The sequence below is a fragment of the Pseudophryne corroboree genome, chromosome 10, assembly GCF_028390025.1.
Source record: "Pseudophryne corroboree isolate aPseCor3 chromosome 10, aPseCor3.hap2, whole genome shotgun sequence".
Lineage (NCBI taxonomy): Eukaryota > Metazoa > Chordata > Amphibia > Anura > Myobatrachidae > Pseudophryne > Pseudophryne corroboree.
The window spans coordinates 250,151,205-250,212,152 of NC_086453.1; the positions used below are offsets into that span (position 1 = coordinate 250,151,205).

Genomic DNA, 60,948 nt, shown 5'->3' on the forward strand with positions numbered 1-60,948 from the left:
CGCACCTCTCCTCCCCCTCTGGTCCGGTCTGCCATCTCTGATGGGCATCTCAAATATGGCACCGGTTCATGAGACAATCAAAGCTCACGGGCCAGCAGCCAATCAGGAGCCACTGCTGTCAGTCCACAGGCTCTGATTAGCTGACGGCCAACTCCTCATTAAAAATTGCTGAGTGCCCTTAAGATTTCAAGTTAGAATTTATCAGTACATAAGGTCTTTCATGGCCCAAGCAAACTGCTTTTTTATTTCTGAATAGCTTTCATTTCTTAACCCATTACTTGCTTCATAGGCAAAATGTACTCTATTCTCAAAGTATGAATAATAGATGAATGGTAATCTCTATTACTGTTTTATCTAAACACTTGAAGGAACTTAAAAGTAAAAGCTTCTTAAAAGAGAGTCTGATTTTATCAGCATTAGGTCTTGTGACAGCTAATTATACAGAAACCTAGCTTTGCCAATACCCAATACATTTAAGTTAAAGCCAAGAAAAGCTAACAGTCCTCAGTTGACACTTTGTGTATTACTTACAGTTACTGTAAGCACAGCACATACCAATACTAAATGTACCAATCCTTTAGGATAAAATAAACAAAAGAACATCATATCATCATACCACATGTAACTGTGACAGGGAAGGTGGGCCCCTCTCAGCTCTGATCCCCATATCAGCTGCACTCCCTGCACCTATGGGAGTTACACCCTTGTATATAACACATGTAACTGTGACAGGGAAGGTGGGCCCCTCTCAGCTCTGATCCCCATATCAGCTGCACTCCCTGCACCTATGGGAGCTACACCCTTGTATATAACACATGTAACTGTGACAGGGAAGGTGGCTCCTCTCAGCTCTGGCCCCATAGCAGCTGCACTGCCTGCACCTATGGCAGCTACGCCCTTGTATATAACACATGTAACTGTGACAGGGAAGGTGGCTCCTCTCAGCTCTGATCCCCATATCAGCTGCACTCCCTGCACCTATGGTAGTTACACCCATTGTATATAACACATGTAACTGTGACAGGGAAGGTGGCTCATCTCAGCTCTGGCCCCATAGCAGCTGCACTGCCTGCACCTATGGGAGCTACACCCTTGTATATAACACATGTAACTGTGACAGGGAAGGTGGGCCCCTCTCAGCTCTGATCCCCATATCAGCTGCACTCCCTGCACCTATGGGAACTACACCCTTGTATATAACACATGTAACTGTGACAGGGAAGGTGGGCCCCTCTCAGCTCTGATCCCCATATCAGCTGCACTCCCTGCACCTATGGTAGCTACACCCTTGTATATAACACATGTAACTGTGACAGGGAAGGTGGGCAACTCTCAGCTCTGATCCCCATATCAGCTGCACTCCCTGCACCTATGGCAGCTACGCCCTTGTATATAACACATGTAACTGTGACAGGGAAGGTGGGCCCCTCTCAGCTCTGATCCCCATATCAGCTGCACTCCCTGCACCTATGGCTGCTACGCCCTTGCATATAACACATGTAACTGTGACAGGGAAGGTGGGCCCCTCTCAGCTCTGAGCCCCATATCAGCTGCGCTCCCTGCACCTATGGTAGCAATAACCTTGTATATTACACATGTAACTGTGACAGGGAAGGTGGGCCCCTGTCAGCGCTGAGCCCCATATCAGCTGCACCCCCTGCACCTATGGTAGCTACGCCCTTGTATATAACACATGTAACTGTGACAGGGAAGGTGGGCCCCTCTCAGCTCTGCATAGCAGCTGCACTCCCTGCACCTATGGTAGCTACGCCATTGTATATAACACATGTAACTGTGACAGGGAAGGTGGGCCCCTCTCAGCGCTGAGCCCCATATCAGCTGCACTCCCTGCACCTACGGTAGCTATGACCTTGTATATTACACATGTAACTGTGACAGGGAAGGTGGGCCCCTCTCAGCGCTGAGCCCCATATCAGCTGCACTACCTGCACCTATGGTAGCTACGCCCTTGTATATAACACATGTAACTGTGACAGGGAAGGTGGCCCCTCTCAGCTCTGAGCCCCATATCAGCTGCACTCCCTGCACCTATGGGAGCTACACCCTTGTATATAACACATGTAACTGTGACAGGGAAGGTGGGCCCCTCTTAGCTCTGAGCCCCATATCAGCTGCACTCCCTGCACCTATGGGAGCTACACCCTTGTATATAACACTTGTAACTGTGACAGGGAAGGTGGGCCCCTCTCAGCGCTGAGCCCCATATCAGCTGCACTCCCTGCACCTACGGTAGCTATAACCTTGTATATTACACATGTAACTGTGACAGAGAAGGTGGGCCCCTCTCAGCGCTGAGCCCCATATCAGCTGCACTCCCTGCACCTATGGTAGCTACGCCCTTGTATATAACACATGTAACTGTGACAGGGAAGGTGGGCCCCTCTCAGCTCTGAGCCCCATATCAGCTGCACTCCCTGCACCTATGGGAGCTACACCCTTGTATATAACACATGTAACTGTGACAGGGAAGGTGGGCCCCTCTCAGCACTGGGACACATATCAGCTGCACTCCCTGCACCTATGGGAGCTACACCCTTGTATATAACACATGTAACTGTGACAGGGAAGGTGGGCCCCTCTCAGCACTGGGACACATATCAGCTGCACTCCCTGCACCTATGGGAGCTACACCATTGTATATAACACATGTAACTGTGACAGGGAAGGTGGCCCCACTCAGCTCTGAGCCCCATATCAGCTGCACTCCCTTCACCTATGGTAGCTACACCCTTGTATATAACACATGTAACTGTGACAGGGAAGGTGGGCCCCTCTCAGCTCTGAGCCCCATATCAGCTGCATTCCCTGCACCTATGGGAGCTACACCCTTGTATATAACACATGTAACTGTGACAGGGAAGGTGGGCCCCTCTCAGCTCTGAGCCCCATATCAGTTGCACTCCCTGCACCTATGGTAGCTATAACCTTGTATATTACATCTGTAACTGTGACAGGGAAGGTGGGCCCCTCTCAGCTCTGAGCCCCATAGCAGCTGCACTCCCTGCACCTATGGTAGTTACACCCATTGTATATAACACATGTAACTGTGACAGGGAAGGTGGCTCCTCTCAGCTCTGGCCCCATAGCAGCTGCACTGCCTGCACCTATGGGAGCTACACCCTTGTATATAACACATGTAACTATGACAGGAAAGGTGGGCCCCTCTCAGCGCTGAGCCCCATATCAGCTGCACTCCCTGCACCTATGGTAGCTATAACCTTGTATATAACACATGTAACTGTGACAGGGAAGGTGGGCCCCTCTCAGCTCTGAGCCCCATATCAGCTGCACTCCCAGCACCTATGGGAGCTACACCCTTGTATATAACACATGTAACTGTGACAGGGAAGGTGGGCCCCTCTCAGCTCTGAGCCCCATATCAGCTGCACTCCCTGCACCTATGGTAGCTATAACCTTGTATATAACACATGTAACTGTGACAGGGAAGGTGGGCCCCTCTCAGCTCTGAGCCCCATATCAGCTGCACTCCCAGCACCTATGGGAGCTACACCCTTGTATATAACACATGTAACTGTGACCCTTAACGGTTAATATATATATATTTTGACACAATATAATATTGAGTATTGTAAATATGACCTTTATTTGAGTAAAACTGTATATCTATATATATATATATATATATTTGATTTTACTGCTATGTTGAATTAATTTGTTGTACACCTGTGGTGAGGTAACTAAGACTATGCCCTGCTTATTATGAAGCGGGAAAAGACCCTGGTCTCGAGCCTCAGTCAGAGATGGATTAGATTAACTGTCACTGAATGCACTGATTGAGGGAGCACGAGACCGGAGGATTGAGGGGTGTCTCGCGACCTGAGCGGGAAAAAGGTGAGCTCTCGAGACCCCCTGTAACGAGTATAAAAGGACGGATAACGGTACCTGACAACACAGATTGGTGCCCCTCTGGTGAGCGCGACTTCTCTCTCTCCCTGCCCTGCTTCAAAGAGCTGTGAGGTGAACATTCAGCAGGAGCGGGGGAGAAGAAATGTGACTCAGTCCGGAGATAAAGCACCGGAAGATTTGAGAGGAACCGCGGCTGGAAGACAGTGTGGAGAAGCGGGTTTGCCGACACCCGCCGAAGGGGACGAGAGATGAGCAGCTGGAGGAGAGGCCGTCTACTGTGGGGATGAAGAAGGAGAGCGCCGCCGAGATCGGACAAGGTAGAGGTACATCCTGGTAAGAACACTCACCCCTCTGTTGACCCACGGACTTTGTGATCACTCATCGTTAACTGCCCCCGCTAGGAAAGGTATGGGTATCACGGGAATAGTGTCCGCCTCAGTTTTACACTGCCGCAGGCCAGCGCCGCCCCCACAGTGACACTTGCCATTCAGCCGCTGAGACGCCGCCTCCTCCACAACACCTCCTACCTGTTGCCGCTGCCCATCTCCGGAAAGTGGCCACTCAGCCGTCTCCTGCACTACGAGCTGAGACGCCGCCTCCACAACACCTCCTACCTGTTGCCGCTGCCCATCTCCGGAAAGTTGCCACTCAGCCGTCTCCTGCACTACGAGCTGAGACGCCGCGTCCACAACACCTCCCACCTGTGGCCGCTGCCCATACCTGGGACTTTGTTATTAACTGCCTCCCAGGTTCCGAAGTGAGGAGCCACTGTGGTCAACACCCCCTATATTTGGCGCTGCCCACCTCATGGACCGATACCTATCGGCAGCCATCCGAGCTCATACGCAACCCGGTGTGTCCTTGACACCTCCCTCCCTGGTGTGGTGCGTTACACTATAGCCTGTTAGTGGCCTCCTAGTTATAGCTGCAAATTAGACCAGCATCGGCTGTCTATCCCTAGCGGCTGGAGCAGTCTCATAAAGAATCACCCTTACAAACTGCCTACCATATAGCATTAGGAAGCGCTACCCATTGAGTACTTCAGTTTGCTGGTGCCTGCCCCAATACTCCTTATAGGATGGTAGTCAGCCGCAGCATTAGTGATAGCCCGTCCCACAGAGGTGGATCCTAATTGGTGTGGGTAACTGACTGCCCCCTACATAGTATTAGCGACCCCTCGAGTACAGTGGCCCACACACGAGAAAGAAAGGGGGAGTGGCCATTATTGAAACGAAAAGGCAATGAGCAGGAGCTCATTGTGAAGACAACTAAGGTCTGTGAATTAATAACTATTATTGCTTAACTATCTCAGGAGGGAACAACGTACATCACACTCAGACTCTCAGCTAGTGTATAGAGAACAGTTTAACTCAACAAACCATACCCCATGAAAAAGAGAGTTTAATGCCCCGATTTTACAAGTAATAGGAACATGGAGTGAGGATAATACGTGACCTGAATTATATACACACATCCCCTAGTTATAACAAATCTATTCAAGTAAGGAGTCTTCCTAATACATTATAGACTGTATTAGTCAACAGTGGATACCAACACAGAGGATTTATTAGAGAGATATCAACATCAAAGGCTGTGGTATATTCACAGATTAACTATCACCTGGAAAAAGATAAAGGAGTACAGCACCAGTGACATCTAGTGGATACAAAAGGAAATAACCTCTCTGCTGAATGGTAGTATTTACCTTGAAGGAGTAATTTATATAGATACATTAGTATCATCTTTGTTGCAGGCCAGTAAGACAGTGTTACAAGTTGCTTTCATCTGAATGTAACTAATAATATGGATACTATCCATGGAATGAGTTATATTTTGTTCTTTTAAATATCTATGGAAAGGAAATCACATCCCATTTAGAACAAGAAACTATTCTACATAGACTATACAACTAACAAAAGTGCCAGAGCTCTTACAGATAGATATATATGCATATATATAAATATAATTGGCAGGACTGGGACATTAACTTTCATCCATCTGTTTCAGTATAATAATTAACTGTGTTAATATGAATTGGATGAGGATTGATATATATATATATTATATTAATGAGATATGTTATAATATATAAACTTAATATTGTATATTTAGTGTTTATTAATTTAGGCTAGTCTGGTGATGTTATAAGAATACATAAATATTTTACTTATACTAAAAGGAATGCAGTGAGTTGTGATTACTTACCTGATGTGAGGGTGATAGAAGAAAACAGTAGAAATCGAAGGTACGTGAGTCAATCTGAAAAATATAAAATAAAAACAATTTGTTTAGGGGTTTTTCCCAAATTTACCCCAGCAAGATATACATATATCTAATATAAACTTGGGTGGAGGCACTGTATATGAATAGATAACTTAGTAACCATAACTAAATATTCACTAAATAGGGGTTACATTTGGAGGCACTGCTGAGATCGAACATGGAGTGCATAAATGGAGAGGATATTTATAATTGGGGTAAAAGAAAGAGGGTGGATATTAAATGTAGTGTGGGTATTGGAGGAAATCTTGTAGATATATCTGAGGAGGCGATACTTAAAGAAGTAAAGAAATGGTATGGGATTAAGGATCCATACATATGTGATAAATGGAGAGGTAATTTGGGAGTGATATGTGCTGTATTATTAACCAACAGTAATGAATTGGATCCATCATTAATCCCTGCCAACATTATGCTAGAGAATGTTACAGGTAGAAGATTACAAATTATTTGGCCTATGATTCCACAAGACCTAAGTGAAGAAGCACCGGTAGAATGCGATAGTAGAACAAATGCAGAGGAAGAAGGGAATATTGGGGGTAGTTATTCTATCACTGGGGAGCCAGCAACAGACATTCCTAGAGGGGAAGATGGTACTGAACAAAATGTAGATGCGGTAATGGACAAGGTTGTTAGTCATTTTGAACGATGGCACTATGAGGGAGGATATAGAAGATTAAGAATATTTTCTGGAATTCTGCCAGTGCCGGCAGGGGAAGAAAATTATGATACCTGGAAAGAAACAGCTACTCAACAGTCAGAAGAATGGCGATGCCCCGAGCACATAAAAAAACAAAGGATCGTTGAGAGTTTAAGGGGGCCCGCTATGGGCATTATACATGCTACAAGAAGAAGTAACCCTAACTCCACCCTAAAAGATTACTTTGAGGCATTAGATTATTCATTCGGAACATTAGAGGATGTTGGTGATATTCTGGCAAGACTGAATCATACTTATCAGGAACCTAATGAATCTCTTACTAAATATATCTATAGAATAGATAAAATCCTGTATAAGCTCTTGGACAAAGGGGGAATAGAAGTTAAGGACATAGATGAATGGAGAATGAAACATCTTCTGCGTGGAGCTCTTACCAGCAATCCGGTAGCACAGAGATTGAGGTGTAGTCTGGCCAGGAGTCCTCCTTTCACGTTAGGAGAATTGATTAAGGAAGTGAAGTTGGAGGAAGTACAGATTGAGAATAGAGAAAAAAATGTGAAACGGGTCAAAGTAGTATTGCCGGTAACTGAAAATGCCTTAGCATCTGAAAAATTATATAACTTAATGGAAGAACAAAATCGAAAACTAGATCAATTGATTTCCCTCCAAACCAATCTATCTGCATCCCCTGCTATAACTCCCCTGGGAAGAGGAAGGGGGATCAATAGGAGGAATGATAATAGGAGTAATTACAACAACTTCACTTGTTATAATTGTGGACAGATTGGTCATCGAGCTTTCGAATGCATTCAAGTGGGAAGTATACGACGGAACCCTGCTAGGGTAGAAAGATCTTCAACAATGACGGAAAACTCCAACGGGACGCCGATGAACCCCGCATCGACGCCCAACTTGTAAATGTGTGTGCAATGGGGAGTACCCAGTGGTCTAATGTAATTCCAGATGGAATTATAGGAAAGGCTCCTATGGTACAAGCAATTATTGATGGACAGCCCTGCAATGTATTACTGGATAGTGGATCACAAGTATCCATTATTTTTGAAAGTTGGTACCAGCAACATTTATCCCACCTTCCCCTTTTAGCATTTGATGGACTAGTAATATGGGGGTTAAGTAATCAAAAATACCCATATTTAGGATATGTTGTTACCCAAATTGAATTTCCCATGGAAGTAGGAAACCCTAAGCAATCATTCCCATTTTTGGCTCTAGTTTGTCCTGACCCTCCTTCTGATCAAGGGGTGGTAACTGTTATTGTAGGAACCAACTCCCATTTATTCAGGACATTATCTGATTGGTGTATGGAGCAAGCAAGACTTCAGGAGGATATTCAGAAAACAGATATCTGCCAGGTTTATGGAACAACAATGAAGGTGTCGACTTCTCTGATAGTTCCAGAAAATAATATAACATTCTCAGTAGAGGATGAATCTTTTCTCAATAAGTTGCAACATTGTTTCGTCGGCAGTGACATTTCACAAGTAGAAAGAGACCAACTATTGCAACATCTCATCCATCGTGAATCTGTGTTCTCCGTTGGAGATTGGGATTTAGGAACAGCTACTGGCATTAAACATAGAATTAAACTACAAGATGAGAGTCCATTTAGGGAACGGTCTCGTCGATTGGCTCCTGCTGACTTTGATGACGTTCGGCAGCATTTAAAGCATCTGTTGGAGAATAACATCATTGCTGACTCTGAAAGTTCCTACGCCTCACCAATTGTAGTAGCTAGGAAGAAAAATGGAGATATCCGTTTATGTATTGATTATCGCACCTTAAACAATCGGACTGTAGTGGATCAATATACTGTTCCTAAAATAGAAGAAGCGTTGGACTGTCTCCAAGGAAGCCAGTGGTTTTCTATTCTGGATCTCAGATGTGGATATTATCAAATTCCGATGCATCCGGAGGATCGCGCTAAAACTGCATTTATTTGTCCCATTGGCTTCTTTGAATTCCTGAAGATGCCCCAAGGGATTAAAGGAGCCCCAGCTACTTTTCAACGCACCATGGAGCAAACAGTTGGGGATATGTGTTACCGAGAAGTGATTGTATATTTGGATGACATTATTGTGTTTGGAAGAACACTAGAAGAACATAATGATAGACTCTTGAAAGTGTTAGACCGATTACATCAACGCGGGTTGAAGTTATCCATCGACAAATGCAAAATGTGTCAAAGTACAGTGACCTATCTAGGCCATGTCGTAAACAGAGAAGGAATATCTACGGACCCTGGCAAAGTGGAGGCTGTGAAGGGATGGTCTCGCCCAGCCAATCTAAAAGATCTACGTTCTTTTTTGGGATTTTGTGGGTATTATAGGCGGTTTGTACCCAATTATTCCAAAATAGCTCGGGCCCTCACTGAACTGACCAAGGGATATCCCCCTGTAGGAAAAAACAAGGCCAGTAAAAGTTTTACTCCTCAAAGATTGTACTTTAAGCCCCAAGAAAATTTCGGTGATAGATGGACACCTGAGTGTGAAGCTGCATTTCAACAACTGAAGTCTTGTTTAACACAATCACCGGTACTAGCATATGCCAATCCAGAGTTACCGTATGAAGTACACATTGACGCTTCTTTTGAGGGATTGGGGGGAGTCTTGTACCAAACACAACAGGATAAATGTCGACCTATTGCTTATGTCAGCCGAGGACTATCTAATAGTGAAAAGAACTATGCCGTGCACAAACTGGAATTTCTTGCACTTAAATGGGCTATTGTTGACAAGTTTCACGACTACCTATATGGGGCCAAATTTTCTGTTCATACAGACAATAATCCGCTTACCTACATAAATACAACAGCCAAATTAGATGCCACGGGTCATAGATGGTTGGCTGCCTTATCCAACTACAATTTCACCCTAAAATATAAGCCTGGAATTCACAATACAGACGCCGATGCTTTGTCAAGAATACCTCATTCCCCAACTACCAGCGATAATGATGATTGGGTGGAGGTACCTGCACCAGCCCTTAGTAGTCTATGTCAGCAGATTTTAACCCTGGACACTTACTACAAGGCAACTGTTTGCACATTGGGAGCATCTGAAACAGTCCTTCCCTCCATGTATTGTTGGATAAATAAAGCTGAAATAAAACATCTGCCAATGATCACCAAGGAACAAATGAGACTGGAACAACGTCATGATCCCACTATTTCAGTGATCATCAAGTATCTGCAGACAGGTCCTTCAAGCACCAGTTTCAGTTCTCTGTCAAATTCTCTAAAGACCCTAATCCAACAACGAAAGAAATTAATATTTCGACAAGGAATATTATATCGCAAGACTCACCGAGCTAATGGAGAAGTAAAATTTCAATTGGTCCTTCCTGCAGTATTTGTTCCTTTAATTTTATCCTCCTTACATGATAACCATGGCCATGTAGGATATGATAAAACCCAAGCCCTTATCAGTGATAGAATGTATTGGCCTCTAATGAATGCCGAGATCGCACAATACTGCAAACAGTGTCGAAACTGCATTTTAAGAAAAACCTTACCTATGCATGCAGCTCCATTAGTAAATCTAAGTAGTACTGGACCATTAGAACTGGTATGCATTGATTTCTTGTCTTTTCAAGGACCCAATGGACAAGACAGCAATGTACTGGTTATCACCGATCACTTCACTCGATACGCCCAAGCTTTTGTGACCCCAAACCAAAAAGCTATAACCGTTGCTAAAACCCTATGGGAAAAGTTTTTTGTTCATTATGGGCTACCAGCCAGAATTCACACAGATCAGGGACGTGACTTTGAAAGTAATCTCATTAAAGAGCTGTGTGAATGTTGTGGAATAAGGAAGTCACGTACTTCTCCCTATCATCCCCAAGGAGACCCTCAGCCTGAAAGGTTCAACCGAACTCTATTGAACATGTTGGGAACCCTGGATCATAAATCCAAATTGCAGTGGAAACAGCATATAGTTCATCTTGTCCATGCCTACAATTGTACCAAAAATGAGGCCACTGGGTATTCCCCCTATGTACTTATGTTTGGGCGAGAAGCCCGATTGCCCATCGATATTAGTCTAGGAATATATCCTCATAAGGTCAATTCCTCCTCTCACACTCAATATGTTCGGAAACTCAGAAAAGAACTTAATGAAGCTTTTGAAGTTGCTACCCTGGCTTCTAAGAAACAAGGAGAAAAGAATCAGAGACTGTACAACCAGAAAGTCATTGAACATATTTTACTTCCAGGAGACAGAGTACTCCTTAGAAGACTTGGAAGTCCAAAACGTCAAAAATTACTGAATAAGTGGCATGAGACTCCTTACCGAATTGTGGACAAGTTACCTGATATTCCGGTGTATAGACTTACCTCAGAAAAAGGTGATGGACCAATACTCACCTATCACCGGAATCATTTGTTACCCGTTGGACAGGATGTATATTTTCCAAGTGACCTAGAAAGAGAAAATAGCTCTGACCTGAAGGATAGTAATCAACTCATTCCAGCTTCTTCTCCTATGTCCATTGAAGAAAATAGTGTGGATGAATGTCCATCAACCGAATTAGGATACTTTTATAGTCATGGAAGTCCGGAAAGTGCTTCTTTTGAAAAAGAAGTACAATTTTCTCCAGTATTTAACGATATATCCCCTCCCGATGAAGAAAATACCCTTATTAAGGATGATTGGAGTGACTTTAATGATAGCCCCAATCTTGCTCCACCAGGAAGTGACTTATTTGCTTGTTCTCCTACTAGGATAGATATGGAACCCCCAGTAGTTGGGGGAGAAGGATGCCGTCCTAGACCACAAAGACTGCGTAGACCTCCAACCGTTTTTACTTATGACCGGTTAGGATATCCAACTCATAAACCTTTACTTCTTCAGTCCAATATTGTACATTGTTGGCCATATTTTGGGTATACTAAATAGAGGAGACATGTAATGAGTTACCCGCTACCAATCCGTTAACCTGTATATTTATATGTTGGGTCAGTAAATTAGTATAATCGAATATGGTGGTGATCTTTGAAATTATCCTCAGTTTCCAGTTAGCGTTAGTATTTACCAGATCACCAGGGGGAGAAATGTGACCCTTAACGGTTAATATATATATATTTTGACACAATATAATATTGAGTATTGTAAATATGACCTTTATTTGAGTAAAACTGTATATCTATATATATATATATATATTTGATTTTACTGCTATGTTGAATTAATTTGTTGTACACCTGTGGTGAGGTAACTAAGACTATGCCCTGCTTATTATGAAGCGGGAAAAGACCCTGGTCTCGAGCCTCAGTCAGAGATTGATTAGATTAACTGTCACTGAATGCACTGATTGAGGGAGCACGAGACCGGAGGATTGAGGGGTGTCTCGCGACCTGAGCGGGAAAAAGGTGAGCTCTCGAGACCCCCTGTAACGAGTATAAAAGGACGGATAACGGTACCTGACAACACAGATTGGTGCCCCTCTGGTGAGCGCGACTTCTCTCTCTCCCTGCCCTGCTTCAAAGAGCTGTGAGGTGAACATTCAGCAGGAGCGGGGGAGAAGAAATGTGACTCAGTCCGGAGATAAAGCACCGGAAGATTTGAGAGGAACCGCGGCTGGAAGACAGTGTGGAGAAGCGGGTTTGCCGACACCCGCCGAAGGGGACGAGAGATGAGCAGCTGGAGGAGAGGCCGTCTACTGTGGGGATGAAGAAGGAGAGCGCCGCCGAGATCGGACAAGGTAGAGGTACATCCTGGTAAGAACACTCACCCCTCTGTTGACCCACGGACTTTGTGATCACTCATCGTTAACTGCCCCCGCTAGGAAAGGTATGGGTATCACGGGAATAGTGTCCGCCTCAGTTTTACACTGCCGCAGGCCAGCGCTGCCCCCACAGTGACACTTGCCATTCAGCCGCTGAGACGCCGCCTCCTCCACAACACCTCCTACCTGTTGCCGCTGCCCATCTCCGGAAAGTGGCCACTCAGCCGTCTCCTGCACTACGAGCTGAGACGCCGCCTCCACAACACCTCCTACCTGTTGCCGCTGCCCATCTCCGGAAAGTTGCCACTCAGCCGTCTCCTGCACTACGAGCTGAGACGCCGCGTCCACAACACCTCCCACCTGTGGCCGCTGCCCATACCTGGGACTTTGTTATTAACTGCCTCCCAGGTTCCGAAGTGAGGAGCCACTGTGGTCAACACCCCCTATATTTGGCGCTGCCCACCTCATGGACCGATACCTATCGGCAGCCATCCGAGCTCATACGCAACCCGGTGTGTCCTTGACACCTCCCTCCCTGGTGTGGTGCGTTACACTATAGCCTGTTAGTGGCCTCCTAGTTATAGCTGCAAATTAGACCAGCATCGGCTGTCTATCCCTAGCGGCTGGAGCAGTCTCATAAAGAATCACCCTTACAAACTGCCTACCATATAGCATTAGGAAGCGCTACCCATTGAGTACTTCAGTTTGCTGGTGCCTGCCCCAATACTCCTTATAGGATGGTAGTCAGCCGCAGCATTAGTGATAGCCCGTCCCACAGAGGTGGATCCTAATTGGTGTGGGTAACTGACTGCCCCCTACATAGTATTAGCGACCCCTCGAGTACAGTGGCCCACACACGAGAAAGAAAGGGGGAGTGGCCATTATTGAAACGAAAAGGCAATGAGCAGGAGCTCATTGTGAAGACAACTAAGGTCTGTGAATTAATAACTATTATTGCTTAACTATCTCAGGAGGGAACAACGTACATCACACTCAGACTCTCAGCTAGTGTATAGAGAACAGTTTAACTCAACAAACCATACCCCATGAAAAAGAGAGTTTAATGCCCCGATTTTACAAGTAATAGGAACATGGAGTGAGGATAATACGTGACCTGAATTATATACACACATCCCCTAGTTATAACAAATCTATTCAAGTAAGGAGTCTTCCTAATACATTATAGACTGTATTAGTCAACAGTGGATACCAACACAGAGGATTTATTAGAGAGATATCAACATCAAAGGCTGTGGTATATTCACAGATTAACTATCACCTGGAAAAAGATAAAGGAGTACAGCACCAGTGACATCTAGTGGATACAAAAGGAAATAACCTCTCTGCTGAATGGTAGTATTTACCTTGAAGGAGTAATTTATATAGATACATTAGTATCATCTTTGTTGCAGGCCAGTAAGACAGTGTTACAAGTTGCTTTCATCTGAATGTAACTAATAATATGGATACTATCCATGGAATGAGTTATATTTTGTTCTTTTAAATATCTATGGAAAGGAAATCACATCCCATTTAGAACAAGAAACTATTCTACATAGACTATACAACTAACAAAAGTGCCAGAGCTCTTACAGATAGATATATATGCATATATATAAATATAATTGGCAGGACTGGGACATTAACTTTCATCCATCTGTTTCAGTATAATAATTAACTGTGTTAATATGAATTGGATGAGGATTGATATATATATATATTATATTAATGAGATATGTTATAATATATAAACTTAATATTGTATATTTAGTGTTTATTAATTTAGGCTAGTCTGGTGATGTTATAAGAATACATAAATATTTTACTTATACTAAAAGGAATGCAGTGAGTTGTGATTACTTACCTGATGTGAGGGTGATAGAAGAAAACAGTAGAAATCGAAGGTACGTGAGTCAATCTGAAAAATATAAAATAAAAACAATTTGTTTAGGGGTTTTTCCCAAATTTACCCCAGCAAGATATACATATATCTAATATAAACTTGGGTGGAGGCACTGTATATGAATAGATAACTTAGTAACCATAACTAAATATTCACTAAATAGGGGTTACATAACATACCTCTCAGCGCTGAGCCCCATATCAGCTGCACTCCCTGCACCTACGGTAGCTATAACCTTGTATATTACACATGTAACTGTGACAGGGAAGGTGGGCCCCTCTCAGCGCTGAGCCCCATATCAGCTGCACTCCCTGCACCTATGGTAGCTACGCCCTTGTATATAACACATGTAACTGTGACAGGGAAGGTGGGCCCCTCTCAGCTCTGAGCCCCATATCAGCTGCACTCCCTGCACCTATGGTAGCTATAACCTTGTATATAACACATGTAACTGTGACAGGGAAGGTGGGCCCCTCTCAGCTCTGAGCCCCATATCAGCTGCACTCCCAGCACCTATGGGAGCTACACCCTTGTATATAACACATGTAACTGTGACAGGGAAGGTGGGCCCCTCTCAGCGCTGAGCCCCATATCAGCTGCACTCCCTGCACCTATGGTAGCTATAACCTTGTATATAACACATGTAACTGTGACAGGGAAGGTGGGCCCCTCTCAGCGCTGAGCCCCATAGCAGCTGCACTCCCTGCACCTATGGTAGCTACACCCATTGTATATAACACATGTAACTGTGACAGGGAAGGTGGGCCCCACTCAGCTCTGAGCCCCATATCAGCTGCATTCTCTGCACCTATGGTAGCTATACCTTTGTATATAACACATGTAACTGTGACATGGAAGGTGGGCCCCTTTCAGTGGGTATGGGTCGTTGGGTCGACCCAACTTAGGTCAACATTCATTAGGTTGACCACTGAAGGTTTACATTGCCATTAGGTCGACATGCATTAGGTCGACATGGGCGTTAGGTTGACTGGTGAAAATGTCGACCTGAGGCTTTTGACTGTTTTTGGTGTCGTATTCTCCTTAAAGTGACGGGGAACCCATATTAGTGCACCGTGTCCCCTCGCATGGCTCACTTCACGCGCCGTACTTCGGGCAAGGTGCCTCGCTTCGCTCGGCACAGATTACCATTCCAATCATAGTCCACGTGGATCGTTAAGTATGAAAAAATCCAAAAACTTTGAAAAACTCATGTCGACCTTTTGACCTATCGACCTAGTGCATGTCGACCTAACGTTCATGTCAACCTAATGCATGTCGACCTAATGGCATTGTCGACCTTCAGTGGTCAACCTAATGAGTGTCGACCTAAGTTGTGTCGACCTAATGACCGTAACCCCTTTCAGCTCTGAGCTCCATATCAGCTGCATTCCCTGCACCTATGGTAGCTACACCCTTTTATATAACACATGTAACTGTGACAGGGAAGGTGGGCTCGTCTCAGCTCTGGGCCCCATAGCAGCTACACTCCCTGCACCTATGGTAGCTATGCCCTTGTATATTACACATGTAAATGTGATAGGGAAGGTTGGCCCCTCCCAGCTATGGGCCACATAGCAGCTGCACTCCCTGCACCTATGGCAGCTATGCCCTTGTATATAACACATGTAACTGTGACAGGGAAGGTGGGCTCGTCTCAGCTCTGGGCCTCATAGCAGCTGCACTCCCTGCACCTATGGCAGCTATGCCCTTGTATATAACACATGTAACTGTGACAGGGAAGGTGGGCTCGTCTCAGCTCTGGGCCCCATAGCAGCTACACTCCCTGCACCTATGGTAGCTATGCCCTTGTATATTACACATGTAAATGTGATAGGGAAGGTTGGCCCCTCCCAGCTATGGGCCACATAGCAGCTGCACTCACTGCACCTATGGCAGCTATGCCCTTGTATATAACACATGTAACTGTGACAGGGAAGGTGGGCTCGTCTCAGCTCTGGGCCTCATAGCAGCTGCACTCCCTGCACCTATGGCAGCTATGCCCTTGTAAATAACACATGTAACTGTGACAGGGAAGGTGGGCCCCTCTCAGCTCTGGGCCTCATAGCAGCTGCCCTGCCTGCACCTATGGTAGCTATGCTAAATTAAGTCAGTTGTAATTTTATGTCATCCTTCGGTTCAGTTATGTGGTGGGATACAGGATTCGCTTCTGTTTGTCCACATATTTTATGATTGGCAGTCACCAGCACTGGTTTTGCCAATTACATAAATAAATCCTTTTATCTGGCCCTGGACCTCCAATCTAAGTCACACATATGAGTAGCCCGATGCATCCCAGGGTGCCATGGCACATAGTTTGGGAACCAATGCACTAGGGCAACAAATTGGTATATTTTTTTTATGATGAACTAACTGGAAAAAATATAGTAAGTTGCGGATGAAGATTTACAACCAAGCAATAAGCTTAATTCTGGCCCAGTTTAAAAAAAGTGCTCAGACATCCCCACATTACAAAGGGCCTTTTCCAGAGATGGACGCAATGTTAACATTGTACGCAGTGGAGCTATTTTTTATGCCACTGTGCTTGTGTCTAAGCCGCACTGCACATGTACCATTATGGTCTTACGACGGTGGACAGAGTGTACTTGACAAAAGCTATTCCAGTGTTAGTAGTAACAAAGCAGACAAAAGGGCAGACTTGGGGGGTCATTCCGAGTTGATAGCTCGCTAGGAACTTTTTGCAGCGCTGCGATCAGAAAGTCGCCGCCTATGGGGGAGTGTAATTTTGCTTTGCAAGTGTGCGAACGCTGTTGCAGCCGACGGCACAAAAAAGTTTTTTTGCAGTTTCTGAGTAGCTCTGTACTTACTCAGCCGCTGCGATCACTTCAGTCTTTTTGGTCCCGGAATTGATGTCAGACACCCGCCCTGCAAACACTTGGACACGCCTGCATTTTTGCAAACACTCCCATAAAACAGTCAGATGAAACCCACAAACGCCCTCTTTCTGTTAATCACCTTGCGATCGGCTGTGCGAATGGATTCTTCGTTAAATCTATCACCAAGCAACGATCCTCTTTGTACCCGTACAACGCACCTGTGCATTGCGGCGCATACGCATGCGCAGTTTTGCCAAGATTTAACCTGATCGCAGCGCTGCAAAAAGTTGCTAGCGAGCGATCAACTCGGAATGACCCCCTTGGTGTATCCGCCTTCGTATCTAAGTTATTTATCTTATTTTTGTATTTTTTATTTTAAGGGTGTAAGTGCTAAACAGCTTTCAGATGTGCATAATGTGCAGCAGTCTAATTATACTACTTTAAAAATGAAGTGACATTAGATAACTTGTTAAACTGTTACAAGTGGAGATAATAAAGAGAAAACAATCCTATAAAAAGATGCATTTCTCATTCAGCAGGCACTTAAAAAATAAAACAATTGCCAAGACAATTTCATGCCAAAGCAAAAAAAAATACAAAAAAACTAATTTGCTAAGTGATACAATAATGTAATATGTAATAATAAATAATCTCCAAATTCATAATTGAAAACAAAATAAAAGCTATACTGTGTGTGTGTGCGTGCGTGCGTGCCTGCATGCGTGCGTGCGTGCGTGTGCGTGCATGTGTGTTCATCTTATCTAGTATAACAAATGACACTAAATTCTCAAAAACTTCCTGAACTGTCCCAGATCTTTGGGTTGTCATTAAGTCTTCTTTCTGGACCTGGGAAGTACACATTTTTTATGTTAGTTTTTTGAATCAACTAATATTTTATTTATTTTCAAGAAACAAAAATCAGGTACTAAACACAAACACTAATGCTGCAATAGAACAAAGCTGTCAGCATAAAAAACATCATATATATAGAAAGAGAACATTTGAAACAAACTACAAGTTCCAAGGCAAATAAGAGCACTGGAGCTCCAATAAGGGGGAACATAATACAGGTTGAGCATCCCATATCCAAATATTCCGAAATACGGAATATTCCGAAATACGGACTTTTTTGAGTGAGAGTGAGATAGTGAAATCTTTGTTTTCTGTGGCTCAATGTACTCAAACTTTATTTAATACACAAAGTTATTAAAAATATTGTATTAAATGACCTTCAGGCTGTGTGTATAAGGTTTATATGAAACATAAATGAATTGTGTGTATGTACACACACTTTGTTTAATGCACAAAGTTATTAAAAATATTAGCTACAATTACCTTTAGGATGTGTGTATAAGGTGTATATGAAACATAAATGCATTCTGTGCTTAGACTTAGGCCCCATCACCTTGATAACTCATCATAGTATGCAATTATTCCAAAATACGGAAAAATCCGATATCCAAAATACCTCTGGTCCCAAGCGTTTTGGATAAGGGATACTCAACCTGTAATAAAAAAAGCAATGGCATGCAAACTATGGGTAAGTCTAGTAAGGAGGTAAAGAGACATTAGAGTAACTTAATCCAGTAAGAAATGCCACCATCGTTACCCACACTTGGTCATAAGCCAACGCAAGAATTACACCAGTTGCACCATCACTTAAAATACTTGTGTATAGCATCTCTACTGATATAAAGATATCTCTTATGGTTGACCGTATAATTTACTAAAGCCTACCATTTATGAAAGGCTGGCTTCTCTGGAGCAAACCAGATTCTGGCAAGGATCCTTTTTCAGGCGGGCGCAGGACTTCCGAGTTGATAATACAAAATGTTGGGAGGTATACAGTAGGAGATTTTAAGAAGGCTGTCGCTAAGTCTCCAAATATAATGCAAATTCTGGGCAGATTTCAGTGAACAATATAAGGTATATTTACTGAAGTGCTGGATTTTAGAAGTGGAGATATTGCACATACAGTAGCAACCAATCAGATTCTAGCTATTTTCTTCTAGTAGGTGCTAGATAATGATAATGATATGGGGAGAGGGTGTCAAGGAGAAGGTGACGTCGGGAAGAGGCAGTGGATGACAGGGAGAAGGTGACAGGCAGTGAGTTACAGGGAAAGGGTAAAAGGGAGAGGGTGATGGGAAGATGTAGAGGGTGATGGAAAGAGAGAGGCAGTGGGTAATGCCAAGGAGAGGGTGACTGGTAGTAGATAGCAGAGAGAGTGATGGAAAGAGGCAGTGGGAGACGCCAAGGATAGTGTGACTGGCAGTGGGTGACAACGGGAGGGTAAACAGGAGAGGGGGATGGGAAAAGGCAGAGGTTGACAGAGAGGGTGATGGGGATAGGCAGTTGGGATGCCAGGGAGAGGGTAACTGTCAGTGGGTGGCAGGGAGAGGGTGATGGAAAGAGGCAGTGGGTGGTGCCATGGAGAGGGTGACTGGTAGTGGATGACAGGGAGAGGGTGACAGGCAGCAGATTATGGAGAGAGACAGTCGGTAATGCCAGGGAGAGGGTGACTGGCAGTGGGTGACAGGGAGAGGATGACAGAGAGAACCACTGTGTGACTGGTAGTGGGTGACAGGGAGAGGGTGATGGAAAGAAGCAGTGGGTGATGGAGAGAGTGATGGCGGGTGATGTAGACAGGCAGTGGGTGATGGGTGACAGAGAGACAGTGACAGTTCGTGGGTGATGGAGACAGGAAGTGCATGATGCCACTGAGAGGATGATTGGCAGTGGGTGATAGGCAGGGAGTTATGCCAGGGAGAGGGCGACAGGGAACGGGCAATGGAGAGTGGCAGTGGGTAATGCCAGGGAGAGTGTGACTGGCCATGGGTGACAGGCAGCAGTTGATGGAGAAGGTGACGGAGAGAGGCAGTGGGTGATGCCAGGGAGAGGGTGACTGGCAATGGATGATAGAGCCAGGCAGTGGATGACATCAGGGAGAGTGTGACTGGCAGGGGGTATCAGAGAGAGTCAGTGGGTTATGCCATGGACAGGTAGGTGGCAGCAGCATAAAATAAGTCAGTGTGACTTATTAAAATGCTATGGGAAGCTTGACGGTGGCCACTGGACAACTTCTTGGTTTTGGAGAATACCTGGCATCCAGGCTCTTTCTTTGGGACAATATCCCCATAAATATTGTAATCCGCTGTAATGTAGCAAGAGTCTAACATTTTTTGTATTCCAAATTCTACTCTAAGTCGTGTTTGACTTTTGGGTGTCTTAGATGGAGATATCTGAAATCAGTTCAGCACAAGGAACCACAATAAAGAAATGTGGAACAAGTTCGGGATCCATAGGAAAAGTGGAAGCTCTAATTTTTATGCCACAGGATTAATAACTTGTTTTATAGAGAATAGTCCAATATATCAAGGAGCAAACTTCATAGATGGATCTCTAAGTCTTAGATTACTGGAAGACAACCATACACAGTCATCTGGTTTTAGTCTGCAAACTGCCGAACTGCCCATTGCCCATGGCAATAATTCAACCCAATCATATTGGGAGGAGAAAATGGATAGCCATAGGAAAGTTTCAAGGTCCTGGTTCACCCTTTCAGTCTGGCCATTGTTTTGTGGATGATAGGTGGAGAATTTTAGTTTTACTTGGAATCCTAAGCACAATGCTTTCCAAAACTATTGCCATAAATTAAACATTTCAGTCAGAGATGGTTTCTGAAGGAAGGCCATGAAGTTGGAATATCTCACTAAGCAAAAGCTAAGATAATTCATTTGCTGATGGTCAACCTAACAGAGGTGTGAAATGGGCAATTTTTGAGAACTTATCCACAATGACCCAAAATGTATTGTATCCTTTGGACTGGGGCAGATCTATTATAAACAGATATGCACAGACTCTGTACAGGTGGGGGTGTGGTCTGCGCTCCCTCCAATGAATGCTTGTGTATGTGTAAGAAGGTTCTATCTGTGCAGCCTAGGTTACCAACCAGGAAATCTTTTCAGGTATTCCTCAGTTTAGCAATAGCAAAGAGAAGGAAAGGGAACCTCTTGCGCTACTTGACAGTATGAAGAATTACAATATAATTTTGTATTCGGTTTTGTATAATTTAATAAGAACAAATCAGTAAATAAATTAGTAGAATATACCTTAAAAACAGTGTTTTCATATAAGATTCAGGGTTTGTAGAGCACCCCACAATAACCCGTATGGTAGTACACCTAGTTGCAGATTGCTGGATACAATAAATAAACAGTACGTCTACTAAATTGTTACAAAGTATTACAAACATGAGGACGGGTTTCGATTCAATACAGTAAATTAAAACAAAATGATCCCAGCTGTCTATGCTTGAATAATTGTCTCTGTAGTTGTCCCTCTTAGGGGTTGCTTGATTCGAGGTTTTCCTATGTGTGGGGTCCGGTATTGTGAGAGAACGCGTTCTCTCCCCTTTTGTGGAAGCTTTCCTTTACCCGCTCTGGGTCCGTGTGTGTGTTGGGTTAAAAAAGTTTTTAATCCAGCGTCTGTTAGAAGAAAAGGGGGTTTATTTCCCACTTACGTATCTTCGTCCTCTACAGGACTGATGATCTTTTTCCTCGGGTAGTAATGAGTTGTCAGCGTTTCTGTCCCAGAGTCACGATGTTGCTGCAGGCGCCTACAGTGCTGGTCCTCGTGGAGCTTGTGGCCGGCGTCTTCCAGCGGATCAGGATCTCCGGGTTGAGGCGGGTGGAAGGGGGCGTGGTCCAATGCTTTTCACTCGGCTAAAGAATGCCGTGCTTCGTCAGGGACTTTGTGTTGCTGTGGTTGTCAGTCACTAGTTATAGGGTCCGGTTCTTGCCAATTGGTTTATCCTGCTGTCCGTCAAATATAGGCGCTTTCTTTTTGGGTCAGTTTAAATTTATGTCCGAAGTATTGTTGTATCAAAATAACAGTAATGTATATACCAGTGTATAAATAAGATAGAAATAAAAATATAATGAATTCTGGTGAGTTTTATTCTTTGTATTAAAACAATGAAATTTTTAGAAAGGGGTGCAGATTAGATCGCAACTATGAATAAACTAGTCCTTAGTTTTGTTGATCTGTCTCTTTTTATAGGTTTGTTAATAAATATTAGTAACATTGTTTGTGCATATGGTATATTAATGGTTCTTTCCAAAGGACATTTTGTTACATTCCCCAGGATGTTACTTCTCAGTATGGACATACAGTTGTGGACATACAGACTACACATGGTTTCTCAGGTGTTCATTTAGACATTGTGTCCTTTGTGGTGTTTAAAAAAGATTATGGCAGGACTTTGTTGTTATTAAAATGGGAAGGGAAATTGTCTGTGTGGATTTTCTTATATATACAAAGAGAGCAATTATATTTCCATTGTGTAATTTTTATTTGTCATGTGTTGTTAGTGTGTTAGTAGTGTGTAGACTTGAAGGGGGGGGGGTTATTTTGTGTGTTGGTATGTTTCTTTTTATCTTAAAATTTTCTTCTTTCTCTGTTTCTTCTGTTCTTGTTGTCTTTATTTCTTTTCTTCTATCTTTTTCTAAGCAGTCCTGTGATTAGCTGTTTCCCATGGTGTGGGTCCCCTAGCCCGTATATCCCACACCCTACATATGAAGCGTCTCAAGCTGGTGTTATTACTGTACCTAGGTTTCAGGAATGGTCCCCCATTTCTTACTCGCTAGGCCCACTCTATTTAACTTCCAAGTTCGGAATGGGATTGGGTGGTCTGTGAGTGGTATGACAGTATAGATCGTCTAGAGACACTTCTCTTGGCAAGGTGCAGTTTGGGGCAGGGCACCCACAATCGTGGGTCAGTCTCTCAGGAAACTGCTTAGCTCGAAATCGATGTTGAGTCCTTTTGGGGCCAAAGTTTGCATGTTATATATCCATTTCGTCTCCACTCTGGACATGATTCTGATGTAATATCCTCCTCTCCAAGGGATTTCCACTTTTTTTATTGCTATAAAGTTGAGAAGTTTTCCATCGTGTTTATGTTTTTTTCGGAAGTGATCTGGGACACTATGAGTTTCCATTTCTTTTTCAATATTTCTGAGATGCTCTCCAATTCTTATTTTTAGACTTCTTGCCGTTCTTCCTATGTACTGCAGATTGCATGGGCACGTTAGTAGATAGATTACTCCTTTCATGTCACAAGTGATTTTTTCCTTTATTTTGAATACTTTCTTGTTTGTGTTTGACATAAAGGTAGTCACTGGTTTTGTGCTTCTTGCATTGCATGTTTTGCATGCGTTGCATTTTGTGCAATGGTAAAATCTTGGCGAAGTGTCGTTCAGCCAGGTTGTTTTTGTTTTTTTGTTTTCAAGTGTGAAACTGGAAACTAATTCTTGTTTAATGTTTGGCGCTTTTCTGTATATGATCCTAGGTCGTTCTTGTATATACTCTTGGATTTCTTCATCTCTTCTGAGTATGGGCCAGTTCTTCCTGAGTATTCTCTCCAGAGTTCTGTATTGGCTGTTGTAATTGGTGATGAAGGTTATTTCCCTCTGTTCCTCTGAGTTTTTATCCTTGTATTTGAGTAGGTCTTCTCTTTTTGTCTCTCTTGCTGCCACTATGGATTTTTGAACAATGTTTTTATTGTAGTTTCTGACTAGGAATTTTTCTTGTAGGGTCTTGGTTTGTTCTTCAAAGGTTTCGTTATTCGAGCAGTTTCTTTTGATCCTTTTGAACTGTCCTCCCGGGATTCCCTTCAGCCAGTTGTTGTGATGGCTACTGGTGGCTGGTATGTAGTTGTTGCAGTCCCCAGACTTAATGTATGTTTTAGTGTGGATCTCGTCATCCTCAATATAGATGGTTAAGTTTAAAAAGTTGATGGCTTCATTACTGTGTGTCTGTGTGAATTCGAGATTTAGATTGTTGGTATTTATGTAGTTTGTGAATTCTGTAAGTTCATTTGATGTTCCTTTCCAGATGACAATGATGTCGTCGATATAGCGTTTCCACAGTACTATGTGCTCCAGTAGGTGGTTATTTCTCCAAATAAAATCCTCTTCCCATTGTGCCATAAACAGGTTTGCGTAACTCGGTGCAAATTTCGTACCTATAGCGGTCCCGCGAACCTGTCTGTAGTGGGTGTTGTTGTACCAGGATGTGTTGTGGCTGAGGATGAATTTGATGCCTTCTACTACAAATTTAGTTTGATCTTCTGGCAATTCCGCTTGTTTTCCCAAGATCTGTGTTATGGCTTCACATCCATCTTAATGGTCTATGCATGTATACAATGCTTTTAGGTCATAGGTTACTAAGATGAATTTTCTTTCCATTCTATTCCTTCCAGTAGTCTTAGAATTTGTGTAGTGTCTCTGAGATGGCTCTTTTGTGATATTACCATAGGTTGCAATATTTTGTCTATATACTCTGATAAGTGTGTGGTTAGTGATCCAATTCCTGACACTATTGGTCTTCCTGGCGGGTTTGTGATGTCTTTGTGGATTTTGGGTAGGAAATAGAAGACTGGTGATCTTGGGTTTGTTTGTTGGAGGAAAGCTGACTCTTTTTTGTTTGTTTTGATAACCTGATTGTATTCTTTCTTGTATATCTCGATTGGATTATTTGGAAGTTCTTCATATGTCTCCCTGTCTGTTAGGAGCCTCATTGCTTCTTGCTGGTACATGTCTTTGTCCGTTATTACTGCCCCTCCTCCTTTGTCGGCAGGTTTTATTACTATTTGTTTATTGCTTTTTAGTTCTTTAAGTCCTTTCCTCTCTTCATTGGTCAGGTTTAGTGTTCCTTTGTTCTTTAAGATATGAATGCTTTCAATGTCTTGTTCCACTGCTTTTTCAAATGTCTCGAGAAATGGGCCCTTAATGTGTCTCGGGTAAAACTTCGATCTTTCTTTCAGGCTTGTGTGCTGATATTCATCCACGTTTGCCTGGCTAGTACTTGGGTTTTCTTCATCCTTTTTGTTCCTTTTAAAGAATTTCTTCAGGGTAAGTTTTCGCATGAAGCAATGTAGGTCTATAAGTGATTGGAATTTGTTAAATTTGTTGGACGGGGCGAATTTCAAACCTTTCTTAAGCACGCTTCTTTGTGTGTCTGTGAGTTTGTATTTGCTTATGTTGTAGATGCCTATGGATTTTTCTTCTTCTTTTTAGATTTTTATGTGTTTATTTTTCTTTGTTTCTGTTTTCTTTTTTCAGCCTCTAGTTCCTCTTCTGATGATTCTGTTTCTGGACATTTTCTTTTTGTTAGACCTGTTAGTGTCTTTGTTAGGGTTATTTCTGTATCTGGTAGGAATTCTTCTTCCTGTATTAGCTCTAAAAAAGTATTCAGGTTTTCCTCTGGATCGTTGATTCCGTCATTTTGTATTGGTTGTACCTTCTTTTCTGAGAGATTTTTCATGATTTCTTGGGTTTTCTCTTCTTCTTGTCTTATGGCTTCGGTCATCCCTTTCCTGAAGTTTTCTCTTATTTTGTCATATTGTGGTTTTTCTGTGTAGATAAACTGTGTCCTGTTATAGGGTTGGTAAATTCTTCCTTCTGCTGTGTAGCTTGGTCTTTGTTTGATTAGTGGTGATCTGTGGTTCGTGTTCCTATTCCTATATTGTTCCTGAGGCTTCTGGGTATTTTGTTGGTATTCCTGACGGTTGTGTGCTCTGAAATTCCTCGTTTGGGGGGTATGGTATCTTTTGTATTGGTAGTTGTAATCCTAATGTTGTTGTGTTGGCTGATTTGGATTTCTATTCTCACTATTATAATGTCGTTGTGTGTTTCTGTGTTTGGCCCAGTCTCTATGTTGGTTTTGATAATCAGTCTTATCTCGTCCAAATTTCCTCTTTTTAATAGTGATAACTTCCTTCTCTTGTTTATGTAGTTTGCTTTTTGTAGTATTCTCCAAAGTTATGTAATCTTCCATTTTCTCCAAGGGTTCTAATTTTGATTTAATGTGTGTGAATTCTTTTTTTATTTTCTCCATTGATTTTTCCCTATCTTCTATAATGAATTCCATTAATTTAAATGAGCACTGATCCAGTATGGTATCCCATTTTTCTTGTAACTTTTGTTCATGTGGAATGAAAGTGGGGTATTTGAAAAGTCTTAAACCTCTTGGTACAATGCGGTGTTCAATGTATTTCTTTAGGGTATTGCTATCCCACCATTGTTTTATTTCTAGGCCCAGGAGTTTCTCTAATTTGAGGTAGTAGGAACAGAAGTTTTCTTCCTCTACATAGACATCCTCATCTTCTATATATGTTTCACTACAGAATATATTTTTTAATTTCTTCAATCTTTCCTTTCTGCTTGAATACATTTTGGTGGTTTTGCCGCAGTCCACTGAAAATAAACTCTAATTCTGTACAGGTGGGGGTGTGGTCTGCGCTCCCTCCAATGAATGCTTGTGTATGTGTAAGAAGGTTCTATCTGTGCAGCCTAGGTTACCACAAGGAAATCTTTTCAGGTATTCCCCAGTTCAGCAATAGCAAAGAGAAGAAAAGGGAACCTCTGGCGCTACTTGATAGTATGAAGAATTACAATATAATTTTGAATTCGATTTTGTATAATTTAATAAGAACAAATCAGTAAATAAATTAGTAGAATATACCTTAAGAACAGTGTTTTCATATAAGATTCAGGGTTTGTAGAGCACCCCACAATAACCCGTATGGTAGTACACCTAGTTGCAGATTGCTGGATACAATAAATAAACAGTACGTCTACTAAATTGTTACAAAGTATTACAAACAGGAGGATGGGTTTCGATTCAATACAGTAAATTAAAACAAATGATCCCAGCTGTCTATGCGAGAATAAGTGTCTCTGTAGTTGTCCCTCTTAGGGGTTGCTTGATTCGAGGTTTTTCCTATGTGTGGGGTCCGGTATTGTGAGAGAACGCGTTCTCTCCCCTTTTGTGGAAGCTTTCCTTTACCCGCTCTGGGTCCGTGTGTGTGTTGGGTTAAAAAAGTTTTTAATCCAGCGTCTGTTAGAAGAAAAAGGGGTTTATTTCCCACTTACGTATCTTCGTCCTCTACGGGATTGATGATCTTTTTCCTCGGGTAGTAATGAGTTGTCAGCGTCTCTGTCCAGGAGTCACGATGTTGCTGCAGGCGCCTGCAGTGCTGGTCCTCGTGGAGCTTGTGGCCATCGTCTTCCAGGGGATCAGGATCTCCGGGTTGAGGCGGGTGGAAGGGGGCATTACCCAACGCGTTTCACTTGGCTAAAGAATGCCGTGCTTCATCATGGACTTTGTGTTGCTGTGGTTGTCAGTCACTAGTTATAGGGTCCGGTTCTTGCCAATTGGTTTATCCTGCTGTCCGTCAAATATAGGCGCTTTCTTTTTGGGTCAGTTTAAACTTATGTCCAAAGTATTGTTGTATCAAAATAACAGTAATGTATATACCAGTGTATAAATAAGATAGGAATAAAAATATAATGAATTCTGGTGAGTTTTATTCTTTGTATTAAAACAATGAAATTTTTAGAAAGGGGTGCAGATTAGATCGCAACTATGAATAAACTAGTCCTTAGTTTTGTTGATCTGTCTCTTTTTATAGGTTTGTTTATAAATATTAGTAATATTGTTTGTGCATATGGTATATTAATGGTTCTTTCCAAAGGACATTTTGTTACATTCCCCAGGATGTTACTTCTCAGTATGTTTGTTGTGGACATAAAGACTACACATGGTTTCTCAGGTGTTCATTATGACATTGTGTCCTTTTTGGTGTTTAAAAAAGATTATGGCAGGACTTTGTTGTTATTAAAATGGGAAGGGAAATTGTCTGTGTGGATTTTCTTATATATACAAAGAGAGCAATTATATTTCCATTGTGTAATTTTTATTTGTCATGTGTTGTTAGTGTGTTAGTAGTGTCTAGACTTGAAGGGGGGGGGTTTATTTTGTGTGTTGGTATGTTTCTTTTTATCTTAAAAGGCAATAAACAAATAGTTATAAAACCTGCCGACAAAGGAGGAGGGGTAGTAATTCTGGATAAAGACATGTACCACCAAGAAGCAATGAGGCTCCTAACAGACAGGGAGACATATGAAGAACTTCCAAATAATCCAATCGAGATATACAAGAAAGAATACAATCAGCTTATCAAAACAGGAACCACAAAAGGAATACTAAACAAAAAAGAGTCAGCTTTCCTCCAACAGACAAACCCAAGAACACCAGTCTTCTATTTCCTACCCAAAATCCACAAAGACATCACAAACCCGCCAGGAAGACCAATCGTGTCAGGAATTGGATCACTAACCACAAACTTATCAGAGTATATAGACAAAATATTGCAACCTATGGTAATATCACAAAAGAGCCATCTCAGAGACACTACACAAATTCTAAGACTACTGGAAGGAATAGAATGGAAAGAAAATTAATCTTAGTAACCTATGACGTAAAAGCATTGTATACATGCATAGACCATCAAGATGGATGTGAAGCCATAACACAGATCTTGGGATAACAAAGCAGAATTACCAGAAGATCAAACTAAATTTGTAGTAGAAGGCATCAAATTCATCCTCAGCCACAACACATTCTGGTACAACAACACCCACTACAGACAGGTTCGCGGGACCGCTATGGGTACGAAATTTGCACCGAGTTATGCGAACCTGTTTATGGCACAGTGGGAAGAGGATTTTATTTGGAGAAATAACCACCTACTGGAGCACACAGAACTATGGAAACGCTATATCGACGACATCATCGTCATCTGGAAAGAAACATTAAATGAACTTACAGAATTCACGAACTACATAAATACCAACAATCTAAATCTCGAATTCACACAGACACACAGTAATGAAGCCATCAACTTTTTAGACTTAACCATCTACATTGAGGATGACGAGATCCACACTAAAACATACATTAAGTCTGTGGACTGCAACAACTACATACCAGGCACCAGTAACCATCACAACAACTGGCTGAAGGGAATCCCGGGAGGACAGTTCAAAAGGATCAAAAGAAACTGCTCGAATAACGAAACCTTTGAAGAACAAACTAAGACCCTACAAGAAAAATTCCTAGTCAGAAACTACAATAAAAACATTGTTCAAAAATCCATAGAGGCAGCAAGAGAGACAAAAAGAGAAGATCTACTCAAATACAAGGATAAAAACTCAGAGGAACAGAGGGAAATAACCTTCATCACCAATTACAACAGCCAATACAGAACTCTGGAGAGAATACTCAGGAAGAACTGGTCCATACTCAGAAGAGATGAAGAAATCCAAGAGTATATACAAGAACGACCTAGGATCATATACAGAAAAGCGCCAAACATTAAACAAGAATTAGTTCCCAGTTTCACACTTGAAAAAAAAAAAAAACCTGGCTGAACGACACTTCGCCAGTATTTTACCATTGCACAAAATGCAAAGCATGCAAAATATGCAACGCAAGAAGCACAAAACCAGTGACTACCTTTATGTCATACACAAACAAGAAAGTATTCAAAATAAAGGAAAAAATCACTTGTGACACGAAAGGAGTAATCTATCTACTAACGTGCCCATGCAATCTGCAGTACATAAGGAAGAACGGCAAGAAGTCTAAAAATAAGAATTGGAGAGCATCTCAGAAATATTGAAAAAGAAATGGAAACTCATAGTGTACCAGATCACTTCCAAAAAAAACATAAACATGATGGAAAACTTCTCAACTTTATAGCAATAAAAAAAAGTGGAAATCCCTTGGAGAGTTGGAGATTACATCAGAATCATGTCCAGAGAGGAGACGAAATGGATATATAACATGCAAACTTTGGCCCCAAAAGGACTCAACATCGATTTCGAGCTAAGCAGTTTCCTGGAAGACTGACCCACGATTGTGGGTGCCCTGCCCCAAACTGCACCTTGCCAAGAGAAGTGTCTCTAGATGATCTATACTGTCATACCACTCACAGACCACCCAATCCCATTCCGAACTTGGAAGTTAAATAGAGTGGGCCTTGCGAGTAAGAAATGGGGGACCATTCCTGAAACCTAGGTACAGTAATAACACCAGCTTGAGACGCTTCATATGTAGGGTGTGGGATATACGGGCTAAGGGACCCACACCATGGGAAACAGCTAATCACAGAACTGCTTAGAAAAAGATAACGAAAAAGAAATAAAGACAACAAGAAAAGAAGAAAAAGAGAAACAGAAAAAAATAAAATTTTAAGATAAAAAGAAACATACCAACACACAAAATAACCCCCCCCCTTCAAGTCTACACACTACTAACACACTAACAACACATGACAAATAACAATTACACAATGGAAATATAATTGCTCTCTTTGTATATATAAGAAAATCCACACAGACAATTTCCCTTCCCATTTTAATAACAACAAAGTCCTGCCATAATCTTTTTTAAACACCACAATGGACACAATGTCTAAATGAACACCTGAGAAACCGTGTGTAGTCTGTATGTCCACAACAAACATACTGAGAAGTAACATCCTGGGGAATGTAACAAAATGTCCTTTGGAAAGAACCATTAATATACCATATGCACAAACAATGTTACTAATATTTATTAACAAAACTAAGGACTAGTTTATTCATAGTTGCGATCTAATCTGCACCCCTTTCTAAAAATTTCATTGTTTTAATACAAAGAATAAAACTCACCAGAATTCATTATATTTTTATTTCTATCTTATTTATACACTGGTATATACATTACAGTTATTTTGATACAACAATACTTCGGACATAAATTTAAACTGACCCCAAAAGAAAGCGCCTATATTTGACGGACAGCAGGATAAACCAATTGGCAAGAACCGGACCCTATAACTAGTGACTGACAACCACAGCAACACAAAGTCCCTGATGAAGCACGGCATTCTTTAGCCGAGTGAAAAGCATTGGACTACGCCCCCTTCCACCCGCCTCAACCCGGAGATCCTGATCCCCTGGAAGACGCCGGCCACAAACTCCACGAGGACCAGCACTGCAGGCGCCTGCAGCAACATCGTGACTCCTGGACAGAGACGCTGACAACTCATTACTACCCGAGGAAAAAGATCATCAGTCCCGTAGAGGATGAAGATACGTAAGTGGGAAATAAATCCCTTTTTCTTCTAACAGACGCTGGATTAAAAACTTTTTTAACCCAACACACACACGGACCCAGAGCGGGAAAAGGAAAGCTTCCACAAAAGGGGAGAGAACGCGTTCTCTCACAATACCGGACCCCACACATAGGAAAAACCTAGAATCAAGCAACCCCTAAGAGGGACAACTACAGAGACACTTATTCAAGCATAGACAGCTGGGATCATTTTGTTTTAATTTACTGTATTGAATCGAAACCCGTCCTCCTGTTTGTAATACTTTGTAACAATTTAGTAGACGTACTGCTTATTTATTGTATACAGCAATCTGCAACTAGATGTACTACTATACGGTTTATTGTGGGGTGCTTTACAAACCCCGAATCTTATATGAGAACACTGTTTTTAAGGTATATTCTACTAATTTATTTACTAATTTGTTCTTATTAAATTATACAAAATCGAATACAAAATGATATTGTAATTCTTCATACTATCAAGTAGCGCCAGAGGTTCCCTTTTCTTCTTTTAGATTTGCACTGACGGTTGAAGTCCGGCAGGGGCCTGCCGACACTACCGACACACTGTGTTGAGCACAATTGACACAGGAAGAAATGAAAGCTTGATTGTTGGACTTCATGGTTGGCCACCAATAAGGTCTTTGGAGCAACTTGTACGTTTTTAATATTCCAGTGTGTCCAGCAAAGTAGGATGCCCATGTCAATAATATTTTATGAAATGCTTGAAAAACAAAGATCTTCCAAGGTGATGGCGTTGGTGACACTTGAATAGTTGCAAAAACCACAGTATTAATAATAGGATAGTCTTCCTTTGAAGTATACTCTCTTTCTTGCACCATAGATCTGGACAGGGCATCAGCCGTATGGTTTTTAGACCCAAGGTTGGAAAGTCATTTTGAAATTTAATCTGGAGAAGAACAGAGCCTATCTGGCCTGATGGGGATTGAGACATCGGGTGGATTTCAAGTACAAAATATTTTTGTGGTTGAATCAACACAGGATGTTTAGCCCCCTATAAGAGATATTTCCACTACTCAGGAGCTACTGTAGTTTGATAGCTAGAAGTTCCTGATCTCCAATAGAATACAGATGTGCCCAGCGTGATTTTACAAATGAGTCACGGTAAATGTGGCTCATTGGCCGTGAATAGTACACATGTGAACATCCATGGGCATGTGCGTGCAGAATACTAACAGTGGCATACCAACAGTCAGAATCGTGACACATTTTAGTAAGTCTGCTAATCCTTCTCCTTACCCTCCCCCTAAACCTCCCCTCCTCCAGTGCCGCATCCACTGAACTCAACCGCAGCATGCTGAGCAGGATGACAGGATGACCAGATTTCAAGTAGAACATATACATTTGAATGTATGTGTTGACACAGTGCGGCTGTGCCACACAGTGTTATACTTGAAATCCCGTCATGGCACTGGCCGGATGCCAATATGCGGCATCAAGCAAAAAGGCTATTTCTAAATCCACATAGCGTTTTAGACGGAACCGGGCCTGCTAAACAGATCCGGTGAAAACGCTGTGTATGGCCCTAGCCTTAGAGTCTGTTCTTGGAAAAATAAGAAAAAAAAATAAGAAGAAAGCAAAAAATAAATAAATAATTTCAGTGAAACATATAGTAAGTAATTGCTTGAAAGGAAATAACTTTAATCTTATTCTTTTGAATGTGTTCAGTGCACTATTTCATGAGGCCGCTCGTTTACCAAGGCTCTGTTCCTTTGCAAGATGCTGAGGTTACATCTCGATGCAACGACACTGACAATGAAGTGACAACTCTACCACGCAGAAAAGGTTTGCCATTTTATCATTACTAATTACTTCCTTATGCTGTATAAAAGAACTCATGTACTATGTACACTTTATACAAATGCAGCCAGAAAAGTCCTTCTCTTGTGTACAATCAAGTATATAAATGTGCAAGAACTGAGACACCACCTTTCAGTGTTCGTACACTCATTAATATCGATTGGTGCATCCTTAGACACCACCATTGATGGCACCATCAAAACTTTCACTAGCCCTATGGCAGGTGCAGCTTCTCCACCTGTGTATGGCCTCTCATGTGAGCGGTTGAGCTTCTGTGTATGCAGCTACTTTCGCTGACACTCCAGCAACATTCCCATAGTATGTCCATAAGACAGACCATCTCTGTGCATGCACTAAGACACCTTCCTGTCACTGCCCAGGAACCCCTACTACATCTCAATGCACTTTTCCCTGCATGCACCTGATATTACAACTGCAACTCTGTATGGACATAATCAGGACGCATGCGGTCAAATAAAATACATTGAAAAACAGATTCACTTAATTATATTTCTAGTCAAATTCTTAATCATAACAGTCACAATTTCCGACCCTGCACATCTTTAATTAGAACCCGTTGGAATTTGACACAATTACCAACTTCTGATCTAAATTTCAGCAAACATACAGACTTTGGTGGCTTCTTACAATCAGGGACGTGCGGTGAGCTAAACGGCTCAGGAGGCACTGGCTAGCCCCAGAGCCAGAGTTACATGCAATATAGGAACCAAAGGGTACATCTGGGCATTAAACACAGGTGCTGCAGTATAAACTCCTGGAAATGTGGTGCGTTTTGATCAGAGGTGTGCTGAAAAGAAAGGCGCCATAGACTTTTAACTCCATAGTTTGGGCTATAAAAATGATTAGAATAATGCAAAGAACATAGATCAAACAAATTATTTGCATTTTTCATATACTTTATACATTGAAAGCTCTGGCACAAATATTAGTATGACAGGAAAGACTCTGCCTCACCCCACCGCACGTCACTGCATACAATCAAAATCTTAACTCAGGGCCCTCTACTGCCTCAAACTGACACAATCCCATGTGAGAACAGTGTTGCTATGTCTTAATGTGGTTTGACTGGGTGAAATAGTAGATATAATTGAGGGCTAGTTTAAAGGTGAAGATCTTTTATCATAAGAAATCATTCTTTCATAAAATGGTTTCAGTATCTTTCAGAATAAACACAGAAAACTTCTTGTTGGAAGTGCAGGTGGATTACAGACAAGAATGGCTCCTAACATGTCATGAGAGATGGAATTCAGATTGGGGGACTCTTGTATGCAGACATTTGGGTTACATCAGGTAAAGACATTCTGTGAAGGATATTACATATTTAATCTATCAGATACTATTGTTACAGTAGAGAGCCTGGCGGGGCCCAGGTACTTTTGGGGGGGTGGCCTAATCACAGGAGGTGTGGCCCTGTACCCTTAGTCAAAATACAGAAAAATAGTACTTTCAGTGCCTCCCTGGCCACACTGCAGCCCAGCACAAAGCAGCGTATGCTAGGCTGAAGAGAAGAGCTGCAGTTGCTGCTGCCAGGTAAGGAGGGGGGTGGACTTGGGCTCCCATTTGGCCCCTTCATCAGGCCTGGGCCTAGGTAAATAGTACCTGCCTCCCCCCCACCCCTCAGCACAGCAAAAGGTGCTCCAGTTCTGATATCCAAAAATGTAATGTAGAAAAAACAGACACTTGTTCATTTCCACAAGCTAAAATCTATCATTATTCATCATTATCTGTAACACAAAAAAAGCTCTCTAATACAAATACTCTCCAATCGGGAAAATTATTTAATATATATCTAGTCCAGTGCTAAACCAGTACAAAATTAGAGAAATACATAATATAGGTAATTTCCATAAGTGCAAATAGTGGGAATGTCAACCTTGTTCTGTCTGAAATGTTTAAACAGTTAGTACAATATGTGAGTGGAGAGGAGCTTGCTGGGTGACTGGCTAAGACTCCGAGATCAGGTTATACTCTCCTGGCGTGTATCAAAAAACAATTATAGTGGCAAAGGGAACACTAAAAGAGAATAAGATTCTGCTTCATGGTTAAGGTTAAAAAAGTTGTTGTTAAGTAGGACTGAACTTTTAAAACAAACGTTTTAGGATTATTATTAGTAGCATTATATAATTATTATTATTATTATTATTATTATTATAATTATAATAATACAGTACAATTAAAAAAGATATTAATATTATAAAGTTAATTAATAAATATTGTATTTATAACCGGATTATTCCGAAATCCTTATATTTTGTTCTGTAACACATAATCTAGAGCTAAATCTTTAATGGGCAATATAGTATTAAAATGTGTCTAATTTAACTACACCTCTATGATTGGCCTATAAAATAAGAAATGATGTCGACATTTAAATATATGGATTTGATTAAGTTTAAAATACATAAAGATAGATCTTTTATGATTCTCTATTGTCTTATTTTTACCCAAATGAAGATATATTACTATTGACTCAATGCTCCGCTGACCTTTTATGTTTATTTTATTTTCATTGTAAGGTATTTCTGCTTTTTATTCTGTTTTAGATCTGTATGTAATCAGGATTCTGCCTACTGTGTGTTTGATTACTAATTGACACACCAGATTCAATTCACACAATTAGCTAGGTATAAATGCTGTATATCCCAGTAGCAAGGTATTCGTCTTGAGGAAGTCTCCGTTGCTAGGAGACGAAACGCGTTGACGCCCCTTTCTACGAGTGCAGTGCAGTGGATATCAGTTACTCCACAGACGGGCTCCTACCATCTCGGTCCTGCTATTCCGGTTCCGTCCACATCTAAGCCAAGTGACCTACAGTAATTATACCTCCGCAGTGAGGTTAAAGGGAGTCCAGCTGCTAACGGCACTTCTACATCAGAATCCCGCTGCGACAAGCTGGATATAGACGGATCTCCGCTGTGACACCAGTGCGGCGCCAGCCATCAGCGGTTTTGCCGTTCCATGCTGTTACCGATAGCCATACGGATCAGGTCCCTTGCTGGGAAACTCCCTACATGTCATCATCTGACGGTCAACTGACGGCTATTATTACGGAGAATAAATATTCCAACAAGTCTGTCTTTTAATTACCATTGTGGCAGCAACTACCAATCTTTACATTCTCCCCGTGCAAATGCATACAGGACTCTGCATTACATCTCAGGAATCAGCACGAGGGTAACTATTATTACTTGCTTTGCTTCTAATAATTTTATTGTGGAGCCATCTGTGGACATTTTATTTGATTCCACACTGGGACGCCAGTGTTAGAATCGATTGTTGCTCTTTGTATAGAGCCTCTTTCACTTAAGATATCCGATCTGCATTTTAGATACAGTGTATGCTGTTTAAACAGCACGTTTATAAAAGTTAGATACAGTGTTTCTATTTACACTTGCAAGAGGTGAAATACCTCCGGTTTTTATACTGCTATATATATATATATGTATTGTTTGTCTTATTTACTTTGTTTTGTGTCATTAACTGTTTTATAAAATATTTTTCACTATAAAAAAGGTCAAGTTTCATTGAGTCAATCATTCTCCTTGCTAGACTGCACTTAATTAATCAATCAATCAATTCAAAGTGATTTTTGGTGCGCAGAGCATTTCTTTCTCCTTTGTATTTCAAATAGTGGGAATGTCAACCTTGTTCTGTCTGAAATGTTTAAACAGTTAGTACAATATGTGAGTGGAGAGGAGCTTGCTGGGTGACTGGCTAAGACTCCGAGATCAGGTTATACTCTCCTGGCGTGTATCAAAAAACAATTATAGTGGCAAAGGGAACACTAAAAGAGAATAAGATTCTGCTTCATGGTTAAGGTTAAAAAAGTTGTTGTTAAGTAGGACTGAACTTTTAAAACAAACGTTTTAGGATTATTATTAGTAGCATTATATAATTATTATTATTATTATTATTATTATTATTATTATTATTATTATTATAATAATTATAATAATACAGTACAATTAAAAAAGATATTAATATTATAAAGTTAATTAATAAATATTGTATTTATAACCGGATTATTCCGAAATCCTTATATTTTGTTCTGTAACACATAATCTAGAGCTAAATCTTTAATGGGCAATATAGTATTAAAATGTGTCTAATTTAACTACACCTCTATGATTGGCCTATAAAATAAGAAATGATGTCGACATTTAAATATATGACAATATTATATTAAAAATGTTTTAGCAATCTATAGTATAGAGCAGCGGTCCCCAACCTTTTTTTCTCTCCAGTACCTCTTGATTAGGCTTTTCATTTAGGAGTACCCCCTCATCTCATTAATCCCCCCTCGCCAGAAAAGTTTGTTTTTGTTAGGTAGTAATGTTCTTAGGTTAGCTAAATAATCAAACGACTCTTTAATGGCATTTATAGGCTTTTAGTTTTTACTTTACATTTTACAATTTTTTTTTTTTTGCAGCCTAACTTAAAGACAAAAACAGTATTACAAGTAAAAGCTTTCTCTTGATATAAAGATATGTACATGCTGAGATGCATAATTAAATAAAGGTATACAAATATGTGGATACAATCACTTCAATCACTGCAGCAGGACAACTTAGAGGTGAATTTCATATTTTGTTTGCCTCAACAACATATAACGTTAAACACAATGAGCACCTGTGTTTTCATTTTATCCGCGGGCCGGCACCTTCCTCCAGCCGCGGATGCATGACCCGGTGTCCTCCTAGCGCAACAGCGCATGCGCCGGGGGGATGCTGAAGACTTCCGCCATTTCCGGCAGTGTTTTCAAGTACCCCCGACCAGTCTGCTGCGTACACCCGGAGGTACGCTTACTACGGGTTGGGAACCGCTGGTATATAGTATAAACTAATGCCAAAGTATAATCTAACTCATCTGTCTTTTTCATTTTGATTTTTTGTTAAAGGTTGATGCACCACAAGGCTGTGAATTTGACAAATATCAAGTTAAATCACAGTCAAGAGTTTGTTCAAATCCCGCTTGGCCAAACAACGGCACCTGAACATATTTGGAAAACCAGGTATGTAGTCAGTAAAGCCTTCAGTAAATACAATCCTACATATACTGTATAAATGATGTTGCTCGTCAAGTACAGTAATGCTAGATCCACTGTACTACTTAGTAGTAACATACTGTAGCTACAGTAACAGCAATGAATAGAATTGTAGTATAATAATAGTGGTGCAGATTCAATTTTAGCTATTAAAATTAAAAGGCACTCAACATTTATTAGCCCAGCTAAAAGCATTTTAAATAAATATTATTAAACAAGTTGAAAGTACTGTATAAACTTTTTGAAATTGTTTATAGAAATTTGTGACACCACAATCTTCCTGCATGAGTTTGACTAGAATCAAAATGTCAGCATGTTCATAATGTTAAAATATCAACATTATGAAGTTAAACTAGATGAGACACACTAGACGATGTGTCGTCCGATCCTGCGGATCAGACCAAAATATTGGGCATATCGGTCTCCTGCGTATTATCAGCGAGATCCTCCATCAGCCCTATATGCAGGGCCAATGGGCGATATCGCTAGCAGGGGCTATGCTGCCAAATGCAGCATGTCCCCCACCGTTGCTCCGTCGCTGTCGGCATTTTTTAAGTGCGTATGCACTTGCCAATGCCAGCTCACCTGCCGGACCCCATCACCCATGATGTCGTGCTGGGTACACATCGTTAAGTGTGTACCCAACCTTAGACTGAAATTAGGTTTAGGCTAAAATAGGATAATTGACATTTTTACTGTCAACATTCATAATGTTGACATGGGGGAGATGTCACAACCTTCTGAGATAGATAATATGGAGGAAGATAAAGCACCAACCAATCAGATTCTGTCATTTTTCAAACACAGCCTGTAACGTGGCAGTTAGGAGCTGATTGGCTGTTACCTTATCTCTTTACACTTTATCTCTCTCTAACATTTGACACATCTCCCTAATAATGAGCAGGTCAACATTATGTCAGAACTATGAATGTTGACATTTCAAATGTCAACATTCTGAACATGTAGACTCTCTAGATATCAGCATTCAGAGCATGTCAACATAATGAATGTCAACATTCTGAAAGTTAACATGGAGTGTGTCATATGTCAGCAGTCATGTTGACATTCATCATGTAGACAGCGATAAAATGTTGACATGTTAGAATGTCAACATATCATCCCCAGTGGCCCAGCAGTGACTTACCTGATGGCTGCAGCGACTCCAACAGCATCTTCCAGGTTACATCGGTCATGTGTTTGCTACTTCCAGGTCAGACCTACAATCCTCTGATGTTCTAATTAGTATTTCTGGCCTATTCTTAACTCCTAACCTTTTTTTCTAGCACCAAACCCTAACTTCCCCCTGTAGCCTAACCCTAACCTCCCCCTGCATCCTAACGCTAACCTACCCCTGCAGCCTAACCCTCCCCCTCTCTTCACAGCCTAACATCTCCCTGAAGCCTAACCCTAACCTCCCCCTGCAGTCTAACCTTAACCTCCCCCCTGCAGCCTAAACCTCCCCCTCTCCTTGCAGCCTAACCTCCCTCTGCTGCCTAACACTAACCACTCCCTGCAGCCAGTGTCGGACTGGGGCATGAAGGGCCCACCGAGGAAATGCTGCTGTAGAGGCCCATGCTTAAAGGTGTGGCCAGGCTCCAGTGGGGGCATGGCCAGCCACCTCAGAGGTTTGGCTAACCATTAAAGAGTACATTTTGTGTGCCCAATGGTAAATATATAATAAACCATATTCTTGTGAAGTATAATGTAACATATGTATAATGCATAATTCAAGTGCACCTGGATAAAGTCTGGAACCTGATCCCTAAAGGAGGAGGAGGGCCCACCGGTGCTTTCCCCTGTTCCCCTGTGGGCCAGTCCGACCCTGCCTGCAGCCTACCCCTAACCTCCCCCTGCAGCCTAACCCTATCATCCCCTGCAGCCTAACCCTAACCTCCCCCTGCAGACTAACCCTAACCTCCCCCTGCAGACTAACCCTTACCTCCCCCTGCAGCCTAACCTCCCCCTGTAGCCTAACCCTAACCTCCCCTGCAGCCTAAACCTAACCTGCCCTGCAGCATATCCCTAACCTCTCCCTGCTACCCAACCTTATTTCAAAATTCTGACAATGTTGACATTTTCCCTTTATCATAGGTCTGCAAACTCTGGGGGTAATTCCAAGTTGATCGCAGCAGGAAATTTTTTAGCAGTTGGTCAAAACCATGTGCACTGCAGGGGGGGCAGATATAACATTTGCAGAGAGAGTTAGATTTGGGTGTGGTGAGTTCAATCTGCAATCTAAATTGCAGTGTAAAAAGAAAGCAGCCAGTATTTACCCTGCACAGAAACAAAATAACCCACCCAAATCTAACTCTCTCTGCAAATGTTATATCTGCCCCCCCTGCAGTGCACATGGTTTTGCCCAACTGCTAAAAAATTTCCTGCTGCGATCAACTTGGAATTACCCCCTCTGTCCTCATTACCCCACACAGTGCATGTTTTGCAGGTAACCCAGCAGATGCACAGGTATATTAATTACTCACAGACACATTTTAAGAGCTCCGCAGGTGGAGTTAATTATTTAATTTGCTATTCTGTGAGGAGACCTTCAAAACATGCACTGTGTGGGGTAATGAGGACCGAGTTTGCAGACCTATGCCCTATATAAAGTCTGAGAATGTCCACACATTGTATTTTGATATTTTAACTATGTTGACATAATAAGGATGAGAAAGTGAAACACAATGTGAATAAGTGAATAGATTAGGCTTTATTTAGTGGAAAAATGATAAAACCACAAAAAAAGTTAAGCAAATATGATGTCTATTTTAAGTTACATAGTGTCCCTTCCACCCCATACAGGAAAAAACATATATTTTCTGTAGTACATTGTCCAGAAATCATAGGTGATCACCAGACAATAAGTATTAAAGGGGCCCATTATTTGAAAGAGGGGGCCCCGTTCTTTCTAAAATGTGTGTCCCTAAGTTTATGAATGTCAGGTTGGGAGAGATCTTCCCCCATCCCTGGACATGATTTTTCTGTAGTGCAGGTAATCACTAGGCAATACTCTCTTAGGGGTCACATAGTGTGACAGAGTTGCTGGGTTTGGGGAGATAATGGGACTTAAAAGTCCCTCCAAACTGCATCTTTCATTCATTTATTAATTTTTTTCTCAAAAGTGACTTTGGTGCACGCATGCTGGAGACACTTCATAGTCCGGGAGGTGCCAGTAGTCTCTATTGGTTGCTGCAGAGAATCTGTGGCTCGTCCTCCACAGTCTGACTGTATATCCATAGGACAAACCCCACTCATCCTCCACAGCAAAGGGGTTAAAACCCTTATAAATTACTCTACTTCCCCCACTGTGAGGGGTCATGTGAGTGTTACTATAATTAGGTAACAGCTACTGTATGTAGAAATTATCTAAATAACTAATAAAAAAGTTTTGGGATAGTGCGTATTAAAAAAATCGCAGAGATCATATTTGTTCAATGGATTCTAAATCCGATTACATGGGATGTTTTTAAGATTTGCAAGCAGGGCCCTCTTACATCTATGTCTGCAAGCAGGGCCGGTTCTAGCCCTTTTGGCGCCCCGGGTGAAAAATAGGGGTGTGGCTTCATACAGGGGGCGTGGTCAGTTACGCCCCCTGTAGAGTTGTGCCCCCATTTGTGCCCCCAATTGTGCCTCCTGTAGGAGTAGCGCTGCTTACACACAAAAAAAATTAATACTTACTATCCCCGCTCCTGATTCCCGACCGCTGCAGACCTCCGCCGGTGCCGCTCCTCTCCTCGGATCTATGGGACAGATAGACACTAGAGGTCAATTATGATCCCTAGCGTTTGTGTCAGTCCCACAATGCTGTGCGATGCGCGATGATGTCATCGCGCACCGCATAGCAAAGGTCCTCTCCACGAAGGGAAACTAGACAGGTAGCGTCTAGTTCCCTTCACAGCGGGGGACACAGCGGACATAGCAGGGAACACAGTAGCACAGTAGCGGATCTTGCCATGGTGCGGCGCCCTCCGAAAGGCACCGGTGCCCTCCGGAAGGCAGCACCCCAGGCAAAAGTCCTGCTTGCCCGTGGCAAGATCCGCTACTGTCTGCAAGTACCTACAATAGTCTTGAGTTATTGTTTTTATCCCAATTTTAAAGCACAATGGACTATGCTCACATTATATAAATAACTGTTAGTAAATAAAATAAAAATGTTTTCTGTTGTAAGGACTCCAAACTTTCTGTCTGAAGTTATATTAAAGGAAACAGTAAAAGCCACTTTGTGGCCTATACAGTAGCTGATGGTTTAGGAGTCGGACCAGTGGCGGACTCCACCTTTGTGATATCCGCCACCTCAGCTCAGTGTCAACGACCCAGATGCAGTCCGTGACTGCACTGGCTTTACTAGACTGGTAGTAACTTCCTATTGGAAGTTCTTCCTGCCAGTCACAGACACTACAGGCAGTATCACTGGGAGGTGTTTTCTTTTCCTCTGGGACTGCCAGTATGGGCTGTGATCAGCTGAAAGCGTGCTTCCAGGAAGCCACTCCCTGCCTGATTGTAAACCCTAGCCAGATTTTATGGGTTGCAGCAAATGCAGTTCATAGAAGCCAGTGTTTTGTGCATGAGCAGTCCGGCTGCCGCTTGTGTGCCGGTCCTGGCATCTGCCAGATCCAGTCAGTCTCCTTCTCTCCTCCTTTCAGGATGGGCATGGGTAGCGGCAGCCCCCCTACAGGTTGGAGCCACCACTGTTCAGGACACTATTTTACCCTTAACTTATTGACATTATACATACAGGTTGAGTCGCCCATATCTGAAAATCCAATATTTGAAATATTCTGAAATCTAACATTTTTTGATCGAGACTGAGATAGTGACTATTTTATTTTCTGTTGGTTCTTTGTTTCATAAAATGACCTTCAGGCTATTTATTTTATATAAGGTGTATATGAAACATAAATGCATTTTGTGTTTAGATTTGGATTCCATCCCCAAGATATCTCATTATGGTATGCAATTATTCCAAAATATGGAAAAATCCAAAGTCCAAAATACTCCTGGTTATGAGCATTCAATCTGCATAATGTACTTTTTATGAATTAAAGCATTGTCATAGTTTAATGACGTGTGCATGGCTGAAGATGCCATGCATTATTGGTTTCAAACATTACAAAGATGGTTTTGTATGTGCATTATAGAAAAAGATCAACTTAAAATTAGACCTAAGTATTATAATAAAGTTACAATTTTGCAAACTCTTTTCTGTAAAAAAGCCAAATGTTTTTTGCCTGTGCTTCTACTATACAATAGTTTTCATTTCCCTGCCCCCCATCACCCGTCTTCCCGTCCCCCTAACGGTTCTTTAGTTCACCTTGCAATCCTGTTATTATTCTCTATTCATTTAAGTAATAATTCATTTAATATTTTAACATTTTACCTGGCAGGCGAGGGTGTCTTTCTGGACGTATTGTTGCACTGAAGTGCTCTGGTGAGTCTAAAAACGTGTCTATGCTCATTGCCTCTTAGAATGTTTTAAATTGTCTTTTTATCAACTTTTTTAATATACAAATTTTACGTAAGCACATTTTAAAGGCCGGAATACATGCACTCAAAATAATAATAATATATGTTCAAAGTAATTCACATCTTCAACCCAAGAGAAAGAGAGCCTCTCTTCATGACCTGTAAAACAAGATGGAACTAAAGGGTACAATGGACTCACTTTCCCACAAGACTTGACAGAGTCCCATTGCCCTGTATAATATATGGTCTCAGCCTTTGGTTGGAATAGTTACCATGTCCCTGTCCAGCCAGAAGACTCTACTTGCATTAGAGCCAATCACCAAGAAAAAAGGTTGGGGTGAGTTTGAGTATACAGACAAATATTCATATAAGATACTCCATATATAAATCATACACTTTTAGATTAGGAATACAATTAACATAGCTCCTGGAATGTTTAATCTTATTTGCATGATTTTCCCTAAGGAGTTGTTTTAAATAATCTTTCCCTAAATTTTCATACTGTTAGAGAAGTCCATGATAAATAGAAATTGTAGCATTTATTAGTTCACTTGTAACATTATGTTGTACATGGCAATGGTATGTGCAACCTCTTAGGTGGTGACCATGCCCTTCTGAGTGTCCTCCCAGAGCAGGGCAATCCTGTTTGTCATATAACATGTTAACATTTCTCCCTGGGAAAGTGCAGCCTTTTCATGAACCTTCAGAAGTCTGATTACTTCCCTGATATGATCTCTGTAGAATGTGGATCTCGTTCCAAATCTTCCAGAATTATTGGGGGAAGTGATGTAACCTTGGGTCGTTGGCCGTGGCAAGTCAGCCTGTACCTTAACAATAAGCACGTCTGCGGTGGCTCCATCGTGGCACATCAATGGATCATAACCGCTGCACACTGTGTACACAAGTAGGTCTTCAGAAACTCATTGCCAAGTTTAAATAATTATGACCACTTTCTTAATAGAAAATCTAAACACACCATGTTACCAAATATTGCAATGTGTCCAAAAAACTTGGTACATGACAAATTGCATGCAACATATACATACTGTACTCACATATGTAACACTATAGAACATATTGCCTTTTTAACTTAAAGCAGAACCAAGTGCATAAACATGTGCTCTTTGCTGGTCCATGTGTGTGCATGCAGTAACAGCAGGAGAACTTAATCAAACCTTGGAGAGAGATAAACTATTCAGAGATAAAGTACCAGCCAATCAGCTTTTAACTGCCATTCTACATGTTATGTTTGAAAAATGACAGGAGTTGATTGGTTGGTACTATGGGGCATATTCATCATACTTAAATTGTCACAATTTCTACACTCCCCATGGAATGTAGAAATCATGACATTCTTCAAACTCAGAAAAACAGATAGAGAACAGCCCCATAATCAGCAGGGGGGGGGGGGGGGTTTGCAACGGCTGTACCCTGTGATAATGTGCTGGTGACAGGGGGTGAGGGGGGCTTCGGCTGCATAGATCCTTTCTGCAGTTAGGTGGCCCCCTGGCAATTATGGCTGCCAAGATCAGATCAGATTGCGTATATACAGTGTGGTATGGTAGTAGGTCACTTAGTGTTTCCCTGAGTACATCTCCGGAATCTTTGATGAGAGATCATAAAATAATAATTGATAGAGTAGATAAGATGGATCTGCTTTTGGTGTTAGACAATTACACTACTGCCAGTTGGAGAACTGCCGCATGTGAGTGAATTCACTGAATAAGTAGATCATAGGAAGTCTTGGAGTTGAGAGGGAGGTTTACACACAAAAAAACAGAATACTGTATAATAATAGCTTTGCAGCCTTGAGTCACGATAATCAATGAATTAAAAGTGGAAACATTTGCAACAGTGTTTCCAACAAGTGGCCATTTATAAACAGCTATATAATTAATTACAGCTGTAGCAAATTTATGTATGGAAAAGTACTTATAATCAAAAAGATGTTATATAGCAGCTTGCTTACAATTGCAATTTATCGTTACATCCTATAATGATTTGGTGTAAGAGGTGGCATGCAATTAGAGTTATAACAGTCCCTAACCAAATATAATAGGTATATAAGTATTAGAGGTTAATCCAGTACATATTGCTTGTGAAAATGTACAGACATTAATTGTGAGGTATACGTTGGAGGGTATAGGAAAAGCCTGACTGTAAAGAAAAGAGTATACTGGCATATACTTACTGCCCCATGCGTGTCGGTAACATTGTTAGTACCCACTGTGATTTCTGTTTACTGGGGGTTTATAGTGCTGCTAGTACCGTTGCCCCCCCCCCCCACCCCTGGCTGGGAAGTCAAGATCAACGTGGATGCCTGTTAGTGGTGCGCTGAGTGGCAGTGTATATCACTGCCATCCGTGAGCCTGCTTCAAGAGCCGTCCTTGCCCTGATGACAAGGTCAGAGGCACCACTGCCGCAGCTGTTATTGGGTACGTTGAGTTACTCCCGCTGCTGCCACCATCTGAAAGACGCGTTTTGCCCAGCTTCCGGGCTTGTTCACTTCTCTGTCCAATTTATCTTTCTTGAAGGCTTAGTACACAGACCCCTTTTTTCTCTGTCCAAGGCTCAGTACACAGACCCCTTTTTCTCTGTCCACTTTATCTCTCTCCAAGTTTTGATACATCTCCCCAGTAGGAGCAACTGCTCAGTTAATATCACAATCCAGAGCATGTGGGGGAGAGGGGTTAATTAAGCGCAGTTTTACTGGTGAATTGAAACTCATGCAAATCTCTGGTTCTGCTCTGTGAACTTAAGGATTTATCAAGTTATTAAGAGGCTTTTCATGCAAATGTGATGTGCGGCAAATTGGGACAGGCATGCTGGCACAATTTACTCTGAATAATAAATTATTTAAATAATTGTGCCCCATAAATATATCTATTGTTTTGACCAATTAATTAATTGTTAATTATGACAACTTAATACATATGTTTCATTTGCCTCGTTATTATGAACTGACAAGACAGATAGCTCAGAATGCATGCAGTTTGGAGAGAGTTTTTTTTATTTGAATTTGAATATATACAAGGGGCCCAGACCATGCACTCACTAATAATTAACCACACCTCTGTCCCGGCTGGCCACACCCCCTCTGGAGACTGGCCAGACCCATGGGCCCCTATCAATGCATTCTCCTGGTGGGCCCTTCATGCCCCAGTCCGGCACTGCACTTTACTCAAAAGCTTTATAATAGCTATGTATATACCATTATATTGGCTCTATAGTGAAAATAATCTGACTATATGATTCTTGTATTTTTGATGATTAATTCCTTTTAAGTTACAGGTCTCCTCAACTGTCTAGCTGGTCCGTCCTTTCCGGCATTGTTAGTCACTCCCCAGTGAGGCTGAAAACATCAGCGGTGGAGAAAATCATTTATCACCAGAAGTATGATGACAGAAGTCATGACTATGACATTGCACTGATGAAGCTGGAGAAGCCCTTAAATTATTCGGGTCAGCTTCCTACTACATATTAGATACAATGTACAGTATACTTAGCCATAGTAGGGTTAAACACAAGTCCATTTTTGCGTAGGATATCTTTCATGTTTTCGCTCTGCACATGGGGCGATTCTGATTTGTACGGAATTGCACAGCCCCATGGAAGCAGCTGTGCAATACTGTACAAATAAAATGCAAATGCAGCAAGAGGTGTCTGTAGGAAATAGAAGCCTCCTTTATGCATCTGCGATCCAAGTGCTGCATCTGAGGATGATTTTCTTTGTGACCATTGGTCATGACAATCTCAGCCCTCAGCCACTCTGTGAAAGCCATCAGAACCAGTCAGCCGGGTCCAGGAAGTATGCGTCCGATGAAGCAGACCCTGGGCCCAGCATGCTTACACAACAGAGGTGACCTCTCTTTTGAAGAAAGGACCTGGTCGCTGCCTCCACTCTGCCCTTTAAATGATTGACATGCTGCTGCTAAGGGGGAACTGCAAGCAATCTCACTGGACCCATTCTGCACATGGGCAAACCCCCAAACTTTGGGTTTGTTCGTGTTTGCGTACATATCCAAATCAGATCCATGGTCTGGAACTGAGTATACAGTATGCATGAACGGGTGATGCAGAGCCATAGGCATTGCTAGAGCACATCCGCTGGGTGGTAATGAGGTCTTCTTGCACAGGTAAAGTGCATAGAGTGTTGACTAATAATGAAGCCCATCTTACAGATAGGAGTGTCTCAACCTTTGGAAACGCATACAGCTGTACATATGAGTGAATATACAGGTGTGGTATGGGATCCTGGTGATCAGGATGCCGGCAGTCACATGACCGACACCGGCATCCGAACCGTGAGAATGCCGACAGGGGACAGGGTAATGATTTAACTCTAACTCTGCATTCAGTGTTCCGGCACAGGGATTCCGAGTGATGTTGGAATTCTGGCATTTGTCAAGTGATCACCAGCATCCCCAGTGCTGGGCTTCTAACCGCAACCCGAATATACACATTTTGATTTTTGGGCATGCAATTTAGGAGCAATATGCGTTCAATTCTGCACTTGCTGCTTATCATCTTTTCTCTTAGAATGCTTCTTGGAGGACTCAAGCTTGATTTTTTTTTTTGCTGAACATTGGCGGTGAGGACACAACTCATTCTCTGCTGATTAATATACAGACATTTAGAGTGCCTATAATTTTTTTTTCATATATATATATATATATATATATACACTTCTTACATGCACACACTTTATTTGGTACATATATTTACCCTCCAGTTTCCAGGCAACAGGCTAAGCATAGTAGTTCCTGGTATACTTCCATGTAAAGATAAGTCAAGCCAACAGTTTGTGCTATGCAAATGAGTAAAACAAAACTAGGAGCAAACCTTATTGCAGATAACCCATACAGGATGTATGTTATTATAGGGTTGCGGAATTCCAGCAACTCACTATTACCAGTGGTGCAGAGAGAGGGGGAAGAGGGTACAAATCTCGGGCCTAAGTCTGATAGTGGGCCCAGTTGTCACCCCCCTGCCTTACCTGGCAGCAGAAATTATAGCTCTTCTTCTCAGCCCAGCACACACTGATGTGCGCTGGGCTGCAGTGTGGCCAGGAAGGGGCTTAAAATAAAATGCTCCTGTATTTTTTTCTAAGGGTGCATGGCCACGCCTCCTATGATCAGGCCACACCCCCTGAAAAGTACCTGCGCCCAGCCAGGCTCTCTACTGCCCTAACTATTACCTATATGGATCTGGAACTGGACTGACCTTCTAGACCAGCCAGTATCCCTGACATTTGTGTATCAGTAGCCCTGTGTATATATAATATATATATAATCTCTTATGGTATTGGCTGCTTTGGTGGATAATGATAGTAATGGAATTGATATGATCTCACACAGATAGCATACGACCAGTGTGTCTTCCACAGTATGACCAGGACCTCCCTGCAGGCTCTGAATGTTGGATCTCAGGTTGGGGCCATACTCAGCCAGACAACAGTAAGTATTAGCAATACATAGTAAAAGTACAAGGTTTTAGATTACCAGAGTTATTTGTTAAATCCAGCTGCAATTAGTGCACTGTACCTGAGGGGACATGGACACGGGGCATAGTCAGTCTGTACAGGGTCTACCTGCTGAGTGTGTAATTTGTGCTAAACAATAAACAGATTGTAAGATGATAGGTGTACTACAAGTGCAACTACAGCCCTTCTTCAGTCTTTTTACTTCTAAATTTGATTAATGAGCACTTTTACTAACATCCAGTAATTATAATTTCTTCAGCTGATGAAATGCAATCTACATCTCAATCACCATTGATAACCTGCTCTGTCAGAGGTCGTTGATGACAGTGTGGCAAACCCCTCCCAGGTTATTTAGCTGTCTATTTATCATTTTTTTTATAAAAGTGCCCTAAAACCTAATGTTCCTATTCGTAGTAAGATAGGAATGGGTTTTCAAAGACAGGACGGCTGCTCCGATAAGGAGATGTCCTGCAAACCGTAACGCGCGGCCTTCCTGGCTCTCTGTGGGACCGGACCAGCCCACCTGCCCATCGGCCCTTTTGGAATGTACCAGAAGTGCCAGATGGCCTTTTAGCCCTGCTGATAACTGGTAGTGTTATTTTACATGTGCAACATTGAGTTGCGCACACGAACTAAAAAGTCGGGAACACACTGGGCCACCTCCCCTAGTTTGCATTCAGTTCTACAGTATATCACTGATTGCTAATTAGGGGAGATCATCAGTGCATACACATTGAACGATAACGATGAACGATATTGTTCAATGGCGTCCTCCCCCGCATTCCCCGAACATGCAGCTCAACAATATACTGTAGTGAACATTAAGCTGCATGTTCGGTAGATCATGGATGAACGTGAATGACCCGCGGGTGCGTGCATCGTTCACCATTCATCCATTCACACTGGACGATATGAACGATAGATCTTGCAAAAAAGGTCGCTATCGTTCATATCGTCCTGTGTTGTCGCCCAGTGTGTATGAGGCTCAAGGGTCACAGAGTTTGAAATCCTCACACTCTGGAGCCTCGTCCTATAGTATGGAGCAGACTAATGCCATCTGAGATGTTATTAGCTCTCACATTCAAGCTCTGAATATTTTCAGTTTTTGTAATTTGATAAATAGCAACTCTGCTGCAACCCCTATATGTTGTAATACATACGACCCCATACTCTAATACACAGGAGATATCGGAGACATTTCCTGCATTACAGGCTTTATAAATTGCCTCTTTACTTAATTTGGTGGATATCACTGCTGTGATTACTGTGAGTACTGGTGGTTATAGGGTTGATAAATCAGTCCCTTAGGTGTTTCACAGTAATTCTGCTTAAGTAAAGATTTAGTGTGTGTGTCTGTGTGTGTGTATATATATATATATATATATATATATACATACACTTTTTATTTGTATCTACATACTGTCTATACACTCACACAATGGATAGTTAGAGAGATAGACAGTGTAAATATTTGAAGATAAATAATATATAAGCAGAGACGTGATGCCATATAATCAGGCTGAGTCTGGGTGACATCTATCTTCTCTCATTTAAAATTTCACCCCTTTCATCTGCTAACCAATTATACAGTATTTCTAAGGCTGTATAAACATGCAGCTGGTATGGTTACACTGATTATGTTCCACCCTCAGCTATACCGCGACACCTGCTCAGTTCAGTTTCTCCTGAGTTTGCTCTGTTTGTGAGAGTTTCAAAATGTCTTTTTGCCTTCGGACACCAGCGTGCAGGGTTAATCATCAAGGAAACGTGTGTGTTAAAGCCACTGATAAATATATACTCCTATAAATTTGATAAACGTGCCCTGTCTGCCAGTTCACAGATCAACGATAATTGAATTGCGCACTGTGGAACAGTAGCTGAAAGATTTCAAATCTGTTCTGTGACATCCCCATGCATTTACTGAGTGGAGACAAGGATCCCGCAGATGGGAAGACACCTTGCTAAATGCAGGGAAAGAAGAAGAGCGTAACTTTATAAAAGATTATGTAGCTTGCAATGTTCCAGCTGTGGTCAACTACCTAATGATTGATGCTGTACTATTTTAGACCGTCTTATCTACTACTAAGAAAGCACTTTTTCTGTATGGGACAGTTATTTATAAGACGCCAAATACATACATAATCTGCAAAAGTTTTCTTGAATATTGTGTGCTCAATAAAATATGCAAAGTTAATTATTAGACACAGCAGGGAGTCGCTGTAGCTTTTCTGTTACCAGACTACTTAAAATAAATGTAAAATCAAGAAAAAATTATGTTTTATTTTTCTCTACGTTTTGACCCATTAGAACATGTGTGTATGTTACAAGTTTACAGATAATTGGGCAGCCTCATATCAACAACAAAGAGAGCAGCTATGCAAACCATGTTGCAAAGCAAGGGGTGCAAATACATTTGTTCTCGTATGTGGGGTAAATACTGGCTGCTTTTACATGTAGCCCACAATTGCTGGGGAGTTTAGTATAGCACGACCCTCTCAAATCTAAATGCCTGATTCAAACCCAGAGAAGTGTAGAACATTGGGCACATGCATCATAGATGCAATTTGCATGTGTCCCAATAGTTACCATCAGTGGATGCAGATTGGATTTGCATGGAGATCCATGAAAATTCTGATAGGCATTCCTGGGCAGTGACAGGGGGTTTCTGGCATTGGCGGGCGTGCCGCTGTCAGGGACAGTGTTGAAAGACGCAGTTCCACTGCTACCGGTGGCCAAATTCCGTTGGACATTCTGAGTAACCATTGGGTTTGCTCAGAAGTCCGATTGCGTGGCCGATGTTTCTGTGCACCATGACGGATTAGAGCCGCAGCTGGTGGGGGCCTCCATAGACAGCCCACCGGCTGTGGCATTAACATAAATTCGCTGTAGTGGTTGTGACTTAGGGGGTAATTCAGACCTGATCGCTAGGCTGCGTTTTCTCACAGCCTGAACAGCGCCTGCGTATGCACCGCAATGCACAGGCGTGAGGGACTGCAGCAACAGGGATTGCCGGTCAGCGATGGGATGATGCGAAATTTCCGAATGCACAGGCGATATCAAGGAGATTGACAGGAAGAGGGCGTTTGTAAGTGGCAAATGACCGTTTTCAAGGAGTGTCCGGGAAAATGCAGGAGGGCCCAGGCATTTGGAGGGAGGGATTATGACGTCCGCTCCGGCCCTGATCATCGCAGCAGCTGATTAAGTCCTGGGCTGAGCAGAATCTGCACATATGTTTGTGCAGTTCTGCTACAAATGCGATCGCACACCTGCACACAGCTAATACCCAGGCGGCGACTACCTGATTGCAGCAATGCAAAAATCGCACCATAGCAATCAAGTCTGAATTACCCTCTTAGGTTGCAGCCGCTACTGCCAAGAGTTCACCTCTGACTCAGGCCCTTAGTCTCACATCTGCCCCTCCTGTAATGCAACATGGTTTTACCAAGGTGCACAGTTACTCATTTGCTTTTGTTTTGCTCCCATGTATGGATTAGCCCCAATCATGGGGATGCAATCAATTTGCCGGCTGTTGGGGTCCCAGCAGCCAGGATACAGACGCTGACAATGCCGACAGCCAGAATCCCGGTATACAGGGGCTATTCCCACCCATGGGTGTCCACACCATAGAGTGAGAATAGAACCTGGGGCGAGCGCAGCGAGCCCATAAGGGGACTCTCAGTGTTCGCCCCGCTGTTGGGGTCTTGATAGCCGCCATCCCGCCCGCCGGTAAATAGTATGTATTCCCAATATAGTAAAAATGGGCGTGGTGACATGTTATGAGGGGGCGTGGTCACATGAAACTACATTACACATTATGCCACACACCGTACTGATTATTATACATTATGCCACATACCGTAATGTCCATTACACATTGTGCCACACACCGTAATGCTTATTACACATTATGCCACGCACCGTAATGCCCATTATCCATTATGCCACACACTGTAATGCTGATTTTACATTATGCCACACACTGTAATACCCATTACACATTATGCCACACACAGTAGTAATGCCTATTACATATTTTGCTATACACAGTTATTATTATGCCACAGCGGTGGGCTGGTGGTAACCAAATTTCTTAATGGTACTCCGTACCACCCTACTTTCAGCACTGAATGAACCCAAGAAAATACAGTTATAATATCTATTTTTTTATTGATGCTGAACAAACTCTATCTTCTATTGCTTAGCACACATGCCCCACAGTCTGAAGGAAGCCATGGTTCCCTTAATTAGCACTAAGAAATGCAATAGTTCCTGTATATATGATGGTGACATCACTCCCAGAATGCTCTGCGCTGGATTCCTAGATGGAAAGGTTGATGCTTGTCAGGTATGGATATGCACTTTTTGTTCAGGTGTTGTCACATTTTAAACTCAACATAATAATAAATGTAAATATTGGGAGAAATAGGGTTCACTTAGAACAATAAAATAATACCATAATACAATTTCAATAGGTAGCTTTGTGTACATAATTAAAGGCTGATAAAGACAGATTATTTCTCTTTAAGAACTATTTTCACATAAACTATTCAATAAAACACACTGAGGGGTCTATTTATTAAGCCGTGGATATAAAGTACCAGTCAATCGGCTCCTAACTGCCATGTCACAGGCTGTGTTTGAAAAATGAGTTAGGAGCCGATTGGCTGGTACTTTATCTCCATAGACTTTAGCCTCATCCAAGGGTTAGTAAATAGACCCCATAGTGTTAGAAATCTGTTGAGACTATACCCATTGGGGCTCATGTAGAGTAGGATGATTTGGCTCCAAAACATAAACAGGAAAAGAGCTTTCATAGTCATGTTCCTTCCTATGCTTAGTCAGGCTCATCTGAGTATGCATGTTAGTAGCATACAGTGTAGGCCAGTATAGCATCATGAGTAACAAGTGGGTATACTTACATAATTACACATGTTGTGAGGTGCATATGTAGGCAGCACGCCTCTTCTCCTTCACTTTCCTTTACACAGGCTAGCTTATGGGTGTGTGCACTAGGTGTATCGGGAGTCCCTGCACATGCAGATTTTATAGAACAGATTAAAGATGTAGATATAAGTGTTGTTTACAGGTACATGATGAATGTATAGTAGCACGGGATCCGGTCTGGATCCCGGCAGTCGAAATACCAACGCCGGAATCCCGACACTGCTCGGAAAGCCAGCGTTGGCATCCCGACAAGGATCACAAGCCTGGTGCAGGAATCCCGACAGCAGCGATCCTAAATGAGGGTTTGCCAGGGTTGAGGACAGGTAAGCCGCAGAGGGAGAGAGGTTAGGTTGAGGCTTCGAGGGGAGGGTTAGGGTTAGGCTCCGGGAAATGGAGGGTTAGGGTTAGGCTGCATGGAGGAGGTTAGGTTTAGGCAACCCTGGGGAGGTTTAGGGTTAGGCTGCGGGGAGGAGGGCTAGCTTTAGGCACCACCGGGGAGGGTTAGGCTGCATGGAGGGTGTTAGGTTTAGGCAACCCTGGGGAGGGATAGGCTGCGGGGAGGGGGGCTAGTTTTAGGCACCACCTGGGAGGGTTAGGATTAGGCTGTGTGTGTGTGTGTGGGGGGGGGGGGGGGGGTTAGATTTAGGCTCCAGAGAACGGTTAGGGGGGCATTGGGGATGGTATACCACCGGCATATCATACTCAACCCAAGCAGCACAATACGTTGCTAGAATAAGGTGACCAGACAATCTCTTAATTTCAGCCATTTGTATTCTACATGTGCTCCTCTGTTTCCTTTCCAGCAGATGACTTAAATTGCAAAGTGTAAATAGCTACAGATGTGTTCTCACATACCTATCCTTTTTGCCACATATAGTGCGAGACGCTTCACATGACTTAAGTGCTCCTCAACGGGTAGCGATTCTCGTGCTTACGTTCTTTTTCCTGAATCTGTGTCTCAGTCACATACAAATTCACTTATAGTGTACTAGATATTTACTATTAATATTTTTGTTGCAATGGAATTGGTATAAAGTCACAGATTACGCATAATGATGTGTGTTGCGAGGCATGGCGCGGGTCACTCATCTTGGACCTCTGTATTTTGCCTTTTCAAATGCAAAAGGCACATACGCAGAACGGATACTGTAGAAGATGTACTGCACATGTACCTGGAGTCCAGGAAGCCGAGTGCAAAATGCACTGTGGGATAGACTGCACAGAGAATGGTCTCATCCTGCTTTTCTCCAGTATATGAGTGCCCACACCCCACTGTTAGCTATGGGGCCGGCATTTGTGAAGAGTGTGACGCAAAACAGCTCAGCTCTGGCAATTTCTCTTCTACTTCTGCTCTTTTTAAATAGCAAGAATCCTTTTCTCCTGCTATAAAGCAGAGACGACCTTTATACCTTTTAGAAATAGTTCCCATAATGTTTTCAAAAACATAGATGTCAAGATGGCAGTAGCATCATACTAATAGTCTTTAATCTTCACACACTTTACAATCTTTTTGTATTCGCCTAAGAATTCCAAATAAAAGAGCCACAAATCTTATAAACTTTACATAATAGAAACTTGAACCTCCTTGGATTACTAGGTGAATGTATACTAGCTGGTGGGTCTCTAGTTACTGGATGAGTACCTCCAAAATACATGCTTAAAATTACAAGTTTAAAAATACACGCTTAAAAAAAAAAAACAACTCATGGGGGCCCATTACATTTTAAGATACTCTTACCCACATCTTTCCACAAAAGTGCTTAACAAAGTTTGTATGTGAAGAATCCTTTATAAGGCAAAATCTACATCAAGAGATTCAAGTTTTTATTTTGAGGAAGGGCTAAGTTGATTAACAGCACATTTACTGTATGTCTAAAATATGAACTCCCTAGTGTAAATTATATGGATACTAGCAGTCACTCAAGAGTGGTGCGGTCATGTAAAATCACAAGTTTAGAGGCCAAGTGCTTTTATACCAGTCACCGAAATTCAGGGTACCCATGATAATTTAACATTGGGGTGCGTTACTGAGGGGGTGCATTACAGTGGGTGTCTGTTATTTCTAATAATACATTTTCCTTATTAACACATAAATGATGACATTACAACTCGCCAATCATAATTTATGACATCAGAACAAACTGCTTATACAGATGCATACATGAATTTATACAAATATTATTTTTTGTGCATTATATAATATCTTCCACATGTAGCAAATGTGGTAATCATCATTATTTAAACAGACTGATAAGTGATTTATTTGGCCTCAATTCACCCAACCATCCATACATACTAAATCCATTATTTAATGTGTAGAGACACAGTGTGTCTGATACTTCGGACTACCTCACTTTCTCTCTCTGTGTCCTTGCAGGGAGACAGTGGTGGGCCATTGGTATGTCAGACTGACTACACCTGGCGCTTAGTTGGAGTGGTGAGTTGGGGAATGGGATGTGCGGAGCCCAATCGTCCAGGTGTATACACAAAGATCGTATCTTTCTTAGACTGGATCCACAGCATCATTGAGGTACAGTAATGGCTAATTTCTGCGAGAAGGGTCTCTAGATATTCTACTGTTTTGTAACCTTCAGCAATACAAGAGACCTATTAGGAAAATACCTTTCTCTTTTGCAGGATGACTAGATGATATGCAGAAGCAACAGCTGGACTAATGGATTCTTGTCTGACCGGCTTCCTAACTCATCCAGCACATGGACTATCTCTTCACCAATCTGCTGAGTATTCCCTGCCAGAGTGATGGGAAACTCATGGACAGTGAAACTGTTGTGAAACCAGTCTACTGTATGCATAACACTCCACATATATATCTAGTAAATTCTAGTATATTTCAATATTTCCCTATGAAATAAAGAGCTGAAATACAGGGAACTACATGAATAGAGCGGAAATACTACTGCAAGGTGCAATTTATAAGGCATGAATAGCAATAGCCTAGGACTATGTTTACATCATACATAGAACATTGAATGTGACGGCAGATAAGAACCACTTGGCCCATCTACACGCACACACTGATACACTAGGGTTAAGTTTTTGTTGGGAACCAATTAACCTACCAGTATACTGTATTTTTGGAGTGTGGGATGAAACCGGAGTACCCGGACGAAACCAATGCACTTAGGACCGTGGTGGGAATCAAAACCATGTCCTCAGTGCTGTAAGGCAGTAATGCTAACCATTACACCATCTGTACTGCATATAAGCCAGTGTATCACTGGTTTTCATGTATGGTGTTCAGTGGCGGGTAACAAATAGATAAAAATACTGTCTTTAGGATAAATAGCAAACAAAAACAGAGCTGTATTTATTCTCTGATTCTGAAACAAGTCAGCGTTATACAGTGGGCATATCCCTAGATGCACTGAAACTTGCAGGTTTTATTCCTTTTTATTAGGATATGTATGGTTATATTTATAAAACACTGCAGTGCTGTTTATTAACAATAAAGGTACATAAGTTAACAAGATCTGTTTGCAAAGTGTATAATATAAAAAAAAAAACAACACTACACAAACCAACAACTCCACCAGACTGCCCCGGGGATACTGGTGAAATCCCCAGTGTGCTTGATTCCTGAGAAACACACCACCTACAGTATATGATAAACCCCTTCCTCCAGTGCACATTGGATCTAGACAGCTAGGCCTAACTAAACACTAGTGCATGTGGCATACACATGTATAATGGAAGGCAGTGGAGGTGATCGGAGGGCAAACTTGCTAAGCACTAGTCATGCCCATTTAGAGCTGGCCATGCCGCTTCTGTAGCACTGTATCCTGCTGTGCCAGTGAGCTGTTCATATTCCGGTCTGGGATAGAAGTCAAACAATAGTTTTTTGGAACCAGCTGTGTGTTTCCTTCCAATTTGCCATATACAACATATTTAAAGTCTGATAAGTGTAACCTAAATCCTCTTCGTCTGCTGTAATAGTGATTGCCAGGACTGCTGTATAGGTTATACCACTAAGAATATTATCCAGGCAACCACAACCTGGAAACAAGATCTCTCTCTGCACCTTTCATGCTACAGGTAAAACAGTTACCGTGAGCAGCTGAAGATCTCTACTAATGCAGAACATACTGTAGCCCATTTGTGTTTGACTTGGAATTTTTCTGACACGGTTTAATGCAATACATGTTAAGAATAGAGCAAATTACATTTTATATCCATTTCTGAAATTAGATTTGTGCTGTGGATGTTTGTGGAATTACCATAATTGATTGCTGTAGTAATTAGTCAGTCACATGCTGGTGGGTTTTTCTTGCTCCGTTCTTCTTGATGTTATATAATAAATCTTATTTAACTAGTTTTGACAGCTGTATCCTGTGTGGAGATTTTTCTTGTTATTATGGAAATGTGTTATGGTTGGGGGGGGGGGGGGCAACTATAAGTTGTGTAGCAGAAATGCAGATCAGAGAAACACTTTACCTGCAAACCTGAAGAAGGGCAGATCAGTTGCTACAGCTCTCAACATTTTTGGTATTTTTGCTTGTTGAGTCTTCTAACGGATGCTTTGTTTTTATTCTCACTTCTGCACGGTGCCCATAATATTCAGGGTGAAAGCTGTGTGCTCAGATTATAAAACTGGGAACTGATCCGCAGGATTTCTGGCCCATACACAGGACTCTGCGGCTGTCTCTGGCAGGTGGTGGTGTCATACGTCTGGGTGCATGGGCTACTGTTGTGGCAGATGTGTCTTACACATAAGCCAAGGCTGATGCACAAAGCCATCTTGACTTCTTTTGCATAATATCATATTTGTATAATTAACATGACAGTACCAGCCACAAGTGAGCATGTATTTCTGACAAAGAAAACTTTTACTGTAATGAATGAACAGTGCTTACTCTCATATCTTGTAAAATACACAAAACAGAACAGGGGGTTATTCAGAGATGGACAAATATTTTGTGTCACAACTGAGGGCTGGTGCTGACCAGGGGGAAGCCTCAGTTTTAGGGGCTGAGGTATATGTGTACCTGGGAGGCAGTACAGGGTTCTTGGACATGCAGGGAACCTTTAGAGCAAATGCCCGAAGGCGTGACCAAGACAACGAAGGAAAGTTCAAAGGTTTTATTAAACACAGTTCAGAGGAATACTGATGACTTGGTACTGGTAATAGGAAACACAGTTCAGAGGAATACTGATGATAGAAAACCGATGGTGACTTAGGATCGATGGTGGAACACCGATGGTAACTTGGGATCGATGGCAGAACACCGATGATGACTTGGGATAGATGGCAGAACACCGATGGTGACTTTGGATCGATGGCGGAACACCGATGGTGACTTGGGATCGATGGCGGAACACCGATGGTGACTTGGGATCGATGGCGGAACACCAATGGTGACTTGGGATCGATGGCGGAACACCGATGGTGACTGGAGATCGATGGTGGAACACCGATGGTTACTGGCAGGGCAGAGCACTGCTGGAAGCTGGTGTCGGTAACTGCCAGTCACAGGATGCAATGATGAGACACTGCAGAGTCAGGCTGTACTGCAGAGAAAGTCCATGGGAGGACTGCACACTGGAATCACTGAAGACAATTGAAGCACTGACAATCTTTCCAGCCCAGGAACAAGATATTTATACCAGCTGGGAAACAGGCAGTTACCGACACCAGCTTCCAGCAGTGCTCTGTCCTGCCAGTCACAGGATGCAATGATGAGACACTGCAGAGTCAGGCTGTACTGCAGAGAAAGTCCATGGGAGGACTGCACACTGGAATCACTGAAGACAATTGAAGCACTGACAATCTTTCCAGCCCAGGAACAAGATATTTATACCAGCTGGGAAACAGGGATTGGCTGGCTGATTAAGCAGAGTCTAGAGTGCAGCTGCTGGGTAATTAGGTAGAAACCAGAGTGCAGCTGATAGGCTGAAAAGCAACATGTGATGAAAGCAAACATGGCTGCGCCCATGTTTGCTTTTGGAGGGAAAGATTGTTTGTAACTTGCATGTGAGCTTTAACCAGGGCCGGCGCTACCATTAGGCAGCTTTAGGCAGCTGCCTATGGGCGCTGGCCACTGGAGGGCGGCAGGCTCCAATTAAATATATTTTACCAAAAAAAATATATATTTTGATAAGTAAGCCCAGACCAGGGGCGGCCGCGGCGAGGGTCTAGCCTGCCACAGCCGTCAGTCACCTCACCAGCCCAGTGTATTGCTTTCCCTGCGGGCCTGCGGCTGCTCCATGTCTAAACAGAAATAGACGGAGCCGCGCGTATGAGAGAGCAGGTCAGGAGACGGGCGCCGCCCACACTGACAGCCTAACACGCATCCTGCTAGGCGCCGTCAGCACGAACGTCAGCGCTTGTGTGGCGCCCGTCTCCTGACCTGCTCTCTCATACGCGCGGCTCCGTCTATTTCTGTTAGAGACATGGAGCAGCCGCAGGGAAATCACACTGGCGTAGGTGAGGTGACTGACGGCTGTGGCAGGCTAGACCCTCGCCGCGGCCGCCCCTGGTCTGGGCTTACTTATCAAAATATATTTTTTTTTGTGTAAAATATATTTAATTGGAACATCTGAAAGACAAGAGAAGTCTCTCTATCCCCTCCCTCCCCGCCGCCCCGCGCCTCCCTATCCCCTCCCTGCCGCCCCGCGTCTCCCTATCCTCTCTCTCCCACCCAGCGTCTCACTATCCCCTAACTGCCGCCCCGCGTCTCGCTATCCCCTCCCTCCCTGCCGCCCCGCGCCTCCCTATCTCCTCCCTCCCACCCCGCATCTCCCTATCCCCTCCCTCCCACCCCACGTCTCCCTATCCCCTCCCTCCCTGCCGCCCCGCGTCTCCCTATCCTCTCCCTCCTGCGTCTCACTATCCCCTCACTGCCG

The 60,948-nt window shown here is 42.3% G+C and overlaps 1 protein-coding gene across 1 annotated transcript; it reads left to right on the forward strand.

Annotated features, from left to right (window-relative positions):
* The first annotated feature begins 28,821 nt into the window (after positions 1-28,821).
* LOC134965279 (transmembrane protease serine 5-like) lies at positions 28,822-54,902 on the forward strand. The gene is made up of 8 exons (XM_063941764.1): positions 28,822-29,483; positions 38,055-38,168; positions 43,583-43,626; positions 44,403-44,565; positions 46,947-47,122; positions 49,019-49,117; positions 53,346-53,488; positions 54,891-54,902. Exons 1-8 carry the CDS (start codon positions 28,822-28,824, stop codon positions 54,900-54,902), a joined length of 1,413 nt encoding a protein of 470 aa, XP_063797834.1.
* Positions 54,903-60,948: the final 6,046 nt, after the last annotated feature.

Bases quoted from the DNA above. Each gene is read 5' to 3' on its own strand.
- LOC134965279 (XM_063941764.1), top strand. From the start codon at position 28,822: ATGGGTACGAAATTTGCACCGAGTTATGCGAACCTGTTTATGGCACAG. The intron at 38,169-43,582 runs GTATGTAGTCAG...TTTACCTGGCAG, and splicing joins GAACATATTTGGAAAACCAG to GCGAGGGTGTCTTTCTGGAC. The intron at 44,566-46,946 runs GTAGGTCTTCAG...ATTCCTTTTAAG, and splicing joins GCTGCACACTGTGTACACAA to TTACAGGTCTCCTCAACTGT.